The sequence below is a fragment of the Beta vulgaris genome, chromosome 5 (genome assembly GCF_026745355.1).
Source record: "Beta vulgaris subsp. vulgaris cultivar EL10 chromosome 5, EL10.2, whole genome shotgun sequence".
Taxonomy (NCBI): Eukaryota; Viridiplantae; Streptophyta; class Magnoliopsida; order Caryophyllales; family Amaranthaceae; genus Beta; species Beta vulgaris.
The window spans coordinates 49376048-49448136 of NC_079206.1; the positions used below are offsets into that span (position 1 = coordinate 49376048).

Consider the following 72089-nt stretch of genomic DNA (forward strand, 5'->3'; position numbering starts at 1 on the left):
CTTTTGTAGCTTTTTCACATGATCATCTTTCATTAAACTAACCCAACAAGCCCATTTTTCTATTGGAATCTAATGTAAACCTATAAATACCCTCCTATCTCACAAATTTTGCCACATTAAATAAAGCCCTAATATATCTCTTCTCTTTCCCCCACACGGTTCACTCTTTCTTTCTCTTTCCTCTACTTGTTTTTCTTTCTCTCTCTTTCTTTTCCTTCTTCTCGGCCAGCCACGCCGACGACCACCTCCGACAGCAGCCAACCGTAACAGTCGCCGAACTCCTCCTCCTCTCTCGGCCGAGTTTCCTTATCTCTCCTCTTTGGTTTATTTTTCTCTCATTCTTCTATATTATTTTAATGATTAGGTTTAATGTTTTAAGTATTGATTTGGTGGTTTAATAATTTAAGTTTGTATCTTTAACTATTTTAATATTAATTTTAAATTATATAATTAGTTTAGTGGAGTAAATAAATTTCAGATTTAATATATATATTTACATTAGGTTTTAAGCATGAAAGCACAGATTTTTAATGTTTTTAATAGTTAGAACTATAGTATTACATTATGTTTTATGAAAATTGAGTACTTTAATAATCTTTAGAACTATGTTTGAGTAAGTTTAAAAGAGTTTTAAAGATGTTATAACTTGCTGGAATTTTTATTAGTATATTTATGGTGGATTTTAAATGTTAAATCAATGATTTTTAAGGGTTTCAATTGACTAGTATGGTAATACTCCCTCCGTTTCCTAAAGATCTTTATTGTTACTGTTCCTACATATACCAAGGAGGATCCATTTGTATGGGGTATGGGGTGGGTAAAGTAGGAGAGAGAAAGGGATTAAGATAAACAAACAAATAAAAAGGGGTTAAAGTAGGAGAGAGAAAGAGAGTAAAATTGAATTAATAATGTAATGGTGGACCATATGATAGGGACATGAGAGGGTATAAAGAGGAAAAAAATTCCAAATAAGGAATAAAGTAAAAGAGGGAAGATCTTTTGAAAACGCACTTAAACTGAAAGAGGGAAGATCTTTAGGAAACGAAGGGAGTACTATATTAAGAGATACTAAAGGTTGAAGTTTTGATGTTTAAAAGAGTTGTAAAACACTTTTCAAGATAGTTTAAAGTATTTCAAATTTGTTGTAATTATTATTAGAGTATTAATACTTGGATGTTTTGATAATTGGTAGGAGGAGACTTTACTTGAGTGATTTCTATTGTTGAGAAAGTGGTCTCTCATATTGTCTACACAAGGTACGTACATACCTATGTGTTGTTAGATTAGTATCATGTCCTAAGGTCAGGATTGATATAGAATCATGTGTCGGGAACTTTTATATATACACATACACATTCTATTATATAAGGAAAAGGGGAGATATGGTGTCCTCTTATAAATTTACTTAACAACCTATAGTAAATCAACTTCTACCGAAAAAGGAAAAACAAAGTCAAACTAAATATATATATATATATATATATATATATATATATATATATATATATATATATATATATATATGGGCAAGATCACATGAGAATGCTCCTTACATCAGAAATGAGAATGAATCTCAACCACACGATTGAATTAGAGTTATCGCACTTGTTCATTAGAGTTATACTCCCCCTAAAAATTTTGATCCCAAAAAAAAAACTTTTGTTTTTGAATTTTTTTTTCTAATATTCTTTCTTTCGGAGTTACATGATCACTTTTTCATTAGAGTTACATCACTTATCCATAAGAGTTATATCACGTAAAATTCATTCTCATTTCTCATGTAAGTATGCATTCTCATATGAATTCACTTATATATATATATATGAGAAACTTTTTGGGAGCATAGAGTGCTCCACATAGGATTGCCATGTCGCCAATTTTATTTTTTTATTTTTTACAAAAATAGAGTTTTACATAGATTTATATACATATAACGAGCTTTGGATAAGAGAAAATTAGAATTTGGTTTTGAATGAACAACTTAAATCATTATATTATGTATTTTGTATATAACTTTTGTTACGTAATTCAGATTATTATAAATTTTTGTACCATTGGATAGTGCTCGAAATATGCTTCGAAATAAGATCTATATACAATATAATTCTATAACTTATGAATGGAGCGTGCAATGTGGGATTGCCATGTCATCCATTGTTATTTTATTTTGTTTTACAAAAATAGAGTTCTACATAAATTTAAATACATATAAGGAGCTTTGGATAAGCGAAATAGAGTTTCGTGTTGAATGAACAACTTAAGTTATTATATTTTATAATTTGTGTATAACTTTTGCTACGTAATTCGGAATATTATAATTTTTGTATCATTGGATAGTGCTTGAAATATGTTTCGAAATAAGATCCGATCCATATATAATATAGTTCTACAACTTATGAATAGAGTGCGCCACGTAGGATTGTCATGTCATCAATTGTTATTTATATTTTTATTTTAACAAAAATGGAGTTCTACATAAATTTAAATACATATAATGAGCTTTGGATAAGCGAAATACAGTTTCTTGTTGAATGATCAACTTAAATTATTATAGTATTAATTTGTGTATAACTTTTGCTACGTAATTCGGAATATTATAATTTTTATACCATTGGATATTTCTCGAATTATGCTTTGAAATAAGATCTATATACAATATAGTTCTAAAACTTATGAATAGAGAGTACCACATAGGATTGTCATGTCATTAATTTTTATTTTAAATATAATAAAAAATAGAGTTCTACGCATATTTAAATATATGAAAGGAGTTTTGATTAGGGAAAATTTACGTTTAATTTTGAATAAATAACCTAAATTATTATATTATGTAAATTGAATATAAATTTTGCTACATAATTCAAAACATTATCATTTTTTACAATTGGAGAGTGCTTGATATATGCTTCAAAATGAGAACCATCTACAATATAGTTTTACAATTCATGAAAATATATTTAATTAGATGAATGGCCGGTAAGATATTTTTTAGTCTTTCTTTTTGATAAATATAATAATAATTAAGTTATAAGTATAGTGTACAACATGTGATTATAGCAATTTATAATAGGTTTAATTTACAGAATTAGACATATTATCTTTCAAAACCTCAGCCTCAATTGCTCCACTGAACCAAAATAATTTAGTGTTGCAACAAAAATTATTAAGTAAAATTTATAGTTATTACAACAAAAACTAAAATCTATAGCGATAAAGTTACGTATATATTAGAATTTTGGGTGATGAAAAAAAATTAGAGTTTATTTTTAAAAAAACAACCTTAGAATATTATACAAAGCTCCATCTAAGCATGTCATGTTATCGTTTTTAATTATTAATTTTTTGAAAAAAAAATATTCACTATAGATATAAATACATATACGGTGTTTTGGATAAGTGAACATTACATTAATATTTTAGATAAACAACAAAAATTATTATACTATGTAAATTGAATATAACTTTTGTTACAAGTTTGTAATATCAATTTTTTTTTTACCATTGGAGAGTGCTTGAAATATGTTTCGAAATAAGTTTCATATAAGATATAGTTTTACAATATGATTTTTTTTTATTTGGATGAAAAATAGCGTATTATTTATTTTTTATTTTAAATACATGTAAAAATAACTATAAAAATAGCGTATTATATGTGGGACAATATCCATTATATTTTTGAAAATCATACTTTTAAAAATGGAGTTATATAAAGATAAAAATACATATTTATAATTTTCAACCTATAGAATACCATGGTGGCATTACATGAATCAAATGAAAGTTTGTTAACGACATTGCATAGGTATTATGCAATTCAATAATTATTTTATTCATAGAATATTTATTGCATTCATGTTTCTTTTTTCACATATATCTATATGTTAGATCTTATTCTTTTATCCATGAACTTGATTCTATTAAACTAATTGGAAAATCAAGGTTTGCGTTTCTAGACTATTTGAGATCACGGATCATAAAAAAGGGAGAAAGTTTGATAAGTCTTGATATGGTCATGGTGGATGAAGAGATATATTTTTCTCTTGAACAGTATTTTCGATTATTAGTAGAGGTTAGTTTTATATTTAATTAATTATATTTATGACACCGTCATTATGTTTTTTTTTTCACTTCCCATCTTCCATTTTATATGCATTAATGTTTATGTGTCATTAAAAGTTGAAGTTGTGGCTGATGACACTCATGTTTTCTATAATTTTTCTATCATGCATCTATTAAATAAATACCCTCTACTTTCTTCAAGTATCATTGGGGTGTTCTTCATGTTGCAATTGTGTTAACTATGTTACTCATACCAATTATTGGGATACTATTTAATAATATATTTAGCTACAATATTTAGTTTAATATTAAAAAATATAAAATTTATATATCTTCAATAAAAAATCTAGAAATAAGAGTATAATGACAAATATTTATCTATTCTTTTTCTACTGCAACAATGGGTTTGGGCATGGTTTTTAAGGAAATAAAAAAAAAGGATAGTTTAGCATGGAGGTACCCATTTAATTAACAAATGTAGGGGATAAGTAAATCCTTAATAAAGTAAAAGCAACTTTATGAGGCAATTTGATGAGTAATTAATGATGATTTTATTAACATAAAGTAAAGGCAATATTGTTAATTATAGTTTTTTTCTTACTAAAAGTGGAGTGGTCCAAATAGATAAAACTATCCAAAGTGGTGATTATTGCAATATAAAAAGGATAGAGGAAGTATGTAAATATAATGGTGTTGAAAAATCTCATTTTACAGCAACACAAAATCAACAATGTTAACGAAAAATCTGAAAAAAAATAATATAAACAAGAAACTAGTATAACATTGAAAAATTAACTTAAATATTGAAGGCAATCAAGTTATAATTGAGACACAAAAAAAATAAACATTAACTATAAGATTTAGTACATTTATATATGTTGAATAAAGTAAAAAGGAATATATCTTAGGAAAATTGATAAAAACAGTCCCAACTATTGGACATCTTCTATAATCAGTCCTAACTATTAATTAATTAATATTAGTCCTAACTTTAACACATGTTTGAAACTAACATACCCTTGGAAGGATTAACCTGTTGTAGCAGGTAAAAGAACCACGTGACCTTCACATGATTTTTAATGAAACCCCCCCTCCATTTCTTCCTTCTTCTTTCTTCCTTCTTCTTTCTTTTGCGAATTTTCCCTCCTAACCATTCAATTCCTCCATAACTCCTCCTACCTACCTGTCAGACGCCATTAATTGGCCTCTGAAATTCATCTTCTCCAGAGGAAATGAGCGATTTTTTCAGGCGACATTGAAGGTACGAACACCGGATTTTTTTATTTCTTTAATTTTTTTAATTGTATTGTTGTTTGTGTTTGGGGAAACAAGTGGAAATTCTGGTTTGCAATTTGTTGTGGTGGTTCATAATTTTTTTTGTGGTTTAGTAATGGGTTGGTTCTGCCGTTCTAGTAATGTAATTCAAAATTTGAAGGTTTATTTCTTCAATTTTTTTTATCATGCTTGCACTGTGTATAAATGGAAGGAATTAGTTGATTGAAATTTGTTCTTGTTAGATTGTTTGTATGAATACAGGTGTGACTTTTGTGATTGGTTTATAAATTATGGATACTAATGTAACCCTTAGGTTTTGGCATAGTGGAAGTTTTAAACACAGTGAGAAGGGAGTGTAGTATGTGGGGAGGCAAGGGAGGACCTTTTTTGTTGACAATGATGAAATATGTTGGTGGTTTCTTGATGAACTTGCAAGAAAATGTGGTTCATACACAAAAATAGATGAGATTTACTACTTAATCCCTAGTATGAGTTTCAAAGATGGGTTGAGGATAGTTTATGCTGACAAAGAGGTTTTAGCCATGACCCCTATAGTTTTACAACATAAATTCATTGTCCTCTATGTAGCACATGGTGTTGACGAACCTCAGTTAGTACTACTTGAGCTTGGGTACATTAAAGAACAACCAAAACAGCAACCAAATGCATTTAGTACCCCAACCATAACTGAAACACAACCCCAAAAAATGGTCCCACAGAAACTACCTTTTAGGAGGGCCCCACCTAAAACTACCCCAAAGTCCTTGGAAGGGTCAAATCTCAGAAGAAGTCCTAGGAAAGCATCTTCACAGGAGGGCCCAAAATCTATCCCCAACTTTTCCCAGCCATTAAAATCAAAAGCTTGTCTTCCTCCAAACCCCTACATAAAAATACACATTTGACCCTCCTATTTCATCTCCTCAGCATCCCTCACAAACAAACAACCCTCCCATTACATCTCCTCAATAGCTCTCACTCACAGAAGACCCTCCTATTTCATCTTATCAGTAGCACTCACTCACAAAAGACCCTCCCATTTCATCTCCTCAACAGCCCTCACAAACAAATAGTCCTCCCATTACATCTCCTCAACAACCCTCACACATATACAACCCTGCCAAATCAACTGCACAACCCTCACACACAGCAAACCAACCCTCTTGTTATGACAATAGACCTGAAAGTCCAATACCATGGCATGAACTTGCTGGCTACAATGGTGACCCTGAAAATGAAAAGGATCCACAATATGAGCCTGAGTTAGTGGATGGGGATATTGAAGAGGGTGAAGAAACAATCTTGAATTAGAGGAGGAGTTCAATTTAGATGAACTTCACGGAGAAGCATTTGAAGAGATCCCTTTGTATGATCATGATCTAGATGGTAGTGATGATGAGTTGAGAGATGCAAGAGAAAATGCGAGGGTTTGCACACAGAAGTTATTGGCAATAGCTGAATAGTTGCAAAGAGAAGCTGTTGCTGCAAAGACTGGAGGTTAAGCAGTTAATGAGGGAGGGAATGTTGAAAGAGAAGTCCGATGAGGGGTATTTCAGTGAGTATGAGAATAGTGATGATGAGATTTTGACTCCTGATGAGAGTGATGATGATGTGTTAGGTAGTAAACAAATTACTCGCTACACTTTGAAAATTCCACTATTCATGAATGAGGTTTGACCATGCATTATTTACTATTAGATAAAATCAAATGTTATAATGTAATATGTTGTTGGATTTGTCTCAATGTATATTTTCAGAAAATCAAAATTTTATATATACTTTACTCTAATACAATAATTAAAGATATTAGTAGTCAAAGTAGTGCATCGACAAGCGTGAAAATCAAAGTGTAGCGAGTAATTTGAAACGGAAGAAGTATATTTGTTCAATTTATTCACAACAATCGAATCACAACTAAAAAAATAATATTACCATACATATGAAATTTGAGAGCACATAATTTCTAGGTATTCATCTCAAAGAAAAGATAAAATGTCATATAATGTATTTCCACATATAAATTAATTTTTATTTCTATATATTATCGTTCATTTGGAACAAAATTATTGACCTGGGTCAGTGAGCTAATCACAAACTCACAATAAAAAATGAAAAAAAGGGTGAATTGTGCATGTAACAAATAATTGACAATACAATTTATTCTATATTTTACTTTCCAAAATAAATAAAAAAATGGGTCAAATAGTATAAAACTTACAAGCTTTAAATTCTAAGAGAGGTGTATAGAATCTTACTTCTATCTAGAAGCCGAATATAATCTTAACAAAATCTAAGTTTGCTAATAAAGTTCCAAACTGTAACAAACCCTTACTTAGAACTCTCAGTTTTCACTGTCATACTCTGTCTTTTTCCATCTCAATTTGAACATCTAGAAAGTGAATCATCATCTTCATATAAAAAACTTATGTAAATAACATCTGAATCTCACACATCCAACGTTAATGGATAAAAATACAGTCAAATTCATTTTTTCTCCATTTTCGAAAATATCAAGTGTGTTCGATGAATCTGTGGTCAAACTTGTTGGATAACTTTTTTCGAATAAATCTGGAATTGAACGGAAATTTTTTTCTTTAATAACATAAGATTCAGTTGATCGAATGTAGCAATTTTTCGAATAAATCTCCATTTTATTTAAATATGATATTGCCCAAATTCAGGAGAAAGGTTCAATTAAATATAACAATTCTAGCTATGTTTTAAATCTCCATTTTTGGTTTGTAATTTGCACGGTTCAGTTAGCCATATCAAGAGTTACCAGCATTAGGGTTTGAAATTTTATTTTTGATAAAGATCACGAGATCTCAAGACAACAAAAGAATGGGGGTGAGAGGGACTGTGGAAAGTAGGGACGACAGAAAGTGGAAAAAGAAGTAGTTGCATGATTGAATCCCAATAATGGAGCGAATTGTGATTTTATTTGGTCCTCAATGTGAAGGAATGGGTAGAGCAAAGACTTTTTCAGTCAACGCCGCACGATAATATTAATTACATCAGTCATTGAACGCACGGGTTATAAGTCAGTTTTAAAATATTCCTCATAAACTATATTATTATAAAAAGTTTAAATCACGATCTAATATTCACCCCATGATTTTGAGGGAAACATCATAAAGTCATAAAATTTATAAATAAAAAAAAATCCGTGCATTTTGCACGGGTCAAAACTCAAAACCTAGTTAGGGTGTGAATATCCCTAGTCTTAAGCTTGAGACTTGAGACAAGATTTAGGGGAGTCTTGAACAAGACTAGGGATTTTCAAGGAGAAAGGGTGAATGAGTCTTGGGATGAGTTTTAATTTCCCAAACTCATCTTAAGACTCATGTGTGTGGGCCCCACCAAGTATTTAACAATACTTTTTGGTTTCCCTTCCCCACTGTGCAACGTAAACCTGCATTATTTTTTTAAAGCTCCAACTGTGCAACGTAAACCTGCAGTTTTTTTTTTTTGTTTAAGCTCCAATCCAACGGTAATATATTATTTCTTCTATAAATACTATGTGTATTGTTTCTAATTTTTTTATACTCTCCCAAATCAAAAACAAAAAAGTAATTATTATATCTCCCAACGGTAATTTTTTTATATTATTTTTTCTATAATATAATGGTATTAAAAACAAAAAAATAATTAGAATACATAAAATAAATTGAAGTGAGTCTGGAGATAATATGAGGGATAGAGTATAAAATTGGAATGGGTATGAAGTGAGTATGTAGAATTAAAAAGTAGTGGAAAGCTGATGTGGTACAGTCTGAAATTTGGAGGTGAGTCTGAGGGATATTCACACCCTTAGGGTATGAATGATATAGCTAGGAGTTCATATGTTATTCCTTGAAACATAATCTCATTAGCCGACTAATACAAACCAAAAAGAGAAGGCTGAACTGAACATATAGGAATGAATCTGTTATAACACGTTATTGCCAAACCAGCATCCTACGCCTTGGACCCTGACTTGCCCATAGATTCAAGCTAAGCATCCCAATAAATGATGTAGAGGTAATAGGTCTAATATATTTCATTTTATTTTTGAAGGCATATATAGTGAAAGGGTAATATATATCATATTTAAATCAATTATATTAATTTCTTCTATAAAAAAATCAATGATATTAATTGTTTCAGATATTTTTTGCTAAAATTTTTAGATTCGATCTCATTCGTTATAAAAAAATGTATCGACTTTTGAGTAAAAGATAAATTGAGTTGGTTTTACCTCAAGAATTTATGAGTTGTTAAAAATCTGATTAATTCGGGTTACACCATTTTGTTTAAAATCTTTTTTTCTGGTTGAGTGACTTTGTTCTTTTGGGTACAATTTCAATTCATTTCAGTTTAGTTAAGCTCTCTCATTTCAATTAATTTCACTTCAGTCCAGTTGATGAGTTCAGTTCGGCTACTTTACTCTTATAGTTTCAGTTCAATTATTATAAACTTATTTTAGTTCAGTTCAATTCAACTCGAAAGAACAAGTTCTTATCACCTAAGAAAAAAATTTCAATCATGTCCATTCAGGTTTAGTCAAATGAAGTCTAATCAAAGTTAATCGAATAAAATGAAGTGCAAGTGTAAAATGAAATAATTAATATTGATAAAACCTATTTAAATTCGGATTAGAAAAATACACCACAAATACCTTTCTTTTTTTATTTCATTTTCAGACAAAAAAACCATTACACCTCAATAAATTAAATATTTTTGATGGGAACATAACACACATGGGAAACTTTCTCGCCGTACTCCTTTGTATAGAATTTTTTATAAGGACCCAGTGCATAGTGCATACTATTTCAAGGATCCTATAATATACTCCTAACAGTAAGATTCTGGTGCTTGTCCCATATACTATAACAATAAAAATATATCTGTACGTAAATTAATTATCATGCAGCTTGTCTCTCATGTCCTAACACAAATTGATTACCTTTCTTTAATAATCATCATTTAAAAAATAGAACAAAGGATCAAAGGAAAATACAGGGAAGTATCTCTCAATCTTTGTATGAATTCCTAAAATAAACGCCAAAAAAATATCAAAAATATTTCGTGCCCCTCAACTACAAATTGACATAAATGCAAATCTAGTATATACGCACACACAAAAACATTTCCAAAATAAAAAGAGTCACGTAAAACAAGAGCAAAAATAAAAAATAAAATCCTAAAATAAATCGTGCCCCTCAACTATAACTGCGCACCTAATATGCTTCCGACCTTTCAGCCATCATCACCCCCCTCAACTCTTTTTAAGTCTTAACCACTCTCACTTTGACCTTCAACCTTTTCCTCTATTTATTCTCAAACGAAGAAAACTTCCACATTCATCATTCTCCTTTTTTATCACTTACTTCAATGGCGATCAACTACAGCTTCTTTTTCCTCTTGTCATCCTTCTTGTTATTAGGTACGTATATGCATTGTATATTCATTCTTCTTTTTTATTCTATAGTTTCAATAACTTTTCCATTATATTGCTAGTAAAGTTTCACTTCAATTTGTCTCTTTTATGCTCTAGATTTCATATATGTTGTGATATTATTGTAGGCTTTGTAGCCATTGTTTTACTTATTTACATTTAGTTTTTCTTTCACTCGACCTTTATTGTTAAAGACAAGTTAGAAAGTTATATGCCATCTTGCTTGGTTTTCGGGTTTACAGTTTATATGTGATGGTAATCACTTACCTAAAGAAGACTATAATTTGGGGTAATTTATTAACGTATGCAAAGTTGAGATTTATCTAATAAGAAAAGTTATTCTATTTAGAGAATTGTTCTAACAAAGAGTGACAGGTGTTTTTTTGGCAAAAACTTTATCTACCCAATGAGTAATCTTAGACATTAATAATAAGTGTAGTCTAATTCAGCAGAATTATTTTTTTTTAATTGTTTATTTCTAATGAGTAGTTTATCCAGTGGGTAGATATAATAATCTTCGTGTTTTTTTTATTCAATATTTATTGTTATTACGATGATCAAGAAAGTTATTTATATGATTGTAAATTTTTGTGGAAGTCGGTTTGACACTAAATGAAGTCCGCAAAGACCGCATTGATGTTGTCAAAAAACCATAATGACTAACAAACTCTACATATGCAGGTGTTTCAACAAAGAGAACATCAGGCACTATATTCACTCTCCTCAACAACTGCCCATACACCGTCTGGCCCGGCACGTTGTCAGGAAATGGGCCCACACTCGCTGGTGAGGGAAACTACATACTGTCCCCAGGAACATCAATGCAACTCAATCCTCCAGTAGGCTGGTCGGGCCGATTCTGGGCCCGAACAGGCTGCAATTTCGACACCAACGGTGCAGGAACATGCTCCACTGGCGACTGCGGTGGGCTACAATGCACCGGTGGCGGTGTCCCACCCGTGTCGCTGGTGGAGTTCACCCTTAATGGTGCAGGTGGACAAGACTTCTACGACGTAAGCCTAGTAGATGGATACAATGTTGGTATTGGTGTCAAGCCAACAGGTGATGGTGCATCAGGTAACTGCCAGTACGCTGGGTGTGTGAATGACCTCAATGCATCGTGTCCGCCTGAGCTACAAGTCAGGGACTCGAACGGGAGCGTGGTGGCTTGTAAGAGCGCGTGTGCGGCTTTTAATAGTCCGGAGTATTGTTGTACAGGTGATCATGGGAGTCCACAAACGTGCTCGCCTACGCAGTACTCGGAGATGTTTAAGAATGCGTGTCCAACAGCTTACAGTTATGCTTACGATGATGCGTCTAGCACTTGCACTTGTACTGGGTCTGACTATATCATCACTTTCTGCTCATCAGGCGTGTGATTCGTCACAAGTTATCTGTCCCAAATCATTTTTTTTGCTATAGAGCTTTTTAAAATTAATGTAGTAGGAAGCAACAAATTGATTAGATGAACCAAGTAATTTTAATTCTTTCTTTTTATTAGTTCTTAAAGTACTAGTGGGTTGATACTTGATAGTGATTATGACTTAGGAGTGTCTTTCTTTCGTTTTGGAATCGCATACTTTATTTTTATTTTTTTGAATAGTAAAATTAATTCATTAATAAAAAGTCATACGACATCTACATAAGCAATCGAATCAAACAAATACATAAGTTGAATCAAACAAAAAATTCCTTCATAAAAACTACGATCGTCAAACAAATCTTGCAATGTGGAACATCTCCCGCTTATATCGCTGGAAAATACAGCCTTGTTGGAGAGACAATCTAACGATCCCTTGTAGTCGTGAGGATGATTTCCGTCGGATCCATCTGACCGTATTCGAAAAATTGATAACCTTTGTGATCCCGCATAATTCTTCACCAACAAAATAATTTCACGGCAATTCATTAGATCTAGTATCCCGGATTGTAACCTGTAGAAATTCCCCCTCTAAAAGAGGAGAAAAACCCTATCTTTCGACCTCGCATACTTTATTTCTTGTAAGTCATGTGTTTAAAATATTAGAATTGCATCATAATCTAATCAATTTTTATTATTTGAAAACCATGTATGTTGAGTGCTCTACAAAACTCCAATCTTCAACTCATATATGCAAATCCTGTCAAAAAATGTAAAAACTCCCGACCTTGGCAATTCGCCCCTGCAAGACCAAAAAAAGAAAAAAAATAGTAACCTTTTACTAGGTACTGAAACTGATATGAGTCATATGACCCATTTTCCACCCAAAAAAAAGGTACTTAAAGCAATACTCTTAATTATATTGATATCTTTGCCACTAATAATTAATGTTATCAGATTAATATCATTACCAATTTACCACTAATAACTCTTATTACTTTGATAAATTTGGATTTACTTATCTCTATTATATAAGGCAAGGGAGGATGTGTGGTGTCCTCTTTTGAAGTGACTAAAATACCCTCTAATAATTTAAAATAATGTTTTTCTTTTTATAAAAAATTGAAAAATGAGAATCAATGAAACTTGCCATATGAGTAGATCAAAAATGGAATATGCAATACCATTAATAACAAACTAGATTGACACAATCAATTCACTAAATCAATTAGAATCTTCAACTAAGAAAAGTTAGCAACATATTGTGATAACATAATATTTCATATTTACAAAATTCAAACAATATGGTTTATTAACATCTATAATTGTTAAAGAACTCTACTAAAGTCGCTGAAAAGAAAATTATTAAATCATCTACCAAATTTTACAGTGACGGTATTGAACAGTTAAAATCATTCACCTTTAATTTAAAAAGATAATAACATCTACAAAAGAACCTGATCAATAATTTACATCACTATCAAACTAATTTTACATTAAAAAAAATGTCCATTTGTATATAACTACATAAGATTGTTGACGCACGCATCGTGTGCATATGCAACTAGTCTAATATATTAGATTGCAATCATGTGAAAGTGTTAGGAATTATCTTTAGATATTTAAGATAGACTTGCGGGATAGCATGTTATCCCTAATGGGCCCCTAGATGCAGGAAGTATATATATACTCTTTCTATCACCTTAATAAAATCATATTATATTTCTCTCCTCATAAACTTGTCATGGTATCAAGAGCCAGAGGTTGAGAAAAATCCTCTCCACCCACGACCTAGAATCGATCAAACAGATTGACGAGAAGAATCGATCAAACAGATCGACGAGAAGAATCGATCAAACAGATCGACGAGAAGAATCAATCAAACAGATCGACGAGAAGAAAGAAAAAAAAAATAAAACACCGAAACCCTAAACCACTCGAACCAAAACAAAACCAAAAACAACGTGATCTTCGATTTTTTTTTTCACAACCATGACCGAATCTACAGAAACCAATATTCCCAAACCAGATCCCCTCGCCTGACCAGTGGCAGAGTCTCTTAGACTTGCTGAACATGCCTAAATCGAAAGATCGTATGACTGGTGAGTGTTTGTGGATAATTGATACGGGTGCTACACATCATGTGACAGGACAGTTCTCGCATTTATGTGCTGTACGGAAAATTCCTGGATGTCCAGTTGGTTTGCCAGATGGTAGTTCTGCAGAAGCTACCCACGAGGGAGATGTTATACTTCCTGGAAATCTGAAACTATATAATGTTTTATTTGTTCCTAACCTGGATTGTAATTTGAGTTCCATTCCGCAGGTAGTAGATTCGGCGAATTATATAGTTCAGTTCACTAAAACATTGTGTGTATTACAGGACCGCAAGATGAGGACGCTGATTGGAGCGGGTGAGCGGGAAGATGGACTTTTTTTTTTCCTGGGTGTTCCAAAGGTGAAGATCAATGTTGTGGAAGGCATGGCCCTATTGATATTTGGCATAAGCATTTGGGTCACCCTTCGGAGAAAGTTTTGCGGCATTTACCGTGTGTGAGTCCCTTTGATGTTAGTAGTTGCAATAAAGATGGGTGTGATGTGTGTTTTCGTGCTCATCAACTTAGAACGAGTATTCCTAGAAGTAAAAATAGAGCTAGTCGGATATTTGAATTAGTTCATTGTGATTTATGGGGTCCTTATAGAACAAAGTCTACTTGTGGTGCATCTTATTTTTTGACTTTAGTTGATGATTATTCTCGTTCTGTATGGACTTATTTGCTATATAATAAATTGGAGGTTGAAACAATGTTCTTGCATTTTGTGGCTTTGATTGATCGCCAATTTGACCAGAAGATTAAATATGTGCTCAGTGATAATGGCACAGAATTTAATTGCCTCAAACCGTACTTTTTGCACAAGGAATTATCTTTGAAACATCATGTGTTAAAACCCCCAACAAATGGTAGAGTGGAGCGAAAACATGGCCATATTTTAAATGTTCCCGGGCATTGAGATTTCAGGCTAATCTTCCTTTAAAATTTTGGGGGATTGTGTGCAGGCAGCTTGTCATTTGATAAATCGAACCCCTTCTGTCGTCCTTAATTATAAAACCCCCTATGAGTGCTTGTTTGATAAGCCTCCTAAATGACCGATATCAAGATCTTTGGGTGTTTGTGTTATGCCTATAATATTTCCCACGGGGGTGATAAATTTGCCAGTAGGAGCCGAAGGTGTATGTTTCTGGGATATTCTTATACTCAAAAGGGATGGAAATTATATGATTTAGACACCCAGAAATATTTTGTTTCCCGTGATGTGAAATTCATTGAACATAAATTCCCCTTTAGTGAGCCTGCACCTGTACCTGTGTCTCACCTGCAGTTCCTAATAATGTGGTTTATTGTGAGAAGGAGATGAGTATGCCCTTGTGGAAACACCAGGACCGGAGGTTGGCCTCTTGGAGGTCAGGAGGTGAGCGACGCCGGGAGTGGCGGAGCCTCCGACGGAAGGTGGGCGGCCGGAGGTGGCCCTACCGTGGGAAATGACACGACCCTTGTCCAGGGAGGGTGTAGAACAGGAGATGTGGAGGATTTGGGAAGAGAAAAACGAACCAAAATACCGAATAAAAAGTTACAGGATTTTGTTACTCATACGGTAGTGAAAAAGAAAAGTTCATCAACTCAGGGACCTGCTTCGACAACGTTCTCAGGTACCCCATATCCTATTACACATTGTGTTAGCTGTGAAAAGTTTTCTGCTAACCATCGCAGGTTTCTAGCTGCTATAACTACAGGGCGTCCTCCAAAATTATTTAAAGAGCCATGAAACATGAAGGGTGGCGTGAGGCCATGGGAGTTGAGATACAAGCTCTGGAAAATCAGGGCACATGGGAATTACAGCCACTTCCTCCAGGAAAGAAGGTCTTGGGGAGTAAGTGGGTGTATACAGAAAAGTATGATGAGAAAGGAAACCTTCAGAGACTGAAGGCAAGGTTGGTTATCTTTGGCCATCATCAGGTGGAAGGGATTGATTATAACGAAACATTTGCCCCGGTAGCAAAAATGACTACTATTCGTACTTTCCTGGCGTTGTAGCAGTCAAGAAATGGGACATTCATCAGATGGATGTCCATAATGCCTTCTTACATGGAGATTTGGAGGAAGAAGTTTACATGAAAATTCCACCTGGTTTTCAGGGAAATAAGTCTAATCTAGTGTGCAGGATGAAGAAATCATTGTATGGCTTGAAGCAGGTACCTAGATGTTGGTTTGCAAAATTGGCCACTGCTTTGAAAGGATATGGGTTTAACCAGTCCTATTCTGATTATTCCTTGTTTACGTTTACTATGAATAATACTCAGTCGAATGTTCTCATCTATGTGGATGACATGATTATTGCATGAAATGACCAGAAAGCTTTACTGAACTTCAAAGCTTACCTTGGGAAATGTTTCAAAATGAAGGATTTGGGAAATTTGAAATATTTCTTTGGTCTTGAGATTGCCAGGAGGCCACAGGGCATTTTTATGAGTCAACGGAAGTATGCATTGGATATCATTGCGGAGGCAGGGTTACTTGGGGCGAAACCTGCTGAGTTTCCTATGGAGCAGCATCATCAGCTGGCTGTGGCAGAGGGTCCTGTGTTTGATGATCCGGAGAAATATCGTAGATTGATGGGCAGATTGATATATCTTGCTGTTACGAGACCTGATCTAGCATATTCTGTTCACATTTTATCACAGTTTATGCAGGTGCCTAAGGTGGTTCATTGGGAGGCTGCGTTACGTGTAGTTCGATATTTGAAGAAAAATCCAGGCCAAGGCATATTATTTCGTTCTGACAGTGATCTCCGCCTGGAGGGCTGGTGTTGTAATATCCCAAAATTTTAAACATGTTTATTAAAATAATTAAAAAGGTGAAATCGTTCACTTACTAATTATTTTAGTTTAGTAAGTCTAACTATGATTTATTTTATTTAGAACTTTTAACTAAACTAACAAATTCTATGAAATATTGTGATTGAAGAGTAAGATGAGTAATAACACCCAAGTAACTTATACTACAACAAAGAAGGAAATCAACAAAATAAAAAATAAAAAAGAGGAAACCCTCCCCTAGGTGAACCCATGGCAACACCGACCACCCACCACCCCTACTCCCCTCTTTGTTCCCTATTCTAATCTCCCCTATTTGAAACCCCTTAATCATCTTCCACCTTCATTCTTGTCTCCAAATATCAGTCTATAAATGCACAGAAGAATGATGACTTAAATCACAAACTCAAAACAATAAGAATCACAAAAATTTCTTTCTCACTCTTTCTTCTCGGCAACCAAGAAACGGTGCGCACCACCTTTGGCGCACCGTCACCCTCTGACCGGCGAAATCACGCCAGCCCTCGCCGACGACCCACGCCGCAGGCTGCAGCCGTCGCTGCTATTCTCTCTCTCCTCTCACCTCGTTCGAACACCCCTCGGTCTCGCGCGCTACTGTTGCTGCTTCTGCCTTTCGCCGCCGCCGGAGCTTCGAGGACTGCCGCCGCAGATCTCCCGTGTCGTCGCCCTCTGCCGCCGCCTCAACCGGAGCTCGCCGGAGCTCGTTCTCCCCTGCTCTAAGTAGCAGAGGTAAAGAAATCTACCTCTTATAATTAGTTTTTCCCCCAAATTTCTGATTTTTAAGTTTAAAAATATAGTCCAATTGCTAAGTTAGTTTAGATTGGGCCCAAATCAGTTTAGTTAAACCAATTTAGTTTAATTGATGCATGGATTTGTTTGGGCTTCAAAAATCTGATTTATATTAATTCAACCAACTCAATTAAATTGTTGCATGTGTATTAGTTGGGCTCAAATCTGATTTTCTTATAATGTTAGTGAAGCTACTTTTAATTATTGGCTAATGGGGTTAAGTTGAAACTGATTTAGTGTTTTATTAGGCCATGTTAGTTTAATTTATTAAGTTAAACATGATGTTGGCCTTATAATCTGATTTACTTAGTTAAGTTACTTAAGTTAATTTTGATGTTTTGTCATATTGGGCTTAAGTGGACTGTTTTGTTGTTTTAATTAAGTCACTTAGTTTAGCTTAAACCTTTAACTAGTTGGGTTGATAATTATACTAAGAATTAATTTAAAAGGTTAGGTTAACTAATTAATTATAGTCCTTATAATCTGAATTTTTGTAATTTATATTTAGAACACTAACTTGTATATAGTAACTTCATAAGTTTACTAACTACTAATGTAGGAGGCTAATGCTAAATTTTTAAATAACTAGAATAATGTAATAACCAACCTAGTTTAGTGATCATGTGAAAATTTATGGTTGTTCATGGATGAGTAATTTGATGAGCTTTTATAATTGATTTTAGTTTCTAAAGCATATTAGGGGTTAGAAGTATAAAATGTAAGTGGTCATTAAATTAATGATAATAATGGTTCAAGTTTAGTAATAAATACACCTAAGCTTATTTAGAAAGTAATGAGTTGTTTGATAGTAATAATATATGCTAGTCATTGGTTAACTTTTATTTATAATAAGGTTCAAGGTTGATAATGTCTTCCTATTATAAAAGGACATTAGAAGTAATGGTATAAACTATAAGGTAAACTTAAATTTTATTATGCTTAAGTATAACTCGAATGTCTAAATATATTTCACGGGTAATCTCACGCCTAAAGAAAGATTGTCTAAGGAAAACGCAACACCTAATTAAATAGTAATAAATTTCAATTCTTTATTAGATTAAGAGAAGGAATATTACAAGCCTCCCCCGGCTCTCAAGAAAACGTAGCTACAGTACCAGGTAACGTCTACTGCTATCACCCACAATCCCTTTCGAATGATGTTTTATGGTATTTCGCACTATGTTGTTGATTTATGGATTGTGGGATATGAAAGGTTTTACGAATATGATGATTTTGATGAAATGAAATGACTTCGATGTTTATGAAAATATGAGTATGATAACGCTATGGTTTTAATGATGTTTCATGATTATGATTATAATGATGTAATGTAATTATGACATTTGAAACATGATAAAGTAAAGTGAAAGATGGTTCTTGGCAAGTATATTGGCATACAAAATGTCACCTATGATGTGACCGCCTTTCTGGCAATATTTGGACACCGAGAGTGTCATCCATTTGTGGCCGCCTTTCTGGCAATATTTGGACACCAAAAGTGTCATCCATTTGTGGCCGCCTTTCTGGCAATATGTGTTTAGGGAGACGTCCCATATATGATATGTGATATGCGATATTTGCCAATTCCAAAGTAAAAGATATATGATGATGAACATGATAAAGAAGATAATGTAACCTACTATGATATGTTTGTGAAATGTTTTACTTATTCTCTCCTCCCTGTTTTTAACTAAAATGATGTGAAATGAATTTACGATGTTAGAGTAGATATTACTGAGCCTCGGCTCACGACGTTTTGTTTTATGTTTTAGGTATGGGAGAACAGTTGTGGATCACTATTATTCTGCGTTATGGAGATTATGTATGATTATACGAGGTTTTAGGATATTTTGTATAACGGATAAACAAGTATTAATTTTGCGATGAGTAATTGTATAGTGAATTTTTAATTTAGGCTATTATTTTATTGTGGGCCATAACTCACGTGATTAAGTTATGCTTCCGCTGACGATTAAGGTTATGTAAATTTGTCAGGTCGTTACAGGTGTGATTCGGATTGGGCTAGTTGTCCTCTTACTAGGAGATCTGTGAGTGGGTGGTTCGTGTTGTTGGGATATTCTCCTATTTCCTGGAAGACTAAGAAGCAGCCTACAGTTTCTCGATCATCTGCAGAGGCAGAATATCGTTCGATAGCTACTATTGTGTGTGAATTAAAGTGGTTGAAGCAGTTATTGGGTGATCTCGAAATTCAACATCCTCCAGGCATGCGATTATATTGTGATAGCCAATCTGCCTTATATATTGCCCAGAATTCGGTGTTTCATGAACGTACAAAACACATTGAGGTAGATTGTCATTTCGTTCGTGATGCAGTGACTGAAGGTCTTGTGAGTCCGTCCTATGTTCCTACTATGTTTCAGCTGGCCGATATTTTTACCAAAGCACTTGGTAGGACTCAGTTTGAATTTTTGTTGTCCAAGTTGGGCATTCGTGATTTGATGCTCCCACTTGAGGGAGGGTGTTAGGAATTATCTTTAGATATTTAAGATAGACTTGCGGGATAGCATGTTATCCCTAATGGGCCCCTAGATGCAGGATGTATATATATACTCGATTGATGAATGAGAAAGAGAGACATAACATTAACCTAAACTTAACAGAAAAAGTCTCTTTCTACAAACATACGTTCACTTTTAAGAGTTATGTGTAAATTTAGATGTTGATATATTTTTAAAAAAAATCTTTCTCACTTGAAAATTTGAAATTATTCATGCTTAGTTATAGTCTTTTTAAAATCTCCCAATTTATAAGAAAGAATATAATCATGTGGGATCTTGTTGATTCGTCTCAATTAGGTTCTTATTAATATTCAATTGTTAAAACTTTTACTAATATATTATGAAAAATATTTAAGTTCAAAGACGTGCATTGGAGATGCGCATAAGAAAGTTAGAATGATAAAAAAAACAGAGGGAGTACTTGCCAATAACAATTTCTCACAAAATAATGTTTTCATGATTCACTTTGTAATACTGAACTAGTTTTTAGACCCGGATAATGATTCGGCCTTCGGGTACTTATATTTTTTATTTATCAATAATTTAATTTTAAAATGATTACACCATATATCACTTGCTGTAGTGGTAAATGTATAATAATTCTTATTAATTGGTCATATGTTCCTTTGAACTTCATCTCCTGATTCGTATTCTCGAACAACAACAATAAGATTTGGTTAGCATCAAGAATAATTTGTAACGCTACACCATCCATTGCGAAGTAGATGACTCTAATGATCATGATGAATTTCGAAAGGAGAGATGGAGCAAGGGGATGACTGCAAAAATATATCAAGTAAGAAAAATAAACTTTATGGCTAGAAGTAGATATTAACTGCCACATTACTAATAACAACACATATCTATTGTGAAAACATGAATCACTAAGAGATATTAGATTAGATGGTAAATCTTTGGAAATCCTTACTTGAGGTCAAGGGTTCGAGCCCAAGCTTTAGCATATACTTCCTCCATTTCATAATAAGTGAAACACTTCCCTTATTTGGCATATTCACAATAAGTGAAACCAAGCTTTAAATGGTAAAAAAAAATCACTTTTATTACATATATGCCACCAAAAAGTAAGAGGGGACCACAACCTATTTGTTTGATCACTATACTTTATTGTGGTCTCAACTTTCTCTCTTTATATTCCTTGGTAGGTGTGTACTTTCTCTATGTTTCACCTATTGTGAAACGAAGGAAGTATTTTTTTAAATAATGATCATCTCACTTATTGTTTGTTAAGACACGTGGTAAAATTCCAGTGGCAGATCGAGGGTGCCACGTAGCACATAGACGTGACTCTAATGATCATGGTGAATTTCAAAAGGAGAAATGGCGCAAGGGGATGACTACAAAAAAGATATCAAATAAGCAAAATAAATTTTATGGCTAGAAGTAGACATTAACTGCCACATTACTAATTACATCAGATATCTATAGTTTTGTGGAAACATAAATCACTAAGAGATGTTAGATTAGATGGTAAATCTTTGGAAATCCTTACTTGAGGTTAGGGGTTCGAGCCCAGGCTTTAGCATATATTTTTTTCAATAATGATCACCTGACTTATTGTTTGTTAAGACACGTGGCAAAATTCTAGTATTGTTTTCCAAAATTGATATGCATTTTATTTCATTCTATTAAAATATATTAAGGAAAACTCGACATTTGAAAGGTACAAATATAAAATTTGGACACTTAAATCATGATTAAAAGTTGGTTGAGATGGTAATTGTATCATGTATAATAGCAAGTGGTCACGGGTTCAAATCTTGTTGCAAGCTAATTTTACTTTTGTTATTGACATGACTTATGTACACATTGGACAATTCTTATGAAGTAACAGAAGTGTCATGTGGCATGTATACATTGTCACGTACGCTTTTTAACATATTTGTATAGATATATATTACAATGTTGCAACTATGGTAAAGCATAGGAGTAAGTGCTTGTTTGCTTTTAAGTATTCCCTCCGTCCCAAGATGTAATTTCCATTTTTCTTTTTTCACGATAATTTATGTAAGTAGAACTTAAGAGAGATAGTAAATATTTTTGTTTATTTAAATAAATATTATATGGGAAAAGATGATTTTAAGATAGAGAATGGAGAATAATTGGTGAAAGAGCATTAATTGTAACATTTTGGTTGAATAAACAAAGGAAAAAACAAAATTGAAGAAACAAATAAATGATGGGATAAGATTTTTCTAGACAAATTACGGAAAAAATGTGGAACTAAATATGTAAATGAGAACTATATTTTGGGACACTCAAAATGGAAATGGGAAATATATTTTGGGACAGAGGGAGTAGGAAGTATAACAATCCTAATGCTCGTGAAAATATATTTTGTATGAAATGCTAAATTTTGTTTGGTTGGATATGAGAACTTCTAATTTTCATGGGAATTTTCACATACCTAGGGCATGTTCTCTTTGGCATAAAACAGTTGAATTGAATCGAACTGAACTGAATTGAACTGAACTGAATTGAACAGAACTAAACTGAAATGAATAGTGATATGTGAGAGTATAAGTATTGTCCAGAGCTGAACTGAACTGAATTGAATTAAACTGAACTGAACTGAATTGAATTAAACTGAACTGAACTGAACTGAATTGAATTAAACTGAACTGAACTGAATTGAACTGAACTGGATTGAACTGAACTGAACTAAAAATAAGCTGGGGAGAACAGGCCCCTACGGGGGAGTGGGGACTAATAGGTAAAATAATTCCTACATTTTGTAGGAAGTTAATTCCCACTGAAATTTGTATTTCCATATTATTGTCAACCAAACAAATGCACATAAATATAAATCCTAGGAAATACAACTTTCCGTAAATTTATATGCTTAAGTATATCTGACAATAAGATAAGTATTTATGAGTATATGCCGATGTTAGATTTGAATTTATACATTGTTCACAAACAAGTAATAGAAGGGAAAATCTATACTAATATATTAAAAGGCGTGCGTAAACAAGAAACGGTACCACGTGGCGCTCTCCTTAAGGGAGTTTAACTCCACGTAATCCACAACAATAAAAAGAATTAGAAATTGCATAGTGTAGGGTTTGATCCCGAGACCTCAAGAACTCATACTAAAGTCTTAACCACTAGACCAAATAACATTCACTAGTGGAAAAATGAAGAAGGGCTGCGCTAAAAAAGGCATGTAGGGCTGCGCTTTTTGACAGCAGTCCTTTCAGTAGCAGCCCTTCACTTTTTAAGTAGGGCTGCGCTAGAAAAGCGCAGCCCTTAAGCTAGAAGGGCTGCGCTAGTTAGGAAAAAGCGCAGCCCTTCTAGCCCAGAAGGGCTGCGCTTTTTCCTAACTAGCGCAGCCCTTCTAGCGCAGCCCTTCATACCAAAAAAAAAAATAAATTGTCATTTTTTTACTCATAATCTCACATTTTCTGAAATTAAACAGAAGAGAAGAGAAACGAAACGAAAATACTAAACCCAAAACAATAAAAAGAATGAAACGAAAATGAAAAAAAGGAACAAAAACTAATATACAAAGAGAAGTATACAATAAGTATACAAGAACATTAATCAAAACAAAGATGAAAATACAAGAAATTATATAAAAGAGAAGTATACAAGAACATTAATCAAAATAAACAAAGAGAAGTATACAAGAACATTAATCAAAATCATATAAACAAAGAGAAGTATACAAGAACATTAATCAAACATATAAACAAAGAGAAGTATACAAGAACATTATAGATCTGAAAATACAAAACTACAACCTAATAATGTTTAAATACATAAAACAAAACCCAAATACATAATTTAAGGGAAAAAAAAATTTCGGAAAAACTTAAAATGGCTATTTGGAGGCTTAAACGAACTCGGATGGCTTAAAAAGCCTAAACTCACGGCATAGCGGTGAGTTTGACTCGTTGGCTCGTTCCGCTTCCGAAAAGGTATCACAATAGGCAATCGGACTCCGTCGCCATGTTTAGTGCAAATCATTTCAAGGTTTTTGTCGCAAATGTTTATGGGAGTTTTTGAGAGAGAAGAGAGGATGAGAGAGAAGAGAGGATGAGAGATGAGAGAGAGGAAGAAAGAATAATGAGGGACGTGAGAGAGGAGAGAGAATGAGGGATAATATATTTGACGAATCCCCGCTCAATATTTCAAAGCCCGCGATTCCGAAATTTCAAATTTTTTCAGGAAGGGTTGCGCTTTTTTAAAAAAGCGCAGCCCTACTAAGCAGAAGGGCTGCGCTTTTTAAAAAGCGCAGCCCTTCACTTAGTAGGGCTGCGCTTTTTTAAAAGCGCACCCTTCTTACCTACAGAAGGGCTGCGCTTTATTTAAAAAGCGCAGCCCTACTAGTGAAGGCTGCGCTTTTTTAAAATGCGCAACCCTTCTGCTTAGTAGGGCTGCGCTTTTTTAAATAAGCGCAGCCCTTCACTAGTAGGGCTGCACTTTTACGAAAAGCGCAGCCCTTCCTGCGCAGCCCTTCCTGCGCAGCCCTTCCTGCGCAGCCCTTTATGTTTTTTCCCCTAGTGATTTAGTGTTGTCATCTTAAATTATAATATTAATAAATAAAAATTTTGCTTACCCGGGGCGTAACCCGAGAATAATAACTAGTTAAGTCTCATATCAAAAGGGAAGAAAATGCAAGCTCATAAAATTATGCAACTAATGATGCTAAAAAAGAATCGAAAAACTAAATTACCAAACAGTAAAGCTTATGATCAATTAACACCAATACGTATCTTGACCTTACGATCCAAAGTCCAAACAAAAAAGAAAAATAAAGGGCCTAAATATCAAGCATAACTTATTAAGAGGATCAAAATTCCTATAGATAATATTATACAAAAAGTTTTCATTACAAATCTAATGAAAAAATCTTACCTGGTTTTTTTATTTTAAGATACTATCCTTATTTATTATCCCCAAATATAACATATGCCTTGTGGCATAGGTTAGAAAAGTCCAAAAAATGAATTTAACATCTACGAATGCATATAGGTAGGCAACATAGTAATCGAATAATGAAAGGAAAATAATGACTATAAGGGTGCGTTCTCTTCACCTGAATAACCCTAAACTTAACTGAACTGAACTTATTGGACCTTAACTGAACTTATTAGACCTTATTGGATCTGATTCAACTTATTGAACCTGATTGAAACTTATTAGACCGTATTGGACTTAATTGAAACTTATTTAACCTTACTAGACAAAAAATTGATGAGTTATAACATAAATATTACCCCTTAAAATTTATTATGCAATAATTATTATTAAAATTTGCGCTTTTAAAAAATAATAATTATTAATTATCTCTTATGATAAACAATTTAACAAAAAAGAATATTTATACACTTGCCTATACATAACTTTCACCATTAATATATCTAATAGTCTTGTTAATAGTAATATGAATAATAAAATGATAGACAATAATACAAGTATAATACTATATATTGTGGTAGTTTAATTTAAAAAATTTAATAATAACATAATCAGCTAATAGTAATATGAATAATAAAATAGTAGACAATAATACAAATATTTAGTAAAATAATAGACAATAATATAAGCATAATACAATATAATCATTGTGGTACTTTAATTAAAATTCTAATAATAACATAATCAACTTAAAAAAATGATATTGTTGAGTTATCTAAATCTTGCCTGGTTGGCAAGATTCTTGGAGCTCCTGTTGAGTTTCGAACTATAATGTCTAAAACAAAGGTAGATTGGAAGTTTCTAAAAGGTGATGTTGAATATTTAGAGATGGGGAATCACTGGATTCTTCTTCGTTTTGCTAATCCTTATGACCTATCTTTGGTCTGGTCTGAACGTCCTTGGCACGTTCAAGGAGACCTTTTTGTTATTCAGTCATGGCGTCCAGATTTTGATCCTATATGGAGGAGATTAAGTGGGTGGACCTGTGGATTCGTATTCCCAGGTTCCCTACTGAGCTCCTCAATTTTGAGTCTATTGCGAACTTGCTTGCTGCTAATAATGTTGGTACCCTAATCAAACTTGATTCTCGCTCTCTGTTGCGCCATAAAATAAGATTTCCGCGTGCTTGTATTTGGTTTAATATTTGTGAGCCCCTTTTAGAATTTGCTGAGATTAAAAGGGCTGGGGGGAAGGTATGTGGTTATAATATATGGTATGAAGATTTCTCTTCTGGTTGCTCATTTTGTGGTAATGAGGATCATGCTATTGATCTCTGTCCTCTTTTGAATGCTCCCCCCAAAGATGTTAAAATTTGTCTCCTTAAGGGCCCTAAACAGAAAAATCTTGTTGAATTGTTGTCTCAGGCCTCTAGGCAAGCTCAGTCCTGTACCATGGCTCAGCAAGCTCATGTGGTACAGGGAAAGCCTAAGCCTATGGTGCGTAATTCTGCTGCTTTCCTCTCTAAACCTAAAGTTGTCTCTAAATCTGGTATTTTGGGAAATAAGTCCCATGTTGTTAGTAAACCTGCTGCTAGTGGTATTACTTTTATGGATGCGATCCTCTGAAAGCTGGTACTCATGTTATTCATCCTCGGGTTTCTGTTTTTGGTAAAGGTAAAGGAAAAGCTGTTTTGTTAGCAGCTTCCCCAGTTATTTGTTCTGACGATAGCTCTGATGATGAGACTGATATTAACATGATGCCTCTGGTGCATTCTTCTGTTCATGCTGTGGCGACAGACGATGTGGGTGAGCTTGCTCCCCCTTGTGGAGGTGTGGGTGCAGGGTGCCATGCTCCATCTAAGTCTCAGGCTGTGGTCCTCTCTCTAGTGCCTCTTCAGGTAGTTTTTCCTTCAGAATTTTTTGATGTGAACCAATTTGCTCCTCTTGATAACTCTGATGTGTCTTGTCATTGATCCTTCTCTTTATGAATCTGTGGTTGAGAATGCTACTCTTATTCTCAATGATGAGGGTGAATTTATTCAAGAGTATCATACTCAACCTGGACATTCTTTCCATTCCATCAACTCTGAGAGTTCCTTGGTTAAGAATATTTGAGGCTTTGGATGTCTAGCGAGGCTCCCCTGTGGAACCCACCTCTATGTTAACCAAGCGCAGGAAAAGCATTGAGGATGATTTTACATCTTCAGTCCTGAAGAGATCTAGAGCTTGATTACTATGCTGGTTATGATGGTTTTTTGTTGATATATGTCAATCGGTTGTTGGAATATTAGGGGCTGTAGGAGGCTAAATGCCCTAGAGGAAGTTAAATCTTTTTGCCATGTAAATAAGTTTATGCGAGACTAAAACTCCCTCCCCCTTCTGATCTTTGCTTGAAAAAAATCTGGGTTTCAGTTTTTTGATTTTGTACCGACCCATGGTTTGGCGGGTGGGGTGTGGTTGCTTTGGAAGGATGACTTCTCTGATCCTTTTGTGTTAAATGTTGTTAGTAAATCTTCCCGTTTTATGGCTTGTTCAATTAAGTATCTTATTTCGAATATTCAATTTCTTGCTATCTTTATTTATGCTCCTCCTCATGCAAGTGAAAAAGATGAGTTTTGGCTTGAGATTTCTTCATTTGTTAATTCTGCTATCCTCCCATTATTATTATTGGTGATTTTAATGAAATTAGTTCTAGTTATGATAAACTAGGGGGTGCCCCTTTTAATGTTAATCATATTGCCCGTTTTCTAAGTATTTGTAGTTCTACTTGTGCGGTTGAGTTACCATTTTCAGGACAAAATTTTACTTGGCGGAAAAAACGTAGTGGTCCCAATAATATTTTGGAAAGGCTAGACAAAGCTATAATGTCCTTTGATTGACTTTCTCTTTTTCCTTGTGCGAATGTTGTCAATCACATTTTTACGTCCTCGAATCATAGTCAAATTTCGCTTTCTCTTGATATGATTAAACAGTCCAAGGCCCCCCCTTTCGTTTCCAAAAAATGTGGTGTATGCGTAAAGATTTTGCTTGTTTAGTCAAAAAGACTTGGTGCACTAAATTTCAAAGATCTTTTATGTTCTGTTTAGTTCAAAAGTGTAAACTTTTAAAGTTAAAAGCAAAGGAATGCAATAGATATAAATTTGGTAATATTTTTCGTCAAGTTAGAAAAGTGGATGAGTTATTAACTACTGTTCAAAGAAACCTTATTTCTGATCCTACTAATTCTCAGATCGTGGCCCGTCAGGCCTTTCTTCTTAATAAACGTCGTAAGTTATTTGCTTTTCAAACTTCCTTTTGGAAACAAAAATCTAAGGAAAAGTTTTGGGAAAAAGGTGATGCCAACACTGCTTATTTTCACACCTCGACAACTATTAAGCGTAATAGTTTCTTTCTAGTTCGGGCCAATTGATTTGCAATCCCCTCCACGTTTTTCGTCAAATCCCGTGTGTGGGTTTGATATTGATAGCGATTTTGATTTGATTGATCCCATCATTTCAGACGACGATAATGCTTTCCTGATTCGTCCTGTTTCGGATGAGGAAATTAAGTTGGATGTTTTTGATCTAGCTCCTGATAAAACGCCTGGTCCGGATGGTTTTCCCCCTTTCTTCTTCTAGAAATATTGGTCCTTAGTGGGTAATTCAGTTTCCAAAACGATTAAAGCTTTCTTCTTCTCGAGGAAGATGTTGAAGAAAATTAACCATTCTTTTATTACGCTCATCCCTAAGGTTGAGAATCCGTGCTCGGCCAATCATTTTCGCCCTATTAGTTTATGATCCACAATATACAAAATAATTTCAAAACTTATTTCTAACAGACTTAAAGTTTGCCTAGGGAAAATTATTCACCCTTTCTAAGGAGCTTTTGTCCCTGACAGAATAATTCAAGATAATATTTTGATCGCTCATGAGATTTTTCACTCTTTCAAAAATAAAGGGGGTGAATCTGGTTGGCTAGCCATTAAACTAGATATGGAAAAGGCGTATGATCGTTTAGAATGGAGTTTTATTTTGGCCATGCTTCAGAAGCTAGGTTTCCATCCTAGGTGGATTGGGTGGATAGAACAATGTATCTCCCCTGTTTCATTTGTTGTCCTTGTTAATGGTGTTTCTGGTGAGAAGTTCCTCCCCTCTCGAGGCATTAGACAGGGTGATCCTCTTTCACCTTATTTGTTCATTCTTTGTGCAGAACTCCTGGCTCGTTCTCTCCAGGCTCATAGCTCCTCCCCTAATAACTTGATTGGAATTAAAGTGGGGCGGCCTGGCTTGCGAATTTCATTTCTTACTTTTGCTGATGATAATATGATCTTTGCTCAAGCTTCTCGGGAGAGTTGGATTACTATTAGAAAGGTTCTTGATAGTTATTGTCAAATTTCAGGACAGCTTGTCAATTTCCATAAATCCTCTTTTCAATGTTCTAAAAATGTTTCTGAGTCAGATTGCTAATTGGTGTTCCATAGCCTTCTCTTAATGACTAATTCTCTATGTTTAGGCAAGTACCTAGGTTGTCCAATTATTACTGACAGGGTTATTAAGAATACCTTCTCCGAGGTTGTTGAAAAATTGCATTTGCAGTTATCGAAATGGAAGTCCAACTCTTTGTCCCAAGCTGGCCGTTCAGTGCTCATTCAGGCTAATTTGGCAGCTAAACCTAGTTTTTATGCATGATGCAAAGTTTCTCTCTCCTGTCTGGGGTTCTACAAGATCTTGACAAAATCAATCGGAATTTCCTGTGGAATAAAGCGCATGATTGTAGAGCAACCAATCTTATTGGTTGCGATAAAGTTTGCCAACCAAAGTGTTTTGGTGATCTCGGTATTCGTAAGGCTAGTATAAATAATGTTGCTTTGCAAATGAAACTGTTGTGGCGTATTATTTCAGATCCTGATAACCTTTGGGTCTCCTTGGTCTCTAAGAAGTATCTTAAATCGGAGATGTTATGGAGTTGTTCTCCCCCGTCCAATGTTTCCTGGCAATGGCGCAACCTCTTGAAGCTCCGGCCCTTATTCAAGAAAGGCTTGTGCTGGGTGGTGGGAGATGGTTCTTCTATTTCGTTTTGGCATGACAATTGGGTTTATCCCTTCCCTTTAGCTGATTTCCAGCCTATTTCCCCTGGGCTAGATAGGATTTGTGTTAATTCCTTCATCTCCATCTCAAATTCTTGGGATGAGGATCTTCTTAGAAGTGTGGTCCCGGAGCATGTTCTGGTGGACATTGCTGAGTTTTTATCCTTTCCTCCTTGCTGGCTGATAAGCTAGTTTGGGGTCTCTCTCCGGATGGGGTGTATTATGTTAAATCAAGTGCTAGGCATGCCCAAGGTTTAGGGATCCACCCCCTTGATCATGTTAAATTTCTTTGGATTTCGGATTTGCCTATTCCCCCAAAAATTAAATTTTTTTCCTTGGAAAGTCTGTATGGATGACCTTCCCACACTAGTAGAATAATTGCTTATTGTTGCGGTCATTAAGTGGCCTACTGCAGCAGTTTTAGCCGCGCAGTAATTAAAGGGCCATCAATATGTAATTAACATATTGTTGCGGTTTTTGATCGCAGCAATAGGCCAAGATATTGCTGCGTTTCTTGGCCAAAACTGCAACAATATATTTTTTTTTCTATTAAAAAAAATACAACATATTGCTGCAGTTTTGACCAGAAACTACAACAATATATACTGGTACAGGTAAATTTATTTTGTTTTTCCATTTTGCCATCAATTTTGAAAGACAAAAATGTAGGATGAAAATAATACAACACAAATGCAAAAGAATTGCTCATTCGACTAAAAATAAAATAAAATTCAACATACTCTTTTACATTTGTGTTGTATACAAAAAAAAAAAATATGCTTTTGCATTTATGTTGTATACAAAAAATCAAAATATAATAAAAAATATATATGCAAAAAGAAACTGTAGTTCAACACATAAAGTATATAAAAAAATAGAAAAAAGAAAATATACAAAAAATAAAAAAAACTGGAAAAACTGTAACAAAGCCACGCATGCGTAACCATTCCCCGTAGCATAACTTCAAGGCTGGGTTCAGCAGCGAAGAACGACGACAACAAGCGAAGAGTAATTTCAGAAAAATCAGCAAAATCACAAATTCTCTCTCCTTTTACCGGTTTGCTTTGATATGGTGGTCGACAATTTTCGAAGAGAGAGAGGACGAGTTGCTTGATCTGGTGGTCGACGAATTTCGAAGAGAGAGAGGACGAGTTGCTTTGATCTAGTGATCGACGAATTTCGAGGAGAGAGAGGACGAGTTTCTTTGATCTGGTGGTCGACTTGCTTTTCAGGGAGAGTTTGGGAGAAGTGAGGGAGAGAAGAGATAGAGGGAGGAAGGAGTTTGAGGGATGAGCGATACTGTGAGTCTTGTAAGAGAGAGAGGGTAAGAGAGGAAACGACGCGAGGAGTATGAGGCACCTAAGAGTATTAAAAAAACCCTAATGATCCTATTGTTGCGGTTTCTTTTAAAAACCGCAGCAATAGATTAAAATATTATTTTAAAAATAATATTATAATTTATTGCTGCGGTTTTGGACGAGAACCACAATAATATATCTGGTCAAACTAGTCAACGAAGAATGAAAAAATACTTGTTGACGTCTATTGCTGCAGTTTGCACTCAGAAACGCAGCAATATGTTGATTTTTAATTTTTTTTAACGTGGTTTCTTGCTGCGTATGGTTAAAACCGCAGCAATAGGCAATTATTCTACTAGTGCCACTAAAGCTCGACTTGAGAAAAGTCATGTTTTTCTTCCTCAGGATTGTGTTATGTGCAACTATCATTTGCTTTTTGGATGTCCAGTCTTACAGGATGTGGCTTTTTCTTTAAATGCGTTAGGGGATGGGCCTCTTATTCCGTGTGTTGATTTGTCCGGTGATATTGGGAGCATTTTCGATGGTATGCGATCTTCCATGTCTCGTGATCATTTTTGTAAACTGTCTTTCTGTTGGTGGTTTGTTTGATTTTGTAGAAATAAGGTTATCTTTCATGATGAGGGGATGTCTGTTTTCCAAATTGTAACCCTTGTCAAGAATTTTGCCAAGGACTGGTTTTCTAATTTCGGGGGGGGGGGGGGGAGTTTCTTCCTGTCTCCATTCTCTCTTCGAGGTGCCGCCTTGAGCCTGCTTGTTCGAGGCCTCGCTTGGCAGAAGTCTGGTGGTCTGCTCCCCCGGAGGATGCAGTAAAGCTTAACTTTGATGGGTCCAAACTTTATAGTGGAGACGCGTAATTGGTTTTATTATTCGGGATAGTCGAGGTGAGATCTTGCTTTTGGGAGCTAAGAAACTTTCTACGTCTTACTCCATCCTTAAAGCTGAGGCTTGGGGGATGCGTGAAGGAATTAAGGCAGCTATTGGTATTGATATTAAGAATATCCATGTTGAAGGAGATAATCTTTTTGTGATCAACTCTCTTATAAAGCTTTGTAAGATTCCGTGGGAAAAATTGACTCTTTGGTATGTGATGCAGATGCTGACCTTCGTATGTTTGAGCGGGTTACCATCAATCATTGCTTTCGGGAAGCTAATAGGGCGGCTGACTATATGGCGCATAAGGGTCATTTGTGTCATAATCTTTTCCTATAGAGGGAGATCCAGGATTTGGATTTTTCCTCCATCATCCGAAAGGATGCTTTAGGTTGGTCTTATTTGCGAGGCTAACCTAGTTTTTCTTGCCTTCATAAAAAAAAATATAATCAACTGATAGTAATATGGATAATAAAATAATAGACAATAATACAAATGTTTATTGATCATTGACTATTTGGACCTTATTGTAACTTATTTGACCTGATTAGACCTAATTGGAACTTATTGCACCTGATTGGAACTTATTGAACCTTATTATACCTAATTGGAACTTACTGTACCCGATTGTAACTTATTGGACCTTATTAGACGTGATTTGAAATTATTTCCCTAATCAAATCTAGTTGGAACTTATCTGAACTTATTACACCTAAAACTTAATTTATTAAGGTAAAGGGAACGCACTTTAACTTCTACCATTATATATTAGTAGCATTTGAGTTACAAAAATGTCGTTTTACACACATGATTATTTGATTTTGGGGATGAATCGAAAATTTAAGAAGCTTTCACTATTAATTTGCCTAATTTCTCGTCGGGAGAAACAAAACATTATTTATATATCATGAATTAAATTCAGTCATTTTATACACCAATAATTCTTTATACACATTTGTCATTTGTTATTCAACATTAGTAATATTTTCGGAAAACTAAATTAATTTTTTTAATTATTTCTTTTTTTTTTAAAAAAAGAATTTATTTACAAAAAAAAATGCTGTGATATGAACTATCCCTCCAAGGCTCCAAGTCCAAAGTGGCTCTTATATTACTGCGAAGCACACTTTACTGTAATTTTTTTTTAAAAAAGCACACTTTACTGTCATCTCTCTGTCCTCTCGGCTGATCTCTCTGCATTTCTCAAGGTTAGTATTTTGATTTTCATTTCAAAATTATTTCAATCATAATATTTTCTGTAATCTCTATTGTTTGTTTTTGAGCGTGCGTCGATTAATTTGCTCAGTTGTCTCTTTTGATTATATAATTTCATGATTCAATTGATCATTACGGGATTAATGAATTATATCCAAGACTACATTGGGATTAATAGCTCAGTTATCGTGAGTAGGTTCTGTGGGTCGGTTTTTTTTTTTTTTTTTTTTTTTTTTTTTTTAAAATTTTTCGGGCAGTAAAACATTATCTAAGTTAGGGTTTTGATGTATTATCTCCTAAAATGCAGATAGATTTGATCGAGACATTGTGTTCTGTATTGTTGTATGAGTTTCATAATAATTTGTATACTCGCGTTTGGTGGGATGCAATTGCGGGTTTTGTGCCCAAACATGTTTCTTAAAAGATGAATAAAAGTAGGAGCTAAGGGATGAATGGAAGTAATTAAGGGCCTGATTGATGATCTCTCAACAATTGAAAATATAGCAAGGAGTGAAATATGTTGGCGGGTGCAGAGAGAGGGGAGTGTCAGCAGTTGTAGAAGCTAAGAATAAGGTGTAGGGTGGGTTTCTATCAGGGTTTGAATGATAAGGGAGGAGTAAGGGATATATGCAGGTTGGTGAAGACAATGTATTGTGGAATTACATATCTTTAAGAAATTGAATGAGACAACTGTGATCCTGACTCGCTGGTTAAGCAAGCGGCTTTTCCCCCTCCGCCTAAGAGTCGAGATTGTCACACAGTCATATCAAATAGATGGATGATGAAGAAAGACAAGCTTTAAGGATGAAGGTGGAAGGGTCCTTGTGGATGAGAGTATAGTCAAGGAGAGATGAGAAAGGTTTTCCTAGGTGCTTCTTAAGGGGGCTAAGGATAACAACAACAATTTTATGTCCACTTGTTTTCTAAGAAGAGGTTCAGGTTTTTAAGTGATGAGAAGGGGGACAATAGTGGGTTTTGAGAAGATACCCATAGAACAAAGGAATGCTTATGAAAAAAGGAATAACTTGGTTAAGAAATTTTTGAATGTCGTGGGCGCTTAGCTCTATAATCCCTTTATATATCAACAAACGAGGGATTCAACTATGTTATTATGTTAGGGGGATTTAGTTACTTAGCTGTGTTATGAAACTATGAGAGAGTGTGTTAAGAGGAGATTAAGGAGGGATACAACTATGTTATCATGTTAGGGGATTTAGTTACTTAGTTGTGCTAGAAATTACGGGAGAGGGCGTTAAGAGGAGATTGAGGAGGCATACAACTATTGAAGACGCAATATGTTATCATGTACGGAAGAACGACAAGTGGAGGCTATGCCTCTTATATGTTTAATGGAGTAGTATAGATATAGGAAAAGCAGACCATTTACTTTTTATTGATATAGAAAAGGCCTATATTTAAATACCATAGAAATCGTTAAAAAGGTGTCTTCAGGCTAAGGCAACTTCAATTGCATATAACTGAGCAATTGAATACATTTACGAGGCAGTTAAAGTTAAAGTGAGAGCAGGAGCGGAGTCACAATTTGGTTTGATATTGTTTTAGGGCATCTAAGTACATTTCTATTCATCATAGTTCAAACCGAGCTTACAAAAATAATGTGTTAGGGTGTATTGTGGTTCATGCTATTTGCTTGTAACATTGGTTTCATTAATATGATGCAATAAGACATCAATGACGACAATATTAAAGTTGGTTGTAATTTGTGTTAAAGGATTTGTGATAGTATAGAATTGAGGTGTGAGGAAGGGAGGAATATTTTGGACTTGGGGTTAGAATTTGAACAAATATTAGTCCAATATTAGAGTGTCCTGAGACTCACTGAAAACCACCTGTGTACCAGTGACATACAAGAGAAGAAACAAGGCAAAAAGAAGTGATTCTGAGGTGGAGAATGACTGAATGAGCACTTAGTGCTAGAAAAATGACCACCTTCTAAAAAGGGCAAGCTTGTCATTTACTAAATATTTCTGTTGTCGGGTATGTGTGTGCATTGTAATAAAAGGGGGACTATACGAGGGGGAATTAATTCATAAAAGTATTGAGAGATAGGAAGCTTGGGAGAGCACTCATCCTCTCGAATGATGAGCATTTTATGAAGTTGATGACCATCAATTGAATGCAATACTATCTACCCACTTTTTCAGCCATGGTAGGACCTGAAAACAACTTCTAGAGGCTTGATAGTTGAACAACAGTTTATAGCGTTCCAGTTGGAACTTCCGAGAGAGATCGCGCGCTCGATGAGTAAGGTGGATGAACACCCTCCAGCTATCCCCTAAGCTCACGTCGGCGTTGGAAAAAACGAACTCTCACCTGAACGCAGAGATTAGGGCTAGAAGGATGAATAGATCGAACTAGGAAGAACCATGAAGTTTCAATTGTGAAGATTAGGGCTGATTTGGGGAATGTAGAAGCCCAAATCAGGAAACCCACAACGCCTCCACGAGGGGAGAGCTGGAGCAACCCTTGTTATAGGGGGAACTCACCGCGTCGCCTTGACGAGTGGGGTAATGTTCATCCCTATTCCTATTTTGGCAGTGGTGGTCGGAGCGAGGAGGACCTAGAGGAGATTCTAGGGCATGACCGCCGAGGGAATTTTGTTTTTGAAATTTAATAAACGGTGGCCAAGGATGGCGTTCAAGAAGTTGGATTTGCCCATGTTTGACGGGAAAATCCCGACGCATAGATCCTAGGCGCCGAGCGTTTCTTTAAGTTTTACTGCCTCATTGAGGAGGAAAAGTTGGAGGCGTCAGTGGCGGCCCTTGACGAGGACACCCTATTTTGTTTCAATGGGAAAACTAGAAACAACCCTTTTCGGGAGTTAAGAGGGATGCTCCTGCGATAATTACGGTCTACTTTCCCGGAACCCTCCATGAGCAGTGGGTGAATCACCGACAACGGGAGGGTGTGGCGGAGTATCGCCGAAATATCATTGAACTTCTGACTCCTTTAGAGGGGAGGTCCATGAGGAGATTGCAAAGGAATTGAGCCTCAGGTTAACCACCCCAAACATAAACCACCTACTCAACCTAATACTCATCCAACACCACAAAAATTCCCCATCCCATGGCCATGGCCATGTCTACCCACGGGTGAAGTAAGAAGGTTGAATGAACAGGAATTACAAAGCAGAATAGAGAAGGGTTTGTGCTTCAAGTGCGATGAGAAATGGGCTCCGGGCCACAAATGCTAAAGGAGAGACTTAAGTGTACCGTTGATTGAAGAGAAGGAGTTGGAGGATGAGTACTCAACCTTGGACACTAACCCCCATCTTAGCCCAAAAGAAAACCCAACCCAAACTAAAATCTCCCTTAATTCAGTTATGGGAATCAATATCCCCAAAACCCGTAAACTGATGGGCATGCTCAATGAAGCTCCGGTGGTGGTCATGGTGGATCCCGGAGCAACCCACTGTTTTATATCTACCAACCTGGTGGAGCGGCTTGGGATTCTGGACAGCCTAAAAAATGTCTGGAGTCTCCTTGGGGACGGGGGAGGCCGTACAAGGTGAGGGAGAATGTAAACAAGTTTTGCTCTAAGTTAAAGGGGCTCCTTGTTGTGGAAGATTTTCTTCCCCTGTAATAAGGGAACTCAGATTTAATGGGAATACAATGGCTTGAAAAATTGGGCACCATGACAACGAATTGGAAAACTCAGACCTTAAGGTTTCAAGTTGGGGGAGAAGTTGTCACCTTAGTGGGTGACCCGACCTTGGTGAAGAACGTGAATTTCTTTAAAGCCCATGCTCAAAACCATTTGAAAGGAGAAGGGAGGAGTCTTGATGGAGCTAAATTTGTTGGAAAGGGGGCCTGACGAATTGGAAAACTCAGACCTTAAGGTTTCGGGCTCACTAATTCCCTGACAACTTTCCAAGCTTTGATGAACAATGTTTTCCGGCCTTACTCGAGGAGGTTTGTACTCGTTTTTTATATGATATTCTTATATATAGCAAAACTCTTGAGTTGCACCTTCAACACTTGTATACTGTCCTTGATGTGTTGGCTACACACCACTTGTTTGCTAATCGGAAAAAAATGTGAATTCTGGAAACGCAAAGTTGCATACTTGGGTCATGTAATTGGGGAACAGTGTGGCAGTGGACCAATCAAAGGTGAAGTCTATGTTGGATAGGCCCACCCCCACCAACTTGCGGGAGCTATGGGGATTCCTTGGGCTTACAAGGTACTATCGCAAATTTGTTAAAGGGTATGCTGAGATTGCCCACCACTCACTACACAAGTCAAGAAAGATAATTTTGGCTGGTCTCTTGCTCTGCGACCGAATCTTTCACAGCCCTCAAACAAGCTTTGGCTGCTGCCCCGATGCTAGCCATGTCGAATTTCACTCACCCTTCATTCTGGATGCCTCTGTTTTCGGTGTAGGCCATCCTATTGCATATTGCAGGGCCCGCAGCCAGTCCATCTATGAAAAGGAGCTCATGGCGGTGGTGTTAGCGGTTCAAAAATGAAAACATTGTCTATTACGCCAGCATTTTGTGATTCACTCATACCAACAGAGCTAACGTCACCTTATGACTCAAAGGGAGGTGGGTAAGGTGGATGAGAAAGTTAATGGCATACTATTCTGAGATCAAGTATAAACCGGGCCCTTCTAACAAAGTGGCCGATGCTCTTTCCCGAAAATTCTCAAGTTCCGTGGGGTGTGGGGTGCTCATTTCCATCCACAATCCCCAATGGGCAGATTTACAACAACAAATTGCAGCATACCCGTTTATCAAGCAGCTTAAGCACAACATTGAAGAGGACCAGCAGGCTGCAGGGTCCAAAGGGCTTCACAGTGGCTCTGGGGTGTTACGTCACAAAGGGAGAATTGTGATCCCCAAATCTGCATTGGTGCAACAACTTCTCCATGAATATCATGACTCACCTACATGTGGGCATTTAGGGGATTTTAAGACTTAGCAACGTATAGCTAACGTATTGTAATTGCAGGAATGTGCAAAGCCATCACAAAACATGTTTAATTATGCCAAGTGTGTCAACGACAAAAGTCTACCTCTTTGAAACCAGTGGGTCTCCTTCAGCCACTCCCCACCCCAGCCAAGTGTAGGAAGAACTAAAGAAGTTTCGATGAATTTCGTGAAAGGTCTCCCTAGGTCTGCCGGGATTGATACAGTGCTTGTTGTGGTGGATAGGCTCACCAAGTACAACCAATTTTTGGCTCTTAAACATCCCCTTACAGCTGCAGGTGTGAGAGCCCTCTTTGTCGGAGAAATAGGGAAGCTCCATGGATTTCCCTCTACCATTGTTTCTGATGGAGACCGAGTCCTTCTTAGTGTGTTTTAGCGAGAAATCTTCGAGCTCTAAGGCACTCAACTCTAGAGGAGCACAACCTATCACCCCCAATCCTATGGCCAAACGGAGGTCATCAACAAGTGGAGTAGATGGGTATTTACGTTGCTTTATCAATGGGCAGCCGGAAACATGGGTTTCATGGCTGCCATGGGCGGAGTATTGCTATAATACATCCACTCACTCTTCAACCCTGTGCTCTATATTCAAGGCCCTGTATGGGAGGGACCCTCCTCCACTATTGTGGTTTGAGAAAGGCCTGCCGTGTCCACTTTGGAAGATCAATTGCTAGAGAGAGAGGCACTTGATGATCTTAAGTTCAATCTCTTGAAAGCACATAACAACAAGAAGTTGTATGAAGATGGTATGAGAAGGGATGTTCACTACAGCGTGGGTGACATGGTTTACTTGAAGTTGCTCCCCTATAGGCAGAAATATTTAGCCAAGAGGCCATTTGAAAAGCTCGCTGCACCCTTTTATGGTCCGTTCAAGATATTGGAGAAAGTGGGGACCGTGGCCTACAAAATGTAACTTCCTCCTACTGCAAAAATACACCCGGTTTTTCACATTTCACAACTGAAAAAATCCCTGGGCAATCATCCAGCTTCAACTCATTTTCCCTCTGACCTCTCTTCTGAATTGGCTTTGAATTCCAGCCCATATGGGAGCTGGTCACAAACTGAAGTGTTGATCCAATGGAAAAATTTACCTGACACGAAAGCCACATGGGAAGAATACTCAACCTTACGAGATTTCCATCTTTTCACCTTAAGGACAAGGTGAAAGTTTGGGTGGGGGGTAATGCTGTGATTCACCCTAAACAACCGTAACTTACAAGAGAAGAAACAAGGCAGAAAAAAGACGCTGAGCTGGAGAATATTCCTAGCAAACTGGAGAACGAGCAGATGAGTGATGGAAATATCTAACCACCTTCTAGAAAGGGCAGGCTTGTCTTTTACTGAATATTTCTGCGGTAGGTAGTGGGTGTGCATTGTAATAAAGGGGAACTGTACCAGGGGGAATTCATTCAGAAAAGTAGTGACAGATAGGAAACCTTAGGAGAGCACTCATCCTCTCGAATGATGAGCATCGTATGAAGTTGATGACCATCGATCGAATGTAATGCTATGATTGTTATCTACCCTCTTTAGCCTTATTTTACTGTTATTTACTAAGCTTGATCTGAGTTCATAGCATAGCGTTTATCTTTCGGGTTTATTATTCAAGGTAATGCAACATTTATGAGAACAATATATGTTGTGTTAATGCGTGCTGGCTAGGTGGAGAAGTAGAGTAGTTCACGGGGATTTCTTTATGAGAAATGAAGTTAACTGTTAAAAGATGAAAATTCTAATGTGTAGTCATTAGGCCAGTTGTTTTCTATGGAGTAATATAGTATTTGATAAATTGAGCTCAATGTGACAATAATATGGTGGTAGAAAAGCGAATGATTTATTGAATATAATATTACAAAAGAAGAGATGATTAAGAATGAGATGATAAGAAGTTTGGAGGGAATTACTTCCATAGAAGAAAGAAATGCTAAAAAGGAGACTAAGATGGTTTAGGTATGATGAGAGGACTCTTTAGTGAGTTGTGTGTGTCATAAGAAATCACACATGGAAACTTATGGAGGACATGGTTCTTGATAAGAGATAATTTTGTGATAGTATTGAAGCAATTGACCTCAATTGGTCAACGTTTGTGTGTTTGTGTGTATGTGGTGGGGTGGAGGGGGGTGTTGGTATGTTTATAATTATATTATTATTTTTGGGAACATACTCTGTAAATTTGCAATTACTTTAAGTTTCTAGCTTTGCTGTAAATTGCTTATGCATTCGAGCTTATGAGAAAGTTTCTTTATGGAATAAAGCATTATCAGAAATACTTATAGACTGTTTGGTTCAACATTTTTGGGCTTCAAGAAACAGTTGCAATTACCTACTCCCGTTCTTCTTATTTGGCTTAACCCCTCCTCAATCCATCAGTATTACATGGTGGTAATAGATTCCCCTAATTTGTTACCTTTCCTTTCAAGTAATAAAATCCATTTCTTTTTTGATGAAAATGCTTTTCATTTTCATTTCATTATATGGCTTGTACCAAACACTCAATAAAGACAACACTTCTTGCTACCATTCCCCTTCTTTATTTCATTCCACTTCCTTCCTATTCCATGACTTAACCAAACAAACACTTAGACTATCTTGAACATATATATTGAAATTTAGCCTCCCAAAGTCGGGTTTTGTTTTGGTACGATCAGTTAGTTCCCAAATTTTGAATGAGAAGTCATGCTTCATAAGGGAATAAGCTAAACATGGTTATGGGTTATTGTATTTCGCTTCGCCTAATGTTTATTATGTGTGTGAGTGAAGTTACCCATGTGAATATCTTGATCTCATTTACTTAGAAAGAACTTTTTTATTCCTATCATCATAGTTTGGTCACTATTATTGTTATTCGGTAATGTGTTTCATGTATTGATATTTAATACTATTAGTTTAGCCTTCTAGTTGAGCCCATATATTGTTCAACATATGCTTTGTTTCTCCCCATATTTTCATATATCTCAGGATAAGTTTAAATTAGTTATAGTTAGGGCTTATGCCAATATACAAGGAACGATACGAAGTGTGGTACTGAAAACGCTACCTTGGGTGAATCGGGAACGTTGGTTCATTTTTTTTACTGATTTTTTTCAATAAATTTAAAATATTAGAACTCTTAGTAATCTTATCAAAATATAAATAAAAGATGATAGTATAAATATTTATTAAAAGGTTCACCATACTACCATAGTACTACTGTGTTTAACTAAGAGACTTCTAGAAAATAATTTTGAGCAAGGGGTCACTTTTTTCACTAGTTCTTCAGAACTTCGACCCTCTTCCCCTTCCAAAAAAAACATAACCTCCATTAATTAACCTTCAACTTCCAAAGCCTGAATTGCGAAAAAAACCAAAAATTTAAATTAAACACGGAAAAATATTCTATATATTCAGAAAAATATTCTATATATTCAGAAAAATAAAAGCTCTAAGGTTTTATGATCTATTACTGGCGAACATTGCCTCAATTATTCTACTAAAATTGTCGAAGAAAACCCTAGTTTTGCGATTGGGACCAATTGGTTGGGTTTCTTGCACTAAAATCAGGGTCGTCGCCTTAGGCGATTTGATTCGCGAACGGAGGTGACCTGAGTCGGGTTTGTTCTGAGCGATTCAGATCGCAGATCGGGCAAGCGTCCCGCGTCCCTTGTATCACTGGCTTATACACTTTGTAGCACGAAAAGGGACGGAGTTTCAGAAACGGAAATGTATTCAAAACGAGGAAACCTCATCGTCCAACTATTTTTTTTGCTTCATTAGCAGGGAAACCATTTGGGTTCCCAAAAAGGAAGATGTTTTGGAAACAAAGAAACCTCAAGTCATAGAAGTTTCCATGCTTTAGCTTATATATTCAGATTAGTTCAAATAAGTTAAGTTCAGGGCCAATAAGGGTTCCTTGAGTTCATTTTACAACAATAAGTTCAGGATAGGTTATTTCAAGGCCAAGAACTTAAGACAAGTGAACACTAGGTGAAGAGAAAGCAAGCACCCTAATCTGCAGTTTGTGAATTGCAAACTATTGAAAAGTCTATATGGGCACACTCATTATATTTTGAAATAATTTGAGGTATTGCATCTGAACTATGTTGATGGTCAGGTTTACGTATTTTTGTTCTCTGTAAGCTGGCAATATCTTGTGTTTTCATTGTTTTTATGCCATATGAACATATTTGTGCGTCAAACTATAGAAGTACAGAACTTATTTTCATGTATAGTTGATATCTCACTTACCTGTTCTCAACATGCTGGAAGATGGGTTTGTATCATAGATATGTATTTCCCCTTTTTGGATTGACGGGAACATATATGCATGATATGTTCAGGTTGACTCGTATATATCCGCTTTCTTAGAATCTCGCTTGCAGGTTTGTGATTGCTCTATGTTACTTGCAAGCTGTGTTCACCCTAATCACCATCTAGTTACCCAGCAGCCTTGTTTCTATTTGAGGGATACTTGTATTCCAGCTTATCATTGTTCTCAAACCTTCAAATTTTGGTGGTTCTTTCTTATAAAATATTGATCTTGTTTTGTATAATAGCTCATGGTCATATTGTTATCCTTGTATGTGATATTACGTTGTTTGGTTAATGTCAGCTAGTCATATTGTTAAGCACCTGCATAATACACTTATTAAGAGCAATGAATACTTGATACATCTCTGATGATACACTCATGATGTTCTACTCTTCTCATGGCAGTGAACAATGTCTCGGAGGTATGATAGCCGTACGACGATTTTCTCTCCTGAAGGTCGTCTCTACCAGGTGGAGTATGCCATGGAGGCCATTGGGAATGCTGGAAGCGCCATTGGGATTTTGGCAAAAGATGGTGTTGTTTTAATTGGTGAGAAAAAAGTGACTTCCAAGCTTCTTCAGACCTCCACCTCAACCGAGAAGATGTACAAAGTTGACGATCATGTAGCTTGTGCTGTGGCTGGTATAATGTCTGATGCTAAAATCCTTATTAATACAGCTCGAGTCCAGGCTCAGCGTTACACTTTTGCTTACCAAGAGCCAATGCCTGTTGAGCAGCTGGTTCAATCTCTGTGTGATACCAAGCAGGGTTACACTCAGTTTGGTGGGCTTCGCCCCTTTGGTGTTTCATTTCTCTTTGCTGGGTGGGATAAAAACTACGGTTTCCAACTTTACATGAGTGATCCGAGTGGCAATTATGGTGGTTGGAAAGCTACTGCAATTGGAGCAAACAACCAAGCTGCACAGTCGATGCTGAAGCAGGACTACAAGGATGATATTAGCCGGGAAGATGCGGTTCAGCTTGTTTTGAAGGTCCTCAGCAAGACTATGGACAGCACAAGTCTTACTTCCGAGAAGCTTGAATTGGCTGAAGTTTACCTCACACCTTCTGGAAAAGTCAAGTACCAGGTACACTCTCCAGAATCCTTGAACAAGTTGTTGGCCAAGTCTGGACTAACTCAACCTACTGCAGAAACCTCTTGAGCTCTGCCATTTCATAGTGCAATTTATGTGATCCCATGTTATGCTGAAATTCTGTAATATACTCTATTATATTTGACTAGCATCTTTGCTTAAATATTTACATCGTCTTGAAGGGCGCATGCTCCACCCGGTAGTTTTTTTGGTTGCTATATGATGTTCAATTATTCATGCTGTGATTTAGCCATGTATTCTTTGTGTCAATCATTATGGCTGAACTAGGTTAAAATGGCTATCAATGTTTTCATGCATGCAAGTCTCATCGACTTCTGCTGAGTCTTGGCTATTGTTAGAAGCAGAAGGTTTTTGTTATAGCCTGAACCTTGGAGTAACTTGTCTCAAGCATATGATATTTTGCTTGTAGTTGTGGTAAATATGCTGCTTGATACTAGTCACATCTGATTTACCTATGAAGCACGGAAATCATTGGAACGTAATATTTTTATCTCCAAAACGTTTTTTTTTTGATATCGGAAGAATGTGCATTAATTAAAAACAAAAGTACACCCTAATGCTAAAAAACAACCAAATGAACATAAAGAAACTAAACTGAGCTGGACTTGCTCTTACAAAACTACTACAAAACCATAAATAACTTAAACTAAAATAAAACTGCCCGATCTGGTGGATGACGCTTCTTCGGGGGGATGACGATTTCCATAACCCTACCGAAAGGAGTGGGAGGAGAGGGCTGATTTTACGAGTGGGGCAATCAAGTACCAGCGAGATTATGAATTCGCAACAGGACTAATTTCAGGTTGAGTTTCCTGAAAGAGTCACATTCTTGTGTGACTTAATACCCTTTTGGAAGGGTATTTTAGGCTTCTTATTTGAGGAGAAGCTCAAATGAGTTGACGCGCTATAAACCCAATTGACAAATTGGGGAACCGCCTTCAAATATCGTTTTGTCAAGGCAATAATAGAAATCTAACCAAGTTTAGATCTCGAAAAACAATTCGATTATGAAAACCGGATAAACCAAACCCCAAACATGAAATCTCTTGTCGTGCAAACCCTTATTTGTGAATTTTTAGGGGAATTAAGATCAAGAAAAGGAAGTTTTCTGATCACTAACTCAAACCCATTCATTGTCGAATCCTACTCAGCGGAATATGGAGGTTCAACCACCTAGACATATGGATTTAACAAACACCACCACTATACTAATCAGCAACAACATACTAATCCAACTAAAACCTCAACAACGACAACAGTTAACTAAACATAAAGTGGATAAAGGGGAACGCATTTCCAAGATCCAAAGCAACGGGTGAAAAGCTTAATCACTGTGATAAACTGCCTACACAACACTAAGGGGGAGGGGGAGGGGAAGCCCGGTACCTTGACGATTTTCCTGATACTACACTAAGGGGGAGAGAGGGAGGCCCAAAACTGAGAACTAAGGGGAGGGGGAGGGGAGGCCCAAAACTAATAACTAAGGGGAGGGGGAGAGACACCTAACCACGAAACAGGGGAGAGGGGGAGCCTAAACTAAACTAACTCACGATGGTCGGTGGAGACGACGGAGGCAGGGCTGGAGCAAAGGCTGGTGGCTGGAGGGAGAAGCCGCGACCGGAAAGCGAGGCGACGAACGATAGAAAACCGACCAAAAAACTACCCAATAATACCAATGTAAAACTTGGCGACGAGGCTGAAGAGCGAAGGCTATGAAAATCCATGGAAAAACCGACAGAAAAGCAAAGAAAAGAACGATGCAACTCGCCGGAGACCCGCTGGAAACCTGCGCGGCGTCGGATCTCCGGCGAGTTCTAGGGTTAGGAGTATTCTTTTGTACAGAGAAGGCAGAGGATGAAAGTTTAGAGAGAGAAACGATTTTATGATAGATATGAGTGTATTTCCTAAACGTTTTGATGTTTGAACCTCCAGCCATTTCAGTGCTAAATGAATCTTGAAAATAGTTGGGACTCCAAAAGTCGGATTTAGGTCGGGTTCGGGTCCAAAATATCAAAACCCGGACTCGGACCTTAAAAAATTTACTTGGACCCAGATCCGGACTAGGATCCTTAAGGTTTGAAAAAGTTAGACCTAGACCCGGACCCGGATCCTTAAGGTATGAAAAAGTTGGACCCAGACCCTTAAATAATGGTCGGGTCTAATAGGGTTTGGGTAGGGTCCTGGACACATGTCTGTCCTTACATGGACCCCTAGAGCAAAGAGAAAAAAGGACAGAATGGTGAATACATTAGAATACCTGGACGCAAATCTCTCTCGAAACGATAGAAGATGGCTAAATACCAAAAAAATCATCATGATCGATCATATAGAAAATTTACACAATAAATTATCTGGGAGTAGTCGAATTGACCCCTTCGTAAAGATATCCCAAGATTTAATCTCAAATTAGTTATTAGGCACATGCTATATATGCCCCAAGTAAGAAAAATTTTATTTACTTCCTCCGGTTCTTTTTACTTGCAACACTTTCCTAAAAGGAAAATAATTATATACTTGCAACACTTTCTACTTTTGCTGTTCTTTCTCTCTATCTCTCCCCAATCACATGGGGTCCGCTTTCTTTTTTTTCTCCCTACCTCTCTCCTACCCAAATTTTGCATTGGAGTTGATGGAAAAAAAGTGTTGCAAGTAAAAAAAAAAACAGAGGAAGTATAATATTATACTTTAAGATGATAACACTAAATATCATTTGCTCTGGTGGTTAGGAGTTTAGTATATAAACTTGAAATCACGGGGTCAAACCCTACACTATGCAATTTCTAATTTTCTACTATTTCTTGTTTAGAAACGCCTTTTAAAATATTAGTATACTAGCCTTCTATGCACACGATGCGTGCGCCGATTGTTTGGGTTTTTCTTAATAAATTTCATCTAAATATAATTTTAGAAGTGTGATTTATAATTATTGTTGTACAAACTAATGTAAAGTGGTTAGAAACTCTAATGACCATTAAGATATAAGGTCTTATAGTCAATTTAAATTTGTATTTTATTTTAATTAAGTAACCATTTTTCTAATTGCGTCAAGTTACTTTTTCAATTCTTATTTAATTTAATTTATCATTAGAATTTTGGCCCCATATTTAAATTAGGAAAGTATATATTATAGAAGATTTGAATATCCAATTATATATTTAGGTAAGGACAAAAATGATTTTTTAAAGGGGGATACTATAGCTCCCCCCTCGACTTATATAATAGAGATACATCATCTTTATATCACTCTCAAATTAGAGCATGCAAATCATAAATGTTTAATGTTGGTAAATTTCAAACCTAACAAAAATAAGCCTCTAGCTAGTCCTACTAAAATGTACTTCCTCCATTTCCTAAAAATCTTCCTTGTTACTGTTCCTACAGATATCAAGGAAGATCCACTTGTGTGGGGTGTGGGGTGGGTAAAGTAGGAGAGAGAAAGGGGTTAAGATAAATAAATAAATAAAAAGGGGTTAAAGTAGGAGAGAGAAAGGGAGTAAAATTGAATTAATAATGTAATGGTGGACCATATGATAAGGACATGAGAGGGTAATAAGGGGAAAAAGATTTCCAAATAAGGAATAAAGTAAAAGAGGGAAGATCTTTTGGAAACGCACTTAAACGAAAAGAGGGAAAATCTTTAGGAAACAGAGGGAGTATTAGGGTAAGTTAAGATTTATCCCATGGAGAGATCTTGCTATGAAAAACTTCCAATTATGATAAAACTAAACAAGGATAAGAGTTTGTAGGATAATTAAACAACTTAGGTAAATTAGCTAATTATAGTATAATCAAATACATTTATAGGTAGGTATTCCGTATTCCCACTAACACTAACACTAACACTAACACTAACACTAACAAACACAGACCCTATCCCAATTTATAGGACAATAATGCTCAAAAGGTTTTGGTGTACCCTATAATTACCAATAATCTTCTCTGACACTATGACTTCACCTACCAATTACCATGCATTCATACCTACTATCGTTAACAGGGTTTTGTGCGACTTAATAGACAATAGGGATCAACAATAGTCCAACTATATTCATGACAATCAATTCTACATCATTTGATGGAGACGATTATGTCCTTATGAGAAATGGAGACAATTAAGCAAGTGAGTTGACCCGACATGACATGTTTATTAAATGGGTTAAGTTAGGGTTTAACATTTTAAATCAAATTTGACACGACAAACGTTTTGAGTTAATATCTTGTCATCGATATTATTAGTTAAGATTGAAATCATTTGAATATTATTCATAAATATATAAGATATTATAATTTGTTTGTTCGATTTGGTTTATTTAGGTAGGATATTAGTATATAAAATGTGGGATAAGAAATATATGACGCACATTTGTTTAGTTATGTATATATGGGCGCTTGATAAACAGGTCGGGTAACCCATTTAATAAACGAGTTGGGTTAGGGTTGAGTGTTATTGACCTGTTTAATAAAGAGGCCGGCTTAGGATTGAGGTGCTCAACTTGTTTACCAATGGACCTAACACGAATATGTCATGTCATGACACTTTTAGCAGCTCTAGATATGAGGGAAAATCATGCAATTAGATCCATGGCTAAGGTTATCATGTGCAAAAACTACAACTTATCTATTGTACGCCCAAGTAATAAGATAACATAGTACATTGATAGCTAATTTTTAATTCACTACTGATCCGGAACTATCTAAATGAGCAAAATTAGTAAACTAAGGGAGTTTCGATATCTCAATGAGCCAAAAAAAAAAAGCCTCTTTTAGACACGTTTTCTTTCTTTTACAACTTTTTTAATAAAAATAATACTAAGTCAAATTTAATACTATTTGTTTTCACGAATAAAATGACATATTAATACCATGTGTTACTTCATAGTTTTCATTAATTTGGTTGTTAGATAGTTTTTTTGTCTAAAAATCATCGACTGACAAGTATGATAATGCAGAAACTTAGCTTTTATCTTACAAACAAAAAGAAAAATAGAGTTGCAATTTTTTTTTAGGTCCATAACTATGTGATAGAGACTATATTATAATATATTCTCTATCATTATGCATGCATTTATCTACATACTTACCCTATAACTTTTTATTACATTCTTGGGAAGAAAAATAAAGAAGTAATGGTTGTAGGAAGAAAACGTATATTATCTTTGCTAACTTGAAAATTTTCATTTTTCCTCTGACTATGCTTGAGTATTATGGTAAAAAGTGTTTAGGGCTAATTTTACACTAAGGCTAATTTGTTTGGAGAGGGGATTGATAATTAACTTTAGATATGGAAACAAATTGCACGAAATAAAGTTGCAAGAAATAAAAGGAGGAACACAACAAGTTTTACATGGAAACCCTTTGTAAACAAGGGAAAACCACGGGAGGATTGATATTATGCCAATTCACTAAGTTGCTTGAGTTTGCAAGAGAATACAAGTATTAGTTAGAGTGCGAGAGTAGTGAGTTATTTACAATATTTGAACTACTAGACTATTTATACAAAAATGAATAAAATGACGTTGGATCATATCCGTTCTTCTCCTTACTTCTTATTGGCCGAAATCCTATTTTATTTGGAGGAGATGAGAACGTTGGTTTGCAACAGTTCGAGGCTTCCCGATATCTTTCTCCATACTGCGCATAGCTCCCTAAGAAATAGGGATCCTTGAACTGATTTGCCACGTCATCGATCCGCTTCCTTTCCAACATACCACTTAAACACTACCACTTGGTTGGCAATAATACTTCTTTAGCATGCATCTTAGTGCCACACAGGAATAATCCGACCCCTAACAATAGCCCCAAATTTATGTTCTCTGGGCGGCAAATCAAAGAGGAAAAATTTCAAAATTTAAAAGAAAATTGCCATGGAGAACGTGCGCAATTATGACATTTACTAGCATGGCGTAATTGGACATATAAATTCTCCCTTCTTCTATAAATGTAGGACATTGGTCCAAGATAAATTTCTTCGGTTTTCTTGCACAATTGAACTTCTCTCTTCACTCAGGTAAACTCTCATCTTCCGTTTTTTATTCAACTTATTTTCCAATTTTGCAAGATTTTGCCTTTGCTTTTTTTTCCCTTTCTCGCCATGACTGGAGCAAATCCTAGGTCCTCTTCATAAAATAGTTCTTCGCCTGAGGGAGCAAATATCTTTCTCCCCATAGAAATTTTTAAAGGATAAGAATCTTTACCCTAGCGTGTTAACCGCAGCTGATTTGCAAACCGTCAAAAAGAATTACGGTTATCCACCTGGTGCTGTGATTAGGTTGCCAATTAATCAAGAAAGGATGGACTGGTTTTTCCCAAGTTGGTTGGTTTTCTACGACTACCCTATCGTCAAATTAGGACAGAAATTCCCTATCTCACCCTTTATCCATTAGTTTTTTTGTTGCAACTGACATGACACCTTGCCAATTCCAAGGACATGGAGGGTTTTGACAAGTATATAAACTTTAAGCAAGAATTTAGGTATCGATTTTCAGTGGATGATTTAGCGTTTACTTACCAAATTAATACTTTTGGGGAAGGGAGATTCACCCTCAAAACAAACGAAGGAAAAGACGCTTTAATAGAGAAATTCGAAACAGAGTCGAGACAGGGGCTGGGCTGCAAGATACTTTTATGTAAGAGCAGACTCTATAGGTGATTTTGGCGGTTTTTTCAAGGATACTTGGAGACCTGAAGGTATCTACTTAAATTGTTGTGAATTTTGCATACCGACTTTTGACAATTTGCTTACACTTTTTGCTGGGCAGGCGTTTATTTGCAATCTTCTAGGCACCAACAATCAACCGGATTTACATATTTAATTTTGGCTATTGGTGTTGAATACATAACCTTTCTAATAATTCCTTCGCATCCTAGCAATAACTTGCCTACACAAGCAGACTTATCTAACTCTACAAGAAGAAGAAGCACCAAAACTCGCTCAACTCACAATATGTCTTCTGGTATGCATGCGTTCGTCGCCTTTTAAACTCTCGTTGTGCAATTCTAAGTTGCTTATTCTCCTTTATTGTTGGTAAAAACTTCTGCATCCCAGCGCACTGCTTCAATTTCGAACTCAGAACTGATTTCTAGAATCCGCAACAAAAGCGGGGTTTTCACCACTCTGGCCTCCCGCATCTTCTCCAACGATCTGCCCCCTACTCCTCAGGTGTTTTGCTCAATTGCAACATCTGCAACTTCTACTTTGGTTGGGCAGAAAAGGAAGAGCGTAGAGATTAAAATCCATGAGGACTTCTGCTCTATTTCTGCTGAAGCGACTTCAATATGGCCAAGTGCCAAAAACTTATGGTTTCCTACTGCCAAGTTGTGCCACGAGACCATGACACCTATTGCTATCACATATGAGGGTGTAAGTTTGTCTGTCCAAGTTTGTTTTATATCTTTCTTTAATCATGTTTTTACTTTGCTGCATATCGACTTTTGGCGCATCTTCATTTTTAGAGTATGCAAGCTTTCATTGTTAAGCACCAAAATTTATCCAACTTAACCATTAAAGTTGCCACGCTTACTAAGAAGAAAGAGGAGGTTGAGGGAAGATGCAAACGTTGGTTGGAACAACTGAAGATGGAGAAGGAAGAAGTGCAGCATTTGAAGGGAGAGGTGGAGAAGGCCGCTGAGGAAACAAAGGCGAAATTTAATGACTCACTGAGGAAACAAAGGGCGAAATTTAATGAGCTTCTTGACAACACCGGTATGCAGCTTTGGTTGGCTAGGATAGAAGCTATGGAAGAGTACGCTGCTGGCAAGCATTTGGAGTGGGATCTTGCTGCAAAGAGGTTGGCTTATGAAGAGGCTAAAAAGAGCCAAAACATGAAGGTTGCAACTACGCTGGCAGACGTTGCTGATGATGCGTCTCCTCATGCTGTAGCTTCTGTTGGTGCCCACTACCAGTATATTGATATTGATGCAGACAAGCCCCGTAATGACATTGTTTGATATTTTCTGCTTTTGCTTAAGGTTTGAAACAATATTTTACTTTGTTTTGCTTTACTTGCTCATGGGAACAGGGTTTAAAATACTTCAGTGTGTTTTTGAATTTGCTCATAGGAGAAACTTAAACTTATACGCTTCTTCTGCTTGCTAGGGGCAGAATGTTAGGAATTGATTTTCTGCTTCCCTTAAGGGAGACAATTTTTATAAAATTTGCTATGCTTTCCATCATTCCGCTTTTGAGAATAGCTTATGTTAGTTTTTTTTGATTTTGTCTCATGCATGCATGTTGTAGCAAACTAAAACGTCAACCCGTTTTGAAGTTATTTTTTGATACCATTTGTTTTGAAAATGTTGTATTATGGTCTTTTACACAATTGGCATAACTCATAAGAATGTGATAGTTTGTCTCTAGATACTTTGAATGAATTGCATGTTTTATTAATGAAATTCAAAAATTACAAATAATAAATCAGAAGAATAACTTTCCTTACAAAAAACACTCTTTAAAAGCAATGGCAAGGTGCTTGAGTTAGGGACCATGATCTAGCCAATCTTGCATTTTTCTCTTCAAGTTTCCATTCAGAAGTTCCTTGACCTTTCAGCGCACATATCTGGTTAAAATTCAGTCCAAATTTCTTCTTGCGTATCTGCATCCTCACTTACCCCAAAGGGTTAGTTGCTGGAAAATTTGCCAAGGAGGTTGTTGAGAATGTTTGTGAGGATGTTGAGGGACTTCACATAGGAAGTTGCCGGGGATTTCGCCTGAGAAGTTGATGGAGAAGTTGCCTACGAAGTTGGTGGAGAAGTTGCCTAGGAAGTTGCTCCCGATGCGCCACCTTGCAAAATAGTTTGTTAGGTTTAGACCGTTGACATTTTGCCAACGGTCCTCCGATGCTTTAGTCAGTATGTGTTCTTGTAAGATAAAAATGGAAAATGGGTGCGACAAAGGAATGGTATTTAGGGGACATTACTAGAAGTATTTTGCCATGATTTTGTGGTCATATGTTACTTGTGTGTCTTTCAAGTTGCATTTTGGCAGGTTGCAGCCCCTTGCGAGGTAATATGACAAACCTAGACCGTTGGTATTTTGCCAACGACCCTCTGATGCCTAAGTCAGTAAACGTTTATGGAGGAAAAGGAATAAAATGAAAAAAATGGAAAATGACAAGTTAAGTTTAGAAGTGATACTGTTTGAGATGAGTTGTGTTCCAACTGCGTGGAATTTGCACACCATTTCTGGTGACCAACTCGTAAGCTCCGTTGCTTACCACCTTTTCGATTTTATATGACCTTTCCCAGTTTGCAGCAAGTTTACCTACCTTTGGGTCTTTGGTATTTTTGGAACGTCTTTCTAAGGACCCAATCTCCAACTTGGAATTGCTTGGCCTTGATATGCTTGTTGTAACTTCTACCATATGTTTGTTGATAAGCTGCCATTCTTGCCTTAGCGCGATCTCTGATTTCGTCGATGGTGTCCAAGTCATGTGCAGTTCTGTATCAATCTTGTCTTATGTATGTCATGAGCCCGTATCTTGCAGTTGGCATGTAAACTTCAGCTGGAATAACTGCTTCACGAACAAAAACTAAAGAATAAGGAGTTTGATTAGTTGCGTTCTTGGGAGTTTTCATGTCTGCCCAGAGGATTAGAGGCAACTCGTCAGCCCATCTGCCACATGCTTCTTCGATCCGCTTCTTCATGCTGTTGACGATGATTTTGTTGCTGGATTCAACTTGCCCATTAGTTTGCGGATATCTTGGCGTTGGGGTGTCTAGCCTGATGTTCCATTTTGGTAGAACTTCTTCCTCTTGCCACTTATGAAATGTGATCTATCGCAAATTATCTCTGAAGGGATGTCAAACCGGCATAATATATTGTGTTCCATAAAAGAGATTACCTCGATATCGGTGATGTTTCGATATGCTTCTGCCTCGATCCATTGGAAGAAGTAATCTGTCATGGCTAGCATGAATCGTTGCCCTGGAGCTTGTGAAAGTTGGCGAACGATATCCATTCCCCACTTCATGAATGGCCATGGTGCTAGCTTAACATGTTGGTGTGAAACTACAACATGTTTCTGGCAAGCGTCGCATTTTCTAACATACTCCATGGCATCTTTTCTCATAGTGGGCCAGAAGTAGCCCATCCTGATTTCCTTATTAGATAGGCTTCTACCTCTAGTGTGGTTACCACATTCGTCATCATGCAATTCGCGTAGGATAATGGGTACATCTTGTTTTTTGAGGCATCTTATGTAGGAACTTGCAACTGACTTGCGAAATAATATGTTGTCAATTAAGATGAAGTGGGATGCTTTTACCTTGAAGGTTCGAGGATCTCCAAGTCGCTAAGGTAAGATGCCTTATTTCAACCATTTGATGTACTCTTCTGTCTAGTCTTTGTCATCGCATACAACTTAAGTGCTTGTTTCTCTTACATGATGCCTGTCTACGGTAGGTTGCAGGATGTGTATAATAGGAATGTTTCTTAGGTTGAGCACTGCTGAGACCGATCCTAGGTTGGCTAGGGCGTCTGCTTTTGCATTTTGGTCCCTTGGTATCTGCTTTATGGTAAATTCATCAAACTTGTTGGCAACACTCTTGGTTACGTAGAGATATTTCGCCATCTTCTGATTTTTTGCCGCATATGACCCACTAAATTGGTTGACAATTAGAAAAGAGTCGCAACTTACCTCAATATGCTTCATTTTGAGTTCTGCTGCAACATTGAGGGCAACAATCAAAGCCTCATATTCTGCCTCAGTATTAGTTGTTTTGAGTTTGCAGTACATAACTTGGGCTATGATGTCCCCTTGTGGCAATTTTAGTACAAATTCGAGTCCTGATCCATTCGCATTTGATGCTCCGTCAGTGCATAGTGTCCATGTGGGACTTGCAGTTTGCTCCAATAGTTGCAAAAGTTCTTCGTCGGCTTCAGTTTGCAGATTTGGACTTAAAACAGCCACAAAGTCAGCCAAAGCTTGTGACTTAATGGTCGGCCTTGGTTCATACCTGATTTCGTAGCCATTTAGGTGCACTAGCCAATTGGCCATTCTGCCTGACAACTTAGGTTTGTTCATCACAAATCTTATAGGAGAGTTACATTTAACGCAAATAGAATGACACTCAAAGTAGGGGCGCAACTTAGTAGAGGCCATAGCCAAAGCAAGTATGAGTTTTTCTAATGAAGTGTACCTTGGTTCGGCGTCTACAAGAGTGTTACTTACATAATATATAGGAGATTGAATTCCATCTTCTTCCCTTACCGAAACGGCGCTTACGGTTGCATGCGCTACAACTAGATAGAGTTGCAGTTCTTCTTTGTCTTTTGGCTTTGCGAGGAGTGGTGGCGTCATCATGTATGTTTTAAGATTTCGGAATGCTTCTTCATGTTGGCTGCTCCATTCAAATGATTTATTCTTCCTGAGCACATCATAGAATAGCTTTCATCTGTCATACGACTTGGATATAAATCTGTTAAGCGCTTCAACTAGTCCGGGTAGCTTCTAGACATCTATGACGCATCTTGGGGATTTCAAGTTTACGATGGCCTTAATTTGCTCAGGACTTGTTCTGACGCCTCTTTGGGTTACCACATACCCTAGGAATTAGCCGGAGGTGACACCGAATGACCACTTGTTGGTATTTAGCTTCATTTGATAAAGCCTTACGATTTCGAAGGCTTCTTCAAGGTGCTGAATGTGGTCGCCAACTTTTTTGGACTTGACCAGCATGTCATCAATGTATACCTCCATGGTGTCCCCAATATGTTTTTCAAACATTTTATATACTAACCTTTGATAAGTTGCACCAGCGTTCTTCATGTCAAAGGGCATTACTTTGTTGCAATAGATGCCTCGATCTGTCATAAATGTTGTTTTCTCTTGGTCTTCCGGGTGCATAAGGATCTTGTTATACCCGCTAAAGGCGTCCATAAAGGTGAGTATCTCGTGGCCAGCAGTTGCGTCCACTATGGTGTCAATGTAAGGTAGTGAGAATGGGTCCTTTGGGTTGGCTTTATTGAGATATGTGAAGTCAATGCAGACCCACCATTTTTTATTCTTCTTTTGTACTACTACCAGATTCGCAAGCCAATCAGGGTTCCTTTTTTCTCGTATCTTGCATGTTTCAAGGAGGTTTTGCACTTATTTGTTGATAACTTGGTTGTGCTCATGTGCAAATGTCCTGCGTTTTTGCTTGATAGGCAAGTGGTTAGGATTAGCATTTAGTTTGTGAGTTATTACCTCGGGCTTAATGCCTATCATATATTCGTGGTACCAGACGAAGCAGTCGGCGTTTTGCCTTAAGAATACGATCAAGCGCTCTCGTAACTCGCCTTGCAGGTCTACTCCAATCCTGACAGTTTGCTTAGGTTTAGATAGATCAAGGATGATTTCATCAATTGGCTGAGCTTCTTGTTGAATGTACTCTTTGATGATCCGTCGTTGTTGTAGTATCTATGCAGGGATCTTGCCCATTGCGGAAGGCTTCAAGGCGAATTTGTAACATTCCTTTGCCAACTTCTAATCACCTTTTATCTCTTGCACCCCCCACTTGGTTGGGAACTTGATGGTTTGATGGTCAGTCGATGGCACCGCCTTCATGTCATGGATCCATGCATGCCAACAATGACATTGTAGGATGACAAGCAATCAATAACTAGGAACTTTACCTGGATGTTGATGCCTTGCGCATAAGTGGGAAAAGTGATTTCGTCGCTGAATCCTACGAGCACCGTGGACTTTTTGGTGATGTCGCTTTCGCTTCGTCCCATACTTTAGAGGGCATCTAACATGATGATATTTTGTAGCTCCCATTGTCTACGAGTAATCTCCTAGAAGGCAGTTTCCAATTGTGAGCGAGAAAACAATCCCATCGTGGTGCGGGCCTGCGAAATCAGCCGCATCTTCGTCATCAAAGGATATAGGCATGCACACGACCTTTGCTTTGCGCTGACGAGTTTCTCCATATCGCTTTCCTTAGCATGACGCTTTTCAGCTGAATACGTTAGGATGCACACATATGATCCACCTGAAATAAAATTAATAATTCTAGAAGGTTACGGGGGAGATGGCGGTCTTTTTGAAGTTAACGGCTAATGTTGCATGGTTGCTTTAGCTTTGTCAGTCATGAGGTCCTTCAAGAATCCTTTCTGGAGCAGGTGAGCAACTTCTCTTCAGAGGCCAATGCATTCGTCTGTTGTATGGCCAATATATGCAGAGGGAGTGTTCGACTTCTTGATGAATCCTTCTTGTCCGAGGGAGTGTTCGACTTCTTGGGCCACCTGACTGCATTAAGTTGCCAAGGTTGTTCACTAATCCTACGGGACTGACATTGAAGTTGTATTCTCAGATTGCAGGAGGATGATTTGGATTTGTGCTGCTAACATTTTGCACAACATCTTTGTGATATGGTTGATATTGATTGTCCGGACGATTGTTGTTGGATGGGGCCTTTCTGCCGCCTCGTCCAATTTTGTGGTAACTATTCTGGTATCGACATCTTCCTCGAATCTGATTTGTGCGAAGGCTTTGCCTAGGCAAAGGTTGGACATGGATACTTTGTCAGCTCCTCATACATCTCTGAATCTTCTAGCAAACCTCTTTGGAAAGCTTCGACGGTAGTAGGAGCATCACATCTTAGGATGGAGACTTTTTCGTGGTTGAATCTGTTGAGGTAGTCTCGCAGCGATTCACCGTATCTTTCCACGACATGGTACAAATCATCGGTTTGCTTTTTCAGGCGCCTATTGCTGGCGAATTGGAGGTTGAACATGTCTACCAAACTTGCAAAAGTCAAAATCGCACCATTAGGCAAGTTAATGAACCATTGAAGAGCGGGTCCTGACAGAGTTTAATCGAATCCCTTGCAGATGCAAGCTTCACGCATTTCACGTAGGACCAGTATGATGATTATCCTCTGCTTATATTGGGCGATATGCTCGCTAGGATTTGTCGTTATGTCATAAAACTTCATAGTAGGAAAGGTAAATGGCTTCGGGATTTCGACCAGGGCAATGGCATCGGCAAATGGCGAGTCGACATGGCTGGTCAGGCTAGCTTTCTCTATGGGACTTGGCACACCGGGAATCTTGAGCATAATCTCTTCGACCTGTCGGAGACGCTCGTACAAGAGATCTGCGCTAACACTCGAGGACGCGACTTTTAGCATGTTGGGCACAGGTTGCTTGCTTCGAGCATGCTCCGCGGCTACTTTGAATGACGACTCCTTCGGAGGTGGCTGATCTTGTATCCTGCCAACATCTTCCTCAATAGCTCCCATGATTTGGTCCAAAGCTTCTTGTCCTGGCACCTCGACAGGCAACTTGGGAGTTGATGGTGATTCATCAGCATCGATTCCAGACATGCTTTGTGATGAATTGATGGAGTATTAGTATTGCTTTTTCATTACCAGCCCCACGGTAGGAGCGAAATTTTTTAGGGAAAATTTCACACTAAGGCTAATCTGCTTGGAGAGGGGGTTGATAATTAACTTGCAAGGTGGAAACAAATTGCACGAAATAAAGTTGCAAGAAATAAAAGAAGGAACACAACAAGTTTTACGTGGAGAACCCTTTGTAAATGAGGGAAAAAATCACGGGAGGATTGATATCCTGCGAGTTCACTAAGTTGCTAGAGTTTGCGAGAGAATACAAGTATTAGCTAGAGTGAGAGAGTAGTGATTTATTTACAATATTCGAACTAGTGGACTATTCATACAAAAATGAATAAAGTGACGTTGGAGAATAGTCGTTCTTCTCCTTGCTTCTTATTGGTCGAGATCCTATTTTATTGGGAGAGGATGAGAACGTTGGTTTGCAGCAGTTAGAGCCTTCCCCATATCTTTCTCCATGTTATGCACATCTCCTTAAGAAATAGGGATCCTTGAACTGATTTGCCACATCATCAATCGGCTTCCTTCCTACTTACTGTTTATGCTAAAATTTATCACTTATGATGAAATTAAAGTTTGGGACGATTTAACCAAATTATGTTTAGGACAATGCGACAAATGAATGCAAAGGGGATCAAAGGGGATAAACACACAAAAATGGTGATGCGGAAAACCCCAATGAAGGTGGGTAAAAACCGCGGGTGGTTGGAGATCCATCAAACTAATATGGTTCACTATCATTCTTAGTGACTGACTGTCGTTACAAGAATTTTATTCTCTCTCTAGTGTTCTCCTAATTGTGTTGCGCAAAAAAACTTGTCAATGACCTCTCTCTCCCTTTTATATGCCTTCTTTTTTCTCTTGGCTTTTTCTCAACGAATACAAAAATAAATCCACTAATTATTACATTAACTTTGGCGCTTCAATTATGGGAGATCTTCTCCGCTTACGCTCCAACGTCTTGATTCGTGCTCTTCAACGACTGAATTTATGGCTCATTACAATCCTTCCTTATTTAGCTGGACCGTTACCACTTAATGCTCTGCTCCAATCTCGCGTCCTTCGCTGTGTCTTCAAGTCACAATTACTTCGTTATCATGTCAGATGGCATCATGTCATCGAGTCATCGCGTCGTTGCGTCAGTGTCATCCTGTCAAAAAATTCAGCCATAACAGTTTACCCCCAATTGTTGAATCGGGGTGACAAAAAACCCATGAGACAATTGTTAAGAAAAATCAATAAATCAAATGAAATTCTGTGTAAGTCATTAAGATATCAAAAATCACAAGAAAAATCTCGCTTTTGTCAATTATAGAAAAAATAAATCCCCAAGGAGACACAAGGAAGGAAAGGGGATCCGTTTAAGCGGTTATTTTTGGTAGCTCAAGGGTCTGAAAATACAAAAGGTAGTTTTCTTTTTTAAATAGCCGTTTTTAATTATAACCGTTGGCACGATTGTTATAATTACTCTTTGTTGGCATAAATAACTTGGGCGGTTTAAAGATCCCAACTCTTACTCCAACTTCATCAAATCTTCCTCTCTCTTTAAGTAAGGCAACTTCCTTAACTTCCATTATTCTCTCCGCCGGAAAATTGATCGCTGACACCAGGTAATTTCGCACTTTTTCACTCTTTTTTTCCTTTGATTCGTTCTACTTTCTCTTCTTCTATTGTTCTCATGGCACCTAGCAGACGTAGCATTAGGAATTTTGCAAAGAACCAAGAAAAATCGAAACGGAAAGAGAAAGCTGTAGAACCAAGGGTAGAAAATGAGAATGAACTGTCAACGATGTTAGAAGAGGATCTTTTAAGGTTTTTAGACTTAGGGAATTTGCCCGAAAGTACTGTCATTAGGAACGCTGAGTCTGACGAACCACCAGAGTCGTGTCCCCAAAAATGGGTGGTGCTCTACGAATACCCTTTCAAAATAGGTCTTAGACTTCCCTTCACCCCCTGGCAAGGGATCTGATGCAAATTTACCAAATCAGCCCTAGGCAAATTATGCCCCAAGTCTGGAGGATTCTGAGTGTCATTGACAGGGTGACGACGTCGTGGGAAGAAGCTTTCACCCTCCACGACCTACTACTACACTATGAAATTAGGGTCAAGGCAAAAAATAGAATAGCCCTACATGCAAAGGCGAGGTTAGAACCTCTGGTCGGGGGAATCCAGTCGAATGACAGAGGTTGGAAAAACAGGTTTGTGTTTGCGAAGAGGTCGTCCCTAGGCGAAGCTGGGACGTCTTTGGTTGGCGGCTGGAATACCGAAGGTGTGTTTATTTTCAGTCTTTTAAAGTTCATGTCATGTCGTTAACACTACTCTTACATCATTTCTACTGCAGGTCTTAACCCAAAACTGCTGTCGCATCGCGACGAATCTTAGAGTCTCTGTGACAAATTTCTGAAGGTACCAGAGGAAGATAGACAGTTCAGGAGGATCCTATTTGCTTCTCAGGACAGTTGTTCATCTAGGGCATCTGGTTAGTCTATCTATTCTTTCCGATTTTTTATTTTTGAGTAGGACTTTCCAAGAGAGAGTTTCATGTTATTGACTCAAACACTATTGGTCAAGTTCATCACAGTCGCGCCCTAGGGGGAGTTTGGATGGGCAAGCATTAGTTGAGATGCTGTGCAAGCGCAAGAGGGAGTCTTCTACAGACGCGGCGTCCTTGTCGTCTACGTCGACAAAGAAGGACACAACGGTCGTCGTCCACTTGGACGATGAGCATGACGTCGCATCTAAGACGCGAAAAACTGACTTCCTGGCCCCTCTAGACAAGAGCGGTCCTTCTTATACTGTGACCGTCCCTAACGACTTCATGTCGTTGGCGAGGTCCATATGGCCTGAGGCTGACAGGTTCCTTTTTCCTAGCGCAATGGAGAGGATCAAGGACCATACTCTTCCTCGTATGATGTCAGACGGGCTAGAACTCCTATTTCAGGTATAGACACTTGCTTTTCTTTTCATACACTATGCTCATCATGACAATAATTTTCGACTCTCTAAGTGACGTGCATCATGTCTTTTCTATGCAGTCTTCTCAACATCTCCTAATGGCTAAGAGGGAGATCTCATCTCTACTGAAGGGTCAGCTGACCATGAAGCAAAGAATGGAGAAGGCTGAATTGGACGCGAAGTCCAAAAGCGATGAGGTGGAGTCTTGCAAGAAGGCCATGGAGGATATGGGAAAAGCTCTAAAGAAGAATGGGGAGGAGCTGGAAGAGATAAGGAAGAGGGCGACTAAGCTGGAGGAATCTTCTCGTCATGAAATCACGACGCTCCAGGCGAGCATTGACGCACAGAAGAATGAGCTGGACATGCTCGAGGCTGAAGTGACAACCTGTCACAACCAAGGTCAGGGCTAAGCTGATGCACCAATTTCTAATGAAAAAGACGGCGTCGTGGACGCCACAGAAGGACATTGACCTATTCCTCAAGTACATGGGGTCCATGAAGGATCTGATGGACGAGGAAGACCTGGCCGCGACGGCGGACTCTTCATCAAAAGTTGATGAGAACACCCCGTCCTGTGCCGGGTTCATAGCGTCAGACGTGCCACCTTCCCCTGAGACTGAGAAGGAAGCTCCAGCCACTGTCTTACCAGTTGTTGCGTCAGAGAAGGAGGGAGCTGAAGACGCCTCTGACGTTTAATTTTTAAGCACTCTATATCATGCCCCTTTTACTTAAACTTTAATCAAACTCTTGTTATAAGTCGCTCAAAGGAGTGACTGTTTGTACTGTACTTTTGGGTCACCTATGGGGGTGACTAGAGGTGTCAAAAACTGGGCCGACCCACGGGTGAACCCGCATGCGACCCAGACACAACCTGTTCCGAGCCGAGAGTGGTCGGTTGGAAAGCCGACCCATTCCGACCCAGTATTCACCCGTGCCCAGTTTAACCCGTGGAATTAGTAACCCAACCTGAGTTGGGCCGACCCAGTTGTACCCGTACCCAGTTGCACCCGTGAATAACGACCCAGACCCAACCTGTTTCCGACCCTAAATGACCCGCACCCAACTTCACCCGCCAATGACCCAGTTAAACCCACCCAGTTATCACCCAACCCTGTTATCACCCAACCCAGTTACCACCCAACCCAGTTGTGACCCAACCCAGCTATCACCGACCCAGTTGTGACCCAACCCAGCTATCACCGACCCAGTTGTGACCCAACCCAGCTATCACCGACCCAGTTGTGACCCAACCCAGCTATCACCGACCCAGTTGCGACCCAACCCAGCTATCACCGACCCAGTTGTGACCCAACCCAGCTATCACCGACCCAGTTTCGACCCAACCCTGTTAGCACCCGACCCAACTAAACCCGACTCAGTGCCATTCCGACCCAACACCATTTATTTGTTTTGGGGTGCAAGACCGAAGACGTATAAGATTACCATTTATTTCAAGTTTTATCTTTTTTTATTTTTTTTCAAAAATCGATGGAACACATTTTTTGATTTTTTCTGACAAGTACATTAATATTTGGAGTAGTTCTCGATTAGGCGGAGATGAAACACATAGTTTCTGTTGTTAGACATGCATTTAAGCCATGACTTCCGTACACCATAGGGCATAATCCATAAGGTATCTTAATTCTTAACCTCCAACTTTTTTTTAATTTATGTATATAGTTGAATTGAATTAATCATTATGTACATTTTCAGCCCATTTATATTTGGAACGTGTTTGAACAAGTGTGTTTGAACGTGTTCATTATGTACATTTTCAGCCCATTTATATTATCCATAAGACTTACTTAATGTTTGAACGTGTTCGGTCCTTGTTACTTAATGTTTTAATGTCTAATAAAGAAATAGTGAAGACGTCTCTCCCTAACGATCAAACATTTGTTTTACTTAGTATTTAATAAATATTAGAAATAAAATAAATAAAATCAGACTTAAAGTATTAATAAAAAAAAAATATAAAATTAAAATTGAACAAAAACTGCCATTAATCATTCCAAGCTTCCAACATCATTACAAAATCAGCAACCCTAATATAAAAGGGGCAACATCCATTACATCCATTAATCATTAAAACATTAGACCTTTACAACATTCCCTAATACCCAACAAGTTAGATTATCATTACTAATAAGCAAAAAAATTACATAATGATCATCATTTACATGGCCCAACAAAGCAGCAAAAAGTTAGTACAAAAAATTCCAATATCCTACCAAGGCAGCCACTAATACGCCCCTCGAACAAGCAAAAAAAGAGATTTCGGATCTCCATCTCATTATGGGCTCATTGGTATCTCATGACCTTCATCAATGAGAGTGTGTTCCCATGTTTCAAAAACTTGGTATCGGGTGAATTCTCCATCTTCACCCTCTACATAAATCTCCAAGTCATCCTTGCTAACACCACCACCAGCCTCCAAGACACCACCACCAGCATGTACCCCACCACCAACAGCATGTACCCCACCACCACCAGCCTCCAAACCACCACCACCAGCCTGCACCCCAACCTGTTCAACATGTACCCCACCACCGACAGCCTCTAAACCACATACTATCACTTTTGTAAACATATTTTCTTTAGGGTCTTTTTTTCCTTCCTCACTAAGTCGTCTACATTTCTGTCTTAGAGATCTCCTACAACCCCCCTCTCATAAATCACCTTACCCTTACCTTTGTCCAATTTTGCACTTGATGTACCTGAAATTATAAACTCAAAAATTTCTAAATAAAAGAAAATATTAAAAATAAATACCAAAGACAGATTTTTGAGAGAAATAGGCAGCAAAAAGAATAAAATATCTAAAACATTTGGTATAAAAAAATAGCTCTCAGGTACAAATTTCACCTCATCATCGAGCACTCGACTCTAATTGACAACACAACTTAACACGACAAGAAAGCCAACAAAGAGACACAAGCATCATCAATACCAACCAAGTATGTATCATGTTCAATTAAGGCAGCAACAGAAATGAGAGATGCATTGTGACACTAAGGGAAAAACAAGTGTGTAAAGTTAAATGTTGGCAAAAAAAGTCGCTAACAACCATAGGGCAAAGGTGGAAGACAAGAGAAAGAACAACTACAGCTCTCAGGTACAAATTTCACCTCATCATCGAGCACTCGACTCTAATTGACAACACAACTTAACACAACAAGAAAGCCAGCAAAGTGACACAAGCATCAACAATACCAACCAAGTATGTATCATGTTCAATGAAGGCAGCAACAAAAATTAAGAGATGCAGTGTGACACTAAGGGCAAAACAAGTGTGTAAAGTTAAATGTAGGCAAAAAAAGTCGCTAACAACCATAGGGCAAAGGTGGAAGACAAGAGAAAGAACAACTACAGCTCTCAGGTACAAATTTCACCTCATCATCGAGCACTCGACTCTAATTGACAACACAACTTAACACAACAAGAAAGCCAGCAAAGTGACACAAGCATCAACAATACCAAGCAAGTATGTATCATGTTCAATGAAGGCAGCAACAAAAATTTAGAGATGCATTGTGACACTAATGGCAAAACAAGTGTGTAAAGTTAAATGTAGGCAAAAAAAGTCGCTAACCATAGGACTCCAATTATCTTTGCGCAAGGGACATTAATTTATTAAGCAAAAGGATATTGAACAACTAAACCAAACCCAAAATACAGCCATCAACAATGGGCCAAAACAAAAACCAGCAAACCACCATCACCAAAACAGCCATCAACAATAGGCCAAAACAAAAACCAGCAAACCACTATCACCAAAACAGCCATCAACAATAGGCCAAAACAAAAACCAGCAACAAACCATCACCAAAACAGCCATCAACAATAGGCCATGAACAAAGTTTTTTTTGTAACGGGGATCAAGCATAATAGCAATAGTAAGAATTAGAGAATAATTTTGCCAATATTTGTTAAATTTTTGATACGTAGGAGCCGCCATAAGACGAATAGAATCAGTTGGGTTTTCTTGAGCATAATACAAAAGACTTTCAATCAAAACAATATTCTCCACATATAAGTTAGCAGTGGGTAATCAGAACCAGAAAAAAGACATGTAATATCATAAAACGGTTTCAAGAAAATCACAAACATTTTGGACAGTTTCCCATTCAAAATCACTTAAAGAAACATCTAAACCATGCTCAAGCAAACAATACCTATCTACAGCCTCCCTAGCTTCTAAACACCTACGAAGCATAAGAAAATAGAATTCCAACGAGTACGAACATCACCAATTAACAAACCAGAAAAACCAGTGTTGACATACTTAACACAATCATCAAACCTCTCTTTCCTAATGTTCGAATAAGAAACATATGAAACAACTTGTTGCAACTTTGTAACAGTTTTATCCATAAACTTAAAACCAGCTTGAACAATCAAATTCAATATATGGGCAGCACATCTAATATGAAAAAATTTACCAGAACAAGGCAGCATATTAGTCCTATTTAAGTCCCTAACCATTTCTTGAATCATAACATCATTGGCAGTAGCATTATCACAAGTTAAAGAAAACACTTTATCTCTAATATTCCACTCATCAAACAAATCAAGAGTAAACTTACCCAACTCCTTACCAGTGTGGGAACCAGGAAAATGTCTAAAAACAAGAATTTTAGAACGTAGCACCCAAGAGTTATCAACATAATGAGCAGTCAAAACAGTGAAACTAACATTGTTAAGAGCAGACCACAAATCACAAGTACAACAGATTTTTCCTTCTAAATTACCTATAGCTATTTTTAATTGAGTTTTAAGGGCAGCAAACTGATTAGTACAATGCTTAAGCATAGTATTCCTAGAAAATGTTTCACATTAGGATTCAAGTAAGAAAGTAATTCTCTATGCTTAGCATGCTCAACCATCAAAAAAGGATATCCATGACACATAATAGCTTCAGCAAATATACGACAGAAAGTTTTTTGATCATAATGAACCCCAGGTTGAAGTTGCTTAATTTTAATAAGGTTCACATTTTTCTAAGTGTTTATTTTGGTTATTAGTACCTTGTGTTCCCTCAGCACGATAGGTTTTAACATTACAGTGCTTACATGTAGAAAAAATCTTACCATCTTCTTGTTTTAAACAAAGTAAAGTGCTGCCAAACCTTAGCTGTACGCCTCCCAAACAGGACAGGGTCATGGGTTTGGGGAGAAACAGTTTCCTCATCAACAGACAAAGAATTCGACCCAATAATAGAGTTCAGTGTCAATGGATGAACTGAAAAACAAGTCAAACGTATTGAATTCTAGGGTTAGGGTTCGGTAATGTGTGGGTTAGATCAGATTTAAGAGTCAAAGTCAAGTTTAATGGTTTAGGGCAGGTTTAAGAATGTTCCAGATCTCCATTAAAAAAAGTCACATAATGAATTTATTATTCAATTCAATATAAAGAATTTATTCAATTTAATATACAATTATAATTATTATAACAAAATAAATGTTCCAGATCTCACATTTAGGGTTTAGGGCAGGTTTAAGAATGTTTACAAAATGTATGTTCAGATCTCACATTAAAAAACAGTCACATTATGAATTAATTAATCAATTTAATATAAAAGAATTGATTCAATTTAGTACACAATTATAACTATTTTTACAAATTTATGTTCCATATCTCACATAAAAAAAACAGTCATGTAATAAATTTATTCAATTTAATATAAAAGAATTGATTCAATATAGTATACATTTATAATTGTTTTAACAAAATGTATGTTCAAAATCTCACATAAAAAAAACAGTCACATTATGAATTAATTAATCAATTTAATATAAAAGAATTGGTTCAATTTAATATACAATTTTAATTATTTTACAAAATGTATGTTCCGTATCTCACATAAAAAAAACAGTCATGTAATGAATTTATTCAATTTAATACAAAATAATTGATTCAATTTAGTATACATTTATAATTATTTTTACAAAATGTATGTTCAAAATCTCACACAAAAAAAACAGTCACATTATGAATTAATTAATCAATTTAATATAAAAGAATTGGTTCAATTTAATATACAATTTTAATTATTTTACAAAATGTATGTTCCATATCTCACATAAAAAAAACAGTCATGTAATGAATTATTCAATTTAATACAAAATAATTGATTCAATTTAGTATACATTTATAATTATTTTTACAAAATGTATGTTGAAAATCTCACATAAAAAAACAGTCACATTATGAATTAATTAATCAATTTAATATAAAAGAATTGGTTCAATTTAATATACAATTTTAATTATTTTCCAAAATGTATGTTCCATATCTCACATAAAAAAACAGTCATATAAAATAGGGTTTAGGGTTTAGGGTTTTATCCCCAACCCTAAACTCAAACCCTAAACAAAAACCCTAAACTCTAGACCCTAAACAGAAACCCTAAACTCAAACCCTAAACAAAAACCCAAAGCTCTAGACCCTAAACAGAAACCCTAAACACTAACCCTAAACAATCAAACCCTAAACAGTCAAGCCCTAAATAGTCAAGCCCTAAACCCTAGTCAAGCCCTAAATAGTCAAGCCCTAAACCCAAATACAAAGCTCAAAAGACAGTCCAAACTCCAAATGTCCAATATAAACAAGCACCCAGAAAAAAGCCCAAAACACAATGCCCAAAACTTGCACCCAGAAAACAGGAACATACATGAACTGATGAGCAGAACTTATGAACCCAGAACACAAACCCTAGATCATTTTATTATTTAACATAAATAAATTTTATTAATTTTATTATTCAATTTAAGTAAAAGTGTAAAATCCGAGGCTAGATTCTAGAACACAAACCCTAGATGATTTTATTATTCAGATCTCACATAAAAAAACTAATTATGATTGTTATATATAATTATAATTATTATAATTAAATGAAGAACTAATACAAAGGCAAAATAAAAGGCAAACCGCAAACATGGCTTTGTAACATACAATGGCAAATTCAGATCTCACATTTTCCGTACATAAATAAAAGGCAAAATAATACAAAAAAAGATAAAAAAAAATCACTATGAAGAACTGAACTTGAAAAACAGTAGCAAACATGGCAAAAGATCCCAAAATAATCTAGATCTGGACACAAAAAAATAACAAGTAAAGTTCAAAAAAAAAGTATAGATATCAGATCTCACATAGTAACATACTCACATTCACAATTTCACATTAAATTATAATTATGATTTATGAAGTTCCAGGTCTGATTTTAAGGCAAAATAAAAGGCAAACATGGCTTTGTAACATACAAAGGCAAATTCAGATCTCACATTTTCCGTATATAAATAAAAGGCAAAATAATACAAAAAAAGATACAAAAAAAATCACTATGAACAACTGAACTTGAAAAACAGTAGCAAACATGGCAAAAGATCACAAAATAATCTAGATCTGGACACAAAAAAAAAAGTAAAGTTCAAAAAAAAAAGTATAGATATCAGATCTCACATAGTAACATACTCACATTCACAATTTCACATTAAATTATAATTATGATTTATGAAGTTCCACATAAAAAAAACTTAAAAACATAGTCACATAGACACATACTCACAATCTCACATATTCCGTAAAAAAATAAAAGTAAAATAATACAAAAAAATGATATTCCGAAAAAGTAAAATAGTAAAAAACTGAACTTTACTGAAATAGCAAACATGGAAAAAAAATCTCACAATCTAGATCTCACATATTCCGTAAAAAACTGAAATAGCAAACATGGAAAAAAAATCCCAAAATAATCTAGATCTGGACAAAAAAAACAAGTAAAGGTAAAAAAAAAAGTATAGATCTCAAACACATGTCACATGATATTCCGAAAATAGTATAGATATCAGATCTGTAACTAACATACTCACATTCACAATTTTACAGATGATAAAAAGTAAAAGCATTAAAAAAAAATCAAGATCTTCAAAATAAAACAAGTAAAATTAAAAAAAAAACATAATATTCCAGTAAATCTGCAAACTGGACCAGCATATATTCCCACAATCACATGCAAGTGCAGATCTTCCTAAATCTGAAAAAAAAAAACGAAATCGAGAAAAAAAGAAAAAAGAAAACTTACCTGGTGGTTGCGACATAATTTTTTGAAGACTAAATTTGCGTTTTTTTTTTGTTTTCTTGCTTTTTTATCTTCTTTTTTGCTTCTTCTTGGACGAAACCCGAAAGCTTTGTTTTTTATCTTCTTTTTTGCTTCTTCTTCGACGAAACCCGAAAGCTTTGTTTTTTATCTACTTTTTTGCTGCATCTTCGACGAAACCGGAATAAGAGAGAGCTGAGAGAAGAGAAAATGAATGTATCAGACTGTGAGAGTGAGGAAGTGAGGAAGTGAGGAAGTGAGAGTGTGAGACTGTGAGAGTTAGAGAGAAACCCTAATTCACACTTAGAGAGAAACCGAAATAAGAGAGACTGAGAGAGGATGAGAGAAAATGAATGAGAGAGAAATGAAGTGAGGAAATGAGCGTGCCTCTTAGAAATTTAGGTTTATATACCAAGGGGTGTTAGGGGAGGTTTAGGGTTAGATCAAGGGTTGAGATTGATTCATTTATGGTTAGATCAACGGTTGAGGTTTAGGGTTAGATCAAAGGTTGAGATTTAACCATTGTTTTTGAATGGTGGGTAAGATTAATTTTTGTAAGTTCATTTAGGGTTTTTAGTTAAGATTTCTGATTTTAGATTTCATTTAGAGTTCATTTAAATTTCATTTATAGTTCTTTTAGACATTTAGTATTAATTTGTAAATTTGTTTAGTAATACTAATTACTAATTATTAATATTATAAATTAATAAAATTACAAACTTTAGAAATTTAATTACTATTTTTAATTATGAACAAGATCATTAATGTAAAATAATTATGAATGATGTTTACTAACTGTTTTAATAATTCCTACTTACTTTAAAAGTTCAATGAATAATGATGTAATTGTATTGATGTGAAAAGTTTGTGAAACAATGAAAGTTTAAATTATTAATTGTTAAGTATAATGCATTAATGTGTGATTATTTAAGTAATGAAATAGACGGATTTATAGTATGCTTTGATTATTGTTAAAACTGTGTAATAACATTGATGATCAATCGTATGATCATTTGATGGTTTTGACTTTTGATTAATGTCGAAGACAATCAATTTAATATCTTATGATCAATTTGATTTATGTCGCTAAGCTAACTAACAAACGTTTAAGTTTAATAGTCTATTGACTCTAATACTATAAGTTTATAATCAATAATCCTTATGGTTGTTACTTGTTACATGTTAGTTGTTACTTGTTACTTGAATACTTATGCAATCATCAATAACAATAACTAAATATATAAGTGAATAACTAATAGAGTAATAGGCGATACTTAGGCAATAGGCCAACTTTATGATCATTTGATTTATGTCAATCTTAACAGCTTAACTGAACGAAATTCGATCAATGTTTCATCCTCTACTGATACAAGACATGATTATTATTTCATACTGATTATTAGACCATGATCTACTTTCATAGCTTCAATATTTCATCTTCATCCTTTAGTGATATAGTGTATGATTATGTATAATCTTCTGATCTTCATATGACATATTCGATTAAGTGATTAACATTGATGATTGTTACTTGTTGAGTTGTTCCATGATCGATGAAAAGTCGAACAATTTTATAATTACAAATTAATTAAGATGCTTTCATTAATGTTTTAACGTCAACCTCTAATTCTTTAATTCTAACTCTTTTTGTTGCTATATAGTAACTGATTCAGATTTCAGACAAAAGAGTAAGTAAGTCATTAACTAACAAAATGTTTAAGTTTAATAGTTTTTAACCCTAACACTATAAGTCTATAACTCTATAATCAATAATCCTTATGGCTGTTTGTTGTTAGCTGTTACTTGTTACTTGTTATATGTTAGTTGTTACTTGTTACTTGAATACATATGCAATCATGAATAAGAATAACTAAATAACTGAATAACTAATGAGCGATACTTACTAGTTACTACTTAGTAACTTAGTCAATAGGCCAATTGCCAATAGCCAATAATGGTGAATGACCCAATAATATAAGTATAATTTATAAGTCTTATTGTAGTAACATTTCAAATTAATAATAATAATATAAGTATCAAACTATTAATGATTCAATGTATTATTAAAAAATTAACAATTACCCAACCACAATTCACAATATCAGTATAATTACAGATTACTATAATATACCACTATAAGTATAAAGTATAATGACTATAATAGTATAATCTATACCACAATATGTCAATATCATAATACGCCACGGAGCCTCCGGTTCGATATTTAGTCGTTCCAAGAACCAAGTCGGCAAGTCCCACCGAGATCCGATTTTTGTCGACCCAACTCGAAATCCGATTTATTCTGACCCAAGTCCCAAGTCATTCCGATAGTCGATTTGTTGAACACTCAATTAATTTGAAGGTCGATTTATTCTGACGCAATTCATTCCCATATCGATTTCTTCCGACCCAAGTAATTCCGGAATCCGGATTATTCCGACCCAAGTTATTCCGATATCGATTTCTTTGACCCAAGTAACCCGAAAGAATTTCTTCCAACCCAAGTAATTCCGAAAGCCGCATTATTCCTACCCAACTTATTCCGATATCGATTTCTTCCGACCCAAGTAACCCGAAAGCCGATTTCTTCCAACCTTAGTAATTCCGGAAGTCGAATTATTCCGACCAAAGTTATTCCGATATCGATTCCGACCCAAGTAACCCGA

General features: G+C 36.3%; 2 protein-coding genes across 2 annotated transcripts; both read left to right on the forward strand.

Moving 5' to 3' along the window:
* The first annotated feature begins 10455 nt into the window (after positions 1-10455).
* On the forward strand, positions 10456-12309 carry LOC104893892 (pathogenesis-related protein 5). The gene is made up of 2 exons (XM_010680025.4): positions 10456-10756; positions 11450-12309. The coding sequence occupies exons 1-2, from the start codon at positions 10705-10707 to the stop codon at positions 12145-12147; spliced, it is 750 nt and encodes a 249-aa protein (XP_010678327.1). The 5' UTR covers positions 10456-10704; the 3' UTR covers positions 12148-12309.
* Positions 12310-33561: 21252 nt separating this feature from the next.
* Positions 33562-44249, forward strand: LOC104893893 (proteasome subunit alpha type-4). The gene is made up of 3 exons (XM_057395141.1): positions 33562-33583; positions 33615-33672; positions 43323-44249. The coding sequence occupies exon 3, from the start codon at positions 43329-43331 to the stop codon at positions 44079-44081; it is 753 nt and encodes a 250-aa protein (XP_057251124.1). The 5' UTR covers positions 33562-33583; positions 33615-33672; positions 43323-43328; the 3' UTR covers positions 44082-44249.
* The last annotated feature ends 27840 nt before the right edge of the window (positions 44250-72089 follow it).

Bases quoted from the DNA above. Each gene is read 5' to 3' on its own strand.
- LOC104893892 (XM_010680025.4), top strand. From the start codon at position 10,705: ATGGCGATCAACTACAGCTTCTTTTTCCTCTTGTCATCCTTCTTGTTA. The intron at 10,757-11,449 runs GTACGTATATGC...CTACATATGCAG, and splicing joins GTCATCCTTCTTGTTATTAG to GTGTTTCAACAAAGAGAACA.
- LOC104893893 (XM_057395141.1), top strand. From the start codon at position 43,329: ATGTCTCGGAGGTATGATAGCCGTACGACGATTTTCTCTCCTGAAGGT.